At 42.0% G+C, this 72,089-nt stretch overlaps 4 protein-coding genes across 6 annotated transcripts in view; 3 read left to right on the forward strand and 1 right to left on the reverse strand.

Annotated features, from left to right (window-relative positions):
• Positions 1-4,682: 4,682 nt before the first annotated feature.
• tyw3 (tRNA-yW synthesizing protein 3 homolog) lies at positions 4,683-8,825 on the forward strand. Its single transcript, XM_083990792.1, has 6 exons — positions 4,683-4,993; positions 5,114-5,191; positions 5,289-5,387; positions 6,278-6,349; positions 6,499-6,632; positions 8,504-8,825. The coding sequence occupies exons 1-6, from the start codon at positions 4,826-4,828 to the stop codon at positions 8,739-8,741; spliced, it is 789 nt and encodes a 262-aa protein (XP_083846918.1). The 5' UTR covers positions 4,683-4,825; the 3' UTR covers positions 8,742-8,825.
• Positions 8,826-9,891: 1,066 nt separating this feature from the next.
• Positions 9,892-23,921, forward strand: LOC311000604 (phospholipid phosphatase-related protein type 5-like; the record flags this gene model as incomplete). The annotated part of the gene is made up of 9 exons (XM_083991343.1): positions 9,892-10,095; positions 10,793-10,919; positions 12,564-12,814; positions 12,889-13,065; positions 14,970-15,092; positions 21,480-21,484; positions 23,478-23,544; positions 23,740-23,811; positions 23,913-23,921. The coding sequence occupies 9 exons, from the start codon at positions 9,892-9,894 to the stop codon at positions 23,919-23,921; spliced, it is 1,035 nt and encodes a 344-aa protein (XP_083847469.1).
• LOC311001225 (palmdelphin-like) lies at positions 23,357-40,799 on the forward strand. 3 transcript variants are annotated; one of them, XM_083992252.1, is made up of 10 exons: positions 23,357-23,405; positions 27,429-27,485; positions 28,204-28,284; positions 28,441-28,559; positions 29,068-29,182; positions 29,265-29,289; positions 29,368-29,454; positions 29,626-29,786; positions 33,931-34,917; positions 40,674-40,799. In XM_083992252.1, exons 2-10 carry the CDS (start codon positions 27,441-27,443, stop codon positions 40,677-40,679), a joined length of 1,626 nt encoding a protein of 541 aa, XP_083848378.1. In that variant the 5' UTR covers positions 23,357-23,405; positions 27,429-27,440; the 3' UTR covers positions 40,680-40,799. The 3 variants fall into 3 exon arrangements, with proteins under 3 accessions (XP_083848378.1, XP_083848377.1, XP_083848376.1); XM_083992251.1 differs by lacking the exon at positions 40,674-40,799 and adding an exon at positions 27,254-27,287 and having other exon boundaries at positions 33,931-35,197; XM_083992250.1 differs by lacking the exon at positions 40,674-40,799 and having other exon boundaries at positions 33,931-35,197.
• A 26,407-nt stretch (positions 40,800-67,206) lies between these two features.
• frrs1a (ferric-chelate reductase 1a) overlaps positions 67,207-72,089 on the reverse strand; it is a gene marked incomplete at both ends in the record, with an annotated part of 8,013 nt that continues 3,130 nt past the window's right edge. The window contains 9 exons of the mRNA XM_083991344.1: positions 67,207-67,299; positions 68,124-68,182; positions 68,263-68,406; positions 68,487-68,545; positions 69,114-69,211; positions 70,121-70,207; positions 70,309-70,424; positions 70,722-70,835; positions 71,273-71,423. Coding sequence (XP_083847470.1) covers positions 67,207-67,299; positions 68,124-68,182; positions 68,263-68,406; positions 68,487-68,545; positions 69,114-69,211; positions 70,121-70,207; positions 70,309-70,424; positions 70,722-70,835; positions 71,273-71,423 — 921 coding nt within the window. The remainder of the gene's footprint in view (positions 67,300-68,123; positions 68,183-68,262; positions 68,407-68,486; positions 68,546-69,113; positions 69,212-70,120; positions 70,208-70,308; positions 70,425-70,721; positions 70,836-71,272; positions 71,424-72,089) is intronic.

The raw sequence follows: 72,089 nt of genomic DNA on the forward strand, positions 1-72,089 counted from the left end.
CTTCTCATTTATTCACGTTGCAGCACATTGCATGCTGCTGCTCTAAAGGGAGGCGACCCATGACAGGCAATTCAACAAGTGTTCAGACCCCCTCACCCTCCAAACCCTCCCGCTCATCCTGTTTGCTTTAATTATCCTTGAGATGTATCACAACAGTGGAACATCCTAGGACTAGAATTAAGTACTTTTGTGAATAAATAAATAAAATTTGCATACATTTCTCAAAATGTTAACTTTGTCATTGTGGTTAGATTGATGGCCAGTGATCCCAAAATAAAGGGCTCTGAATACTTTCTGGGGTCAGTCTAGTAGGCTACTTAAAAGTAAATGTAGTTAAAAGTGTTAAAATAACTATGATGTGCTATTTAAGTAGTGGTGACTCCTTTATTGAAGTGTACAGTATAGTGGCTAAGTGTTACAAATGTCTGTGTATGTGTAAGGAGGGGGGAGGATACTTCCTTATTATATTCAGTTATTCATAAAATATGAATCAAGCCCCTGTGGCAACAAAGCGACAGACTTTACACCAGCTGGAAAACATGAACCACACTGTCAGAAGACACAGTTAAACAAAATAATGTGAGAAGAGGAAGTGTTTTTAGAGCCCAAATCATTTTTTAAATATTGTTTCACTGTTGAATTTCGTAGATAAAACATCCTCAAACGTTTTAGCTGAGGCAAACAGCAGAGCAGTTAAATGTGCTTAGACTGGGTTTTTTTTCTGCCCTTTTTTTTCCTTCCTCATTTTGAAAAACATTACCTAGTACTCATTGTACTCACAGTCTTCCTTGGTATATAATGAATTTAGTCTCCATATTTCCACATACTGTACTGTTTGTTATGAACCAGAAAGTGTGTCTTTGTGAAATGAGCCCCTGGCCGCGTCTTTCACACTTACACTAAGAACATTATGCAGTTTGGTTTATTTCCTGGTCAGATTCTTTATGAAAGGCCCCTGAAGATAAGTTTATTCTCAACCTTTATCGATCAATTCCATGACATGATCAAAATCGTGTCATGGAATTGATCAACATTGTGAAAAATGTTTCCTCATTTACCCTGAACACACACTGTCCGGACTCTTTCTTACTGAGTCACATTTGCTAGAGTAACTGGCCAGTTATGGAAATTACTGAAAACAATACATTTAAAAATGAAAGTACACTTACTCTATAATTGGTCAGATTTGATCAAAATAACAAAAATGTAGATTAAGTAATATCTGATTCTTTAACTTGATGATAAAAATCTTACAGTAACTAGAATAAAGCAAACCATGAGCACTTTTTCATCAAAATACTCTAATTGAAAACTAACAACAGGTAGGAAATATCCAAGTATTGGCTCCCTCTGTCTACAAATGTCAGCCCTCAGAGGCATGTCTTATTATGTGAGCAATCATCATAACAGGTAAATCAATCTGTACATGAGTTTGAAAATCAGTATGTAGCATAAACCACTAGGCCTGTTTGTAATCTGTTGAGGCTGCAAACAGGGATATTAGTTGTATTAATAGTGCGGGGGGGTTGTGCTGTCGGATGCAGTGTAGGTGGCTGCATTTATAATATTCTTCAACAATCTCCCACGCTAACTGCAAGACCATGAGAAGAAAAGCCCAATCCAGCCTTATTCCATCTGTGGTGCTGTGGTTTTCCCTTTGACTCCTATTTGACCCCCCCACCAAAAAAAAAAAAGCATTATCCTACCAGCAGTTATGTCAGGGATTTATGAAATTCATACTTCTAGGTGGCTACAAACATGTAAAAGCAGCAGACTGACCTGTGGTCTGATCCTCATAGTGTCTTCATGGTAGATCCCGCTCTTTTACTGTGTCACTGGATTCTGATCTGCTTTACTGTTTTCCTGCTCTGGTGTCACTTATAGATTCTGGGCCAGCAAACCATGCCAGTCCAATAGGGGATAATAACCCTTCTCTCTCTCTCTCTCTCTCTCTCTCTCTCTCTCTCTCTCTCTCTCTCTCTCTCTCTCTCTCTGTCTCTCTCTCTCTCTCTCTCTCTCTCTCTCTCTGGTTTACCAAGACTCAGAGGATGCCATCATCACTTGTACTGTACTGAATGACAGGATGATCATATCTCGCCCCTCAGGCCGACAGACAAAGCAGGTATCCCACACAAATGGACCATAGACTTTACTAAAAATAGGTCAGTGAGGAAGTAGACTGAGTGAGAAGATATGCTCAGACTCAGAACAGATAGTTACGCTACTTATCTTACAGTAACTGTACTTAACTTGCCCTTCCTCCTCCCTTTGTCCATGTATGTCATCTTTAGTCAATATATAAGGCCTGACAAAAATATATATATTGTGATTTAGCCGTTCCACAGGGAGTGATGGCTGTATTAATTAACAGTGATAAACTACTACACACTATCCATTCATCCAATATGCTGCTAACAGTGGGCCTCATTCACCAATATCTTCTTAAGAACCTTCTTAGATTCTTTCTTAAGTTGTTCTTAAGAGGTTCCTTAAGAAAACCCTACGTCAGATTCATCAACGCGTTCGTAAGCCTCAGAATTGTTCGCAGCTGTGTTCCTACTTGATGAATGCCATCTCCTCGTAAGTTGAGGGCGTGTGCCAGGTGAGTCTAATTAACATATGATTAGCATAGGTAGCCGCCCCATCAATGCCCGTAAAAGGGCATGAGACTGCAGGGCCGTGTGCACACAGAGACCACAGGCACTGAGCAGAGAAGGTGAAGTGAGAAACAAAGTTGAAATGCTCAAATGAAAATCTGGGAGGGAGCAGCAGACTCCAAACATAAAAAGAACTAAAGTAGTGAAGTGGCGCTACTGTGGCAGGAATGAAACTAAGAAACAAACAAAAGGCTTATATTTAGTTTATATTTTTATATTTATATTTATATTTATATTTAGGCTATATTTAGTAGCCAGCAGTGGATGCAGCTCTTCGGGTTGTTATCAGAGAGACCACACTCTCACGTGTGCCATCATAAATATCATCATATTATCACATATTTAAAAAAAAACAAAAAAACAGTTGTATGTAGTGTGAACACTTAAAAAAAAAAAACTGATATGAATTAAGTGTCTATAATGTTTTTTAAGAGACTGCAATGATTTGTCAATTATTATTATTAATATATGATTATTAAAAACATCATAAAAGATAAGAAAATAATTCTTATTCAAATCATATAATATCATACAACTGCAGAACAAAAGAAAACACTATAATCGGTTATTTTTGCAGAAGTCTCAGCACTTAAAAGTGCGTAAGTATACTCCTGACTGTTCGTAGATTTTGTTCTTAGTTAAGAACAAATTCTGGATAAGAAAACATTCATGAATGCCACAATCTTCGTAAAAACTTCGTAAGTAGGACTTAAGAACAAATTTGTTCTTAAGAACGGTTCGTGAATGATGGAGCAGATCTCCGCTGACATAAGTGAGGGCAGGGAGACCAGGTGGGGCAGTGAATTGATGAGCTGATTGGCTGTAGGTGTATAAATGGCAATGAGGAGAAACTCCGCCCCCCTCAAGACAAACCTCCAACAAAGCACAATGAGACAGGACAGACACACCCGAAGAAGGGAGCAGAAAACACTAGGATGCTGACACAAGTCTCCTCTGTCAGAGGGCTGAAACATGGAGACCTTCTTGACCATCATCCTCCAGTCTTTGACTGTGGGAGAAGCCAGATAATCAGAGAGAACTCACACAGGGAGAACAAACCCCCCAGATAGGCCTCAGGCCTAAACCCAGAGTCTTGGTGCTGTTGGAAACCACCGCGCTGCTCTGACAACAGATTGTGTTTTGTTTATCTGTTTCATCATTTTTATTTGGCTATGCCAGCACAATCATATTACACAGTTAGCTCTGTAAATGGTACACAACTGTTACTAATCATCATGCAGACTTCCCTGTTCAGGACGAACCAGGCTTCTTTATCTTCTTTCATCCTCAGATTCGAAATAACAACTTTTCTACTTTGACTGCACCTAGATAACAAACCCTGAACTAAACAACCAACTAGCCTACATATTGTAGGTATAGTGTAGTCTCCATAGGTGGCAGCCAGTGAGCGCTGTTGGTTCGTTAGTGTTGTAGTCAAGACCACCTAACTGAGACCGAGTCAAGACCAATACCAATGTGAGACCATTTTCAAGACAGTTACTATCAGTAGGCTACCAGTACTCTTAATAATCATGTGGCTTGATATTTACATTATTCCTCTGAAAGAAGCTGAAAAGAAAATATATAAATAAACCATGTTTAGATTAGAAGAATTAGATTAGATTAGAACACAGCACAGAACCTGCTGAAGTCTCCTCCCACTGTTGACACTGTTGACACCAAGTTTTTCAGATGGTTACACAAGCAGATACTTTAGTAGAAGATTTTTAATTATCTTAAAGTTATTGAATTAGCTACATCACATAAACAAGTGAGCGAGTGACAGAGAGACATTTGCGATAAAAAAAAAAGAAAAAGAAAAAGAAAGATGTCACTGCAGCTGTGGTCTTGACTGGCCTTGAGTCTTGACCAAGACAAGACCACAAGACTTTGTAAATGTGGTCGGTCTCCAGTAGGACTGTGGCTCGTATCTTCAGTCCGCCAGGGGGCGGTAACTGCACAGAAAGCTGGTTGCCGGCAGGGTTAAACGAAAAAGAAGAAGACAAGGTAGAGGAAGTCTTAGAAGCAGCAGAGAGCATCAGTAGCATGGATCTATACATCCATGATCAGTAAGTTAGCAGTTAGCAGGTGTAACGTAATGAAAGCAGGCTGTAAATGCTGCCGCTCGTGCCTCAGGTCCTGAGTGTTTGGAGTCGCCGCCGTCGGTCATGGAGAAGAGCTTCCGTCAGTGGAAGCAGCAGTGTCTGAACAAGCTGGACCTGAGCAAGAAGGGCAGCGTGGACCAGGACATCGAACATGTCGTGTCCGTACTGAACGGCTGCGAGCAGTACTTCACCACCAGCTCCTGCTCCGGCAGAGTCATCCTCATTGACAGGGTCAGTGTCCTCCGGCAGCAGGACAGGACAGGCTAACAGCTGGAGGGTCTCCAGTGGCGGAGGATAGGACAGGTGTTGTGGACACATCTGTGTAACATCTGTGTTTCCCTGTCCATATAGGATCCAGAGAGTGGTGTCCATAAACAGAACTGTACCTGGTTGTTCGTCTCACACCAAAAATGCACATGTGATGATCTGGTGAGATATGATGGAGGTGTGCACTGCCACTGCTGACACAACAGGTAATCATAATGATGTGGTATTAACCAGAGCACATGGTGCATGTCTGTCTTAGATGTCTTCTCTGTCCAGGTCCAGCAGAGACGCTGTGCTGAAGTTCGAGCCCTTCGTGCTCCATGTTCAATGTAGGAGGCTGAAGGATGCACAGTTAATGGTGAGAGGAACAGTTACTGTGTGTGTGTAGCCTACACAATATGCAACATTAACCTACTGGTTTGTACCAGCTGCAAGGAGCAGGACTGACACCTCAACATCTTTAATTTAAGAGCTCATACTGTACTTACTCTAATTTCGAACAGTGAATTATTTTTGTAAATGTACTTTATACATGATCTGTGCAGTTTTTAAAGTGATCAGGTCATGAAAGAAGATGAATGAAAAATAGTGGGTTGTTTGGTCTTTCCTCAACTGAATGGTTGAGTTTGTGTTTGTTTTGTAATTTTTTTCTCCACAGAGTAAAATGATATAAAGTGGTTTCTGGACTGGAGACTTCTATGGAGTGAAATTACTGCCAAAACTCCACAAACACACAAAGCATGTTTTACTCACGCCCAACGATTCACAAACAAACCCAGTGTGGTTTGCAATTACAAAACATAATTCACAAACTAATGCATTTTGTTTCACAAATAAGAACTGTACCTATCAAATAAATACACCATGCTTCAGAAACAAAAAACATATTTCTTCAAGTAAAAAAAAAATCCTTCAAGTAGAAAAACACAATTCTACAACTACAGAACTGTCACGTGACTTTTGGCAGTAATATTCCACCGTGTGTTTCCCACATAATTTAGGGTCAAGTCAATATTGACACCCAAAGATTAGTTTTTATACACCATCTCTTGTTCAAGGTTATTAATCCTGATTTTCATCTGTTAATGAAACAGCTATTTGTAGCTAAAGCTTAAATCTGTACAGTTAGTTAACATTGCACTGTCACAATCAACACTATGTGAATGCAAACAACACTACAGACAGTGGTGCTGAACAGGTTACTAAACAAAGAAAGCACTTGGTCCTTACATGTTTCTGTTTGTCCAGCACTCTGTGGCCATCAACTCAGGGTTCAGGAACTCTGGTCTCACTGTGGGCAAGACTGGGAAGATTATCGCGGTATGTGTGAGACACTGGTGACATCATCACAGTTATCTGTTCTAACAGGAAAAATCAAAAACATTGACCAGGAAGTTGCTGCCTGCATACTGTATTACTGCATGTAACAGGTGTAAATACAATACTGTTGCTGTATTTTGTCTCTTCAGGCGGTCCGTAGCACTCACGGCCTGGAGGTTCCTCTGAGCCACAAAGGAACGCCCCTGGTTGGACACGAGTACATCAGCTTCCTAACTCAGACAGCCAATCAGAAGATGGAGGAGAACCTCAGAGGGATCCACAGGTCAGTCTGCTTACTGCCTCTGTCCTGTTCACTGATGGCCAGACACTAAAGGCCAAAACACAGTGTTTTTTATGCACTCGCTGATCAATTATGAAATTTTGGCCCATTTTTCTTCGTATACATGTCTTCTTTCAGAAAAGTCGAAAGAAATGGTAGAAAATCCACATTAAGGTTTTTATTTTACTTCATTTTGTCTCTTTTGTCAGTAGATTTCTCCTAAATTCACCAATAGTTAGCATGCTCAGGTATCATTGTAAAGCTTTCTCTCTCCTGAACAATGATGTAGGCTCCAAAAATTGTAATTTCCTCCATATCCACAACCAATTGTAAAAGTATGATTTACATTAACAATCTATGGAATCTTACAGTACAAGTCTTTAAAGGCTGTTTTCTCAAAATGAGTTTTTCCTCAGACTCTGAGCCTGAAATCTCCACTTCAGCAGGTCCTTCCAGTTTTATTCCTGTCTATATTCTGAAGGTTTTTAGACAGGAATAAAACTGGAAGGTTTGGTGTCTCTAAGTGCTGCTGAAGTGGAGTATTTATTTATTCATGCAAATGTATTTATTATTATTATATTATTATTTATTCCTAAAAACGTGGCCAAATTTGAAATTTTTTTTAGGGCTGGTGATAGTATTTTCTCATTTACAGAGTGATTAAAAAGACATATCCAAAGTCAACTCTGTAAAAACGTCTGACTCTAATATGTCAACAAAATAAAACAAGAGTTTTGAAAGTAGCTTTATCCATTGTTCAGATTTCGATTCTGTTGACAAATTGACAAAACTTGTAATACAAAAAATATTTGTCTTAATGTAAGTGATAAACTTGGGAAGTTTCATGGTGATATCTGTTAGTTAAAATTTGTACCCTATTCACCTGTAGTGTCCCCCCATAAAGCAGAGGCTGCCTCAGCACCAATAAAAACCCTCTCACTACTTGATTGAGGGTTAATTTCAAAGTTCAGAGTGTAACCTCAGCTGCAGGAAGTTAGTTAGTTAGTTAGTTAGTTTTATTTGTCCATGATGTGGAAATTTGTCTTTGGTCTCATAAAAAACAACAGGCAGGACAATAACAGCAACAACAAGCAGGACAACAACAGCAACAACAACAACACTTACACACAGACATCTTCATGGCAAAAAGCAGGACAGCAGTGGCAGTTACATTACAACACATCATCGCATCAACGCATCAACGGGGCATGGTGTTCAGTGCCCCAATTGCATTAGGAATAAAATAATTTTTAAAAATATTACGATTTGCCCTTGGTACTTTATAACGTCTACCAGAGGGAAGAAGTTCAAACTCCCTATTGAGTGGGTGAGAGGGATCATTTGCTATTTTGACAGCTTTTTTCCTAAGCACTTCCTCGTACATACAACTTAATTGTTTCTGTCTTGTCCCTATGATTTTTGAGGCAAGGTTTACTATTCTCTGCAGCTTGCTTCTTCCTTTAATATTTAGATTACCGTACCACATTGCCATGTTGAAAGTTAGAATGCCCTCTATCAGGTTCTTATAAACTGTTTCCATAATGTGCTTACTCACTCTAAAGGAGTTGAGCTTGCGCAGTAGATGGAGACGTTGGTTACAGGTTTTAAAAATATGGTCTGTGTTTTCACTGAAATTTAGGTTACAATCAATATATGTACCTAGATATTTGAACTTGTCTACTACCTCTACAATTTGTCCCCTAATTATAAGGGGCTGCACAGGGTCCTTTTCATGAAAGACAAGTTCCTGTGTTTTTGTTACATTGATCTCTAAGGAACTTTCATCACACCACTTCTGGAGAGATGACACATGTGCTCTATATACTTCCTCTCCGACTAAGCTCAGGGTTTGGCGTTGTTTTTGTCCCGTCTAGGTTCTACCAGAACCTCCAGTCAGCTCTGGCTACAGAGAAACTACAACTCCCAGATCCTCCCAGCCCACAGGAACTACAACACCCCGCTGACAGACCGGAGGCAGAAAAGGAAGAGAGGAGCAAAACAAGTGTGTATAGACGGAGACGGAAAAGAGAACAACAGCAGTGGGACTGTTGCCATGGTGATGAGTCCATCAGTGTGCAAGAGCTGGACGGGTGTCTGGATCTGTTTACATGAAGCGGTGGCTCATGTTCTGACTGGTGGACTGGATGTGTCATTTCTACAAGATGTGACAAACAGTAATAAAGATATTTGTATATACCGGTCTGCTCTTTTTTTTGTGATTAACATTTTTTCATTTTCATTATTTCAACAATAATAACAGTAACCCCCCCTCCAAACCACCACCATCCATGCTGATCCCTTTCTGGTTACCAACATCTACCACTGTGCTCCTTCATGTACAGCTGTTACAGCTACACTAACTGTATCAATGTAGACAAGACATAAAATAACCATAACAAAAATAGACACAGAAAATGGTCAATACAACAAATAAAGTAAGCATCACATTAAGAGAATTGGTTAACAAATAAATATAAAAATAAAAGCAATAATAGGAAAAAAACAAACAATAAGAAGCACTGTGATGTATTTATTTATTCACAATAACTGAAAAGTTCTTAATTAATTGTTTCAGATATGACATTTCCAGTCATTGCATGTCCACTCATCCACAAAACTGTAACTGTCACGAGGACATGACTGCCCAGTGTTATTGAGTGGGTAGGAATAATGATGAAATCTACTGTATATTACGGGAAGCACATTTTAAAGGCAAAAAGAACATTTTAGCGGACCTCTACAAAATAAAAGCACAGCAGCAGCAGCTGGGTCAGACTCTGCTCGGTCCTGTAAAGGTAAAGCGAGTCCAGGAAGCAGACTGGGAGCCTCTACCCTGAGACTGCAGAGTGGCTCTTTAGAGTTTGCTCAGTGAAACAGAAGGAATCCCCTGCTCCAGCGCTGTTAGATGATTCAGGAGAGTCGCAGGAGTGGAAGGAAGGTTTCCCTCTCACACAATCACAACAAAGGCGGAGAGGAAGAGTCGCTCTCTCAGGGGCACGTCACCAGCATGTATCTGTGCTTTTAGATTTACACTGAAGACCTGTGCAGCTGCATCATTTCTCAGGGTTCTTAACTGGATTATTATCAGGCATCACATGACCTTTACTGAACATCAGCAAAACTGGATTATTCATCGTGCTGATGCAAACTGGGAAGTGAAGACTTTTTTGTGATCTGAAGTAGAAATCTTCATCCCGAGTATACAGGACGCGTACGACTCGGTGCCTCATCACCGTGGTAACAGTCTGAAGGATATTCCACCATGCTGTACTTCCAGGTGGTGATCCTGGCAGCGGCAGTGATGCTGGCTTACTACTTTGAGTTCACTGACACTTTCAGTCCGGCACAGCAGGGCTTCATCTGCAGAGACCCGGCTTTGGCCAAACCAGATCCTGGACCTGAACAGGACAGCCTCATCCAGCCTGTCATACTGTACTCTGTGGTGGGAGGACTGCCTGTTGTACTGGTAAGTCTGACTGCATGGTTAACACAGCAGCAGGACAGATTCAACACAACAGGTGAAGTGCTGTGTGAAGGCCAGGGGAGGAGCTATCTGCATTTCAATACATTCAATGCAACTATTACTGACTGAGAAAGCTCATGTGGCTGCAGCATAAACCTGTGTTGTATTCATTAAGATGTGGATACTGGAGTGGTCTGACAAGTTATAAAATGACCACCCCTTTTAACTGACTTTAACTTAATCTTTGAAGTACAAGACTGAATAAGGAGAAGTAATTAAACAAAGTGAATATTTCATAGAACAGGATAGATACAGGACTAAAGTTTCAACATCTTGAGGATGTGTTGTGCTTTAAACCAGCCACCAGGACTACTTTGTGTTGTCACACCTGTGCCCCAAACCCTGCCACCACCCCACCCTGCAGGATTTGTTTTTATGGGTTTTAACTCAATTCAATGCAGTTTAAATAAACAACTTTATTTATCCCCAAGGGGCAATTTAATCTGCTCTATTTATATTGAGACCACTCAGAGAACAGTTAGTACTCACTGACCCATTGTTACTAGAGCTGCAGAGAGAAGCATAGTAAAACTACAATAAGATGTTTACACATAACCTACAGTAGAATCCAAACATTCCTTCACCTTCTTTGTTGTCCTCTTCCTTTCTTTAAATCATCGTCTTTCATGATGTGTTGCAGATTTCGTGTGTAGAGCTGGTTGTCTTCCTGCTTCACTCAAACAGCCTTTACGACCAAGACAAGGTTCTTGTCATGGACGACTGCTGCTATGTGAATCCTATGGTGCGCAGGACCTTCCGCTTCCTTGGTATGATGGCATATGTTTCATGGTGAACTCATCAGTGCTACGTACTGTATTTGTAAATGATCCATCAGTGTCCTGTATGGGTGATCTAGCTTCTGAGCTATGACCAGCTCACTATAAACTTGATTAGACTGCTCAGGTTTTGTTTTATGTGTAAATCCCAGTAAAACCCAAGATCCCAACTGTTGTAGGCCTACAGTCCATTCATCATCATGGCAACATGTTGTCCTGGAAACACAACAATAAAAGGTTAAGTTGTAGGGTTTTTGTTGTTGCTGTGAACGTAACAGGGCAGTGTGCTAGACACAGTAGTTTAGGTGTGTATGTACAAGAGAAGACTAAGTTTGAAGAGTTCTCACTTGTCCACTTATTTGGTTTCAGATGGGAGTTTTCGAGATCAAAGTTTGACAGTATGACATTGAAATAAAATGATGGCCAATAGGCTAAATATTGTAGAGTAAATTATTTTCTGACGTGTCATTATAAAAGTGTGTTCAAACAAGCAGAGTTTTTGTAACCTGTGACTAGACACGCTATGAAAACTCACAACACCTGCAAATACACAAAGGCACTGCCAAACTTGCAACAGAGGACCGGCTACAGACTAATGCTAAGCTAACAGTACATATTTGCATGTGCTATTGACGTTATAACAAACCAAACAAACTCATCATATCTACAAACATCAGTAACAATCACTTCTTTGTGTCCCTGGAAACACTTCTGCACTTGTAAAGCTTGTTTCTGCATTTACAGGCGTGGTGAGTTTTTGCAGTGCATGCGTGATGCGTTGCTCTAAAGTTTGGTTCCCAACCTGGGTTCTGAGCCCCCTTCAGGGGGGCGTCAGAGATTTCAGGGGGTCCACAGAACCTTGTCTGTTCTGAGGTTGTGAAGTTATCAATATTATATTTGTGCATATTTAGATTTTAAAATCCCAATAACACATCCAATTGGATAATCCAAATCGACAATACAGTAGGAACAAAAACTTGCAACCTACCTGCTCATAGGGACAAGATAACAATTATGACACAACAAAGGAAAATGGACAGAAAATAACAAAATAAAAGGAAACAAAATAGATTAATAATTCAGAATGGATTCAAATGTATATGGGGCTCCTGGGTGTAATTACTGTACATAGGCTACCCACGGCAGGGCTTCATCTTTTATCAACAGTATACTTTTGTAAATAAAAGTTCGTATCACATTATTCTTTTGATGCGTCTGTGCAGACAGGGGTTGTGGATGGGCGAGGGGGGGCTTGTCTTTAACAAAAGCATGGGGGGGTTCAAGGAAAAAAGGTTGGGAACCACTGCTCTAAACCACCAGCATCTCAGACCAAAACAAATGCTTTCATCAGCCACTGTGCTCCACCTCATCTCTTTGGTTGTGTTTGACGTCACTCACCTGTGGGCGGAGCCTGTGTGTGAAAACAAATGTGTGGAGGAGGGACAACATGTAGCATGTGTAGCTGTTTACTGTACTGATGTTACTTCTTTACAGAACCGTTCAGTTACACACTGCTAACATTTATCAATGAATCAATCAATTAGCCTAATGTGACTGATTTCTGAATCTTTATGATGTGTCTTTTTACATTAACATGCTACTTTAAAATCGTTTCATTTGTGTGTGTCTCTGCAGGTGTGTATGTCTTTGGTCTGTTTAGTACAGACATCTTCGTCAACGCAGGTCAGCTGGTCACAGGAAGTCTGGCTCCTTACTTCCTGTCTGTTTGCCAGCCCAATTACACCGCCCTCAGCTGCCAGGACACCGTATACTTTGTCAGCCAATCAGACGCTTGCACTGGTGACCCCAATGAGGTCCTGAGAGCCAGAAAGACGTTTCCCTCTAAGGAGGCTGCACTGAGTCTGTACACAGCCGTTTATCTGGCGGTGAGTGTCCTCAGCCTCACCTCACTATGTAACCTGAAGTCTGAGTGCCATAACTGAATGAACTCTCTTTTCAGATGTACATCACATGCTGCGTTGACTGCAGGGGAGGTCAACTGACAGGCCCCCTCCTCAGTCTGTCATTGGTCGGTCTGGCCGTGCTGACAGGGATCAACAGAGTGGCCGAATACCGAAACCACTGGAACGACATGATTGCAGGACAAATCATTGGAGGAGCTATCGCCATTTTTCTTGTTAGTAGTTTTTCATTTAATGCCATTCATTCACATTATTCATTTTAATTTATCCAACTCGGGAGTTTCTTTATTCCAGTTCATTTGTTTGCTGGTTTCTCCCATACTGAGACACCTTTCTGAGATTGAACTTTAGCCCTCTCACCTTGTTGTTGTGCTTTTTAGAATGAAGACCTGCTGCTCTTGCAGTTAACATAACATTGTTCCTTCCACAGAAAGCCAATGGATTCTGGTCTTTAGGATTCTTTTAGAATATAAATCTCCCTATCATACTGGTAGTTTGTTCAGCAGGATCGTTTTCACTGATGAACAAACAAAACATGATGCATCTCCCAAAAACCAGCAACTACACTTTAGACTGGAGCAGTGGATTTCAAAGTGGGGACCGGAGCCCCCCTGGGGGGCCAACAGGGGTTCCTAGAGGGTCCTCAGTAAATTGGAAGGAAGATGAGAACAAATACAAATAACAAAATAAAATCAAATTATTGTATTTTGGCCATTATTATAAAATCTAATTTATAATAACATAACATATCGAAACCTTATTTGCCACGCTCATCTTTCTATGCAGTCCTGCAGACAAATGATCATTTATCACATCATGCCCATTATTAACTGATAACTGTTTCAAAACTTGGTTTGCAAAAGGGGTCCCCGTCCAGAAGTTAATGCTATCCGTGGGGCCTTGCCATGGAAAAGTTTGGGACTAAAGCAACTGCTCAGACAAGCAGAGCATCCAGAAAACCCAAACCAGCAGGCAACTGGAGCAAATCACCAAATCAGCATGTGCAGTACCTGTGCTGCCATAACAAACGAAGGAAGCGGAAAGATCCAACATTTTATGACCTTGGCCCAAATGGCCATAATAAAGGGAGACAGGCCAAGGTTAACAGTGAGAAGAAGGGGGCGCTATTTAGCTCAGTGGGTTGAGCAGGCCCCCCATGGGCAGAGGCCACAGTCTTCACTGCAGCTTTCCTCAGTTCGAATTCTGAATCTGGAGGCCCTTTGCTGCATGTCATTCCCCCTCTCTCTGCCTCCCTATTCCCTGTCTCCCCTAACTTACATATCAATTAAAGGCAAAAATGAATTTAAGCTGTATTACAGAGGCAACCACACATTTCCTGATTTATTGTCATTTTTTAAATGTTACGAACAAAATAAAAGGATGTTTCCCTAAGAGCAAAGGAACCAAATACTCTAAAAGACATGATTATACTGTAACAGCATAGAGTGCAGCAGTGGAGTCTCTAACACTGCAGTACAGGTTAGACTGCCCGGGTGTTACAATCCAGCCAACAGTCTCATGGACTCTTCTCTCTACACTTTGCTATACAAATAGAAAATGATACAAAATGAATATAATTAATTCTGATAAATGTGGATCTACCATCATCATCACAAGCACTGAAATTTCACAAAGCAGGGAGACACAAGGAGAACCTTCTCTGTTCCTCATGTTCACTCGTGTCTTTCTTCTTTAATCACATTATTGCATTAAAATGACTCTAATATTACATTTACATTTTGAGACAGTTTTTGAAAAACCCTCACAACATCCTGTCAGACCCAAACAGGCACCTTGCAGCTGTACATCATCACATCACTGGTCAAACAAATGTAGGTTTGTAGACTGCCAGGCTAATGGACTAAAGAGCTGCAGGACACATATAGCCTACATGTTGTTGTTGCTTCACTGAGTTTGAATTCCATTTTATGTAACAACTCATACACACTGGCGGGGTCACTCTGGATCACAGAGACAATCTAAACACAAATAATAAAAAGTCTCCCTCCAGTGACGATTCAAGCTCCTCGTTTGTATTCATCAGTGTATTTGTGACTGTTTCTGATGGAGTTATTACAGGCAATGTTTAATTTGTCTCCTCCTCTCTCTTTGTGTGCAGGTGGTGTTTGTGGTTCAGTATTTTAAGAAGAGACCAGGATTTCCTCAGAGTCCATCAGATGCGGACACATCAAATACCGATGAGACCCCACCGCTGAATCACACCAAATACGTTTCTACACAGGTAAAGTACTAATACATGCATGTGGTAAAACTCACAGAGTAAACAGGAACAGAGTCAGAACTGTGGTCTTGTCACATCACAATCCAGGACATGAAGCAGGGATCCACCACCATCCACCTCCAGCTCTGTGAGCTTGTTTTTAAGATTATAGTATCCCTCCTTCGCCTCCTTTAATCTCCTCCTCAGCTGATGTTGAACACACCTGAGGCTCTTCCTGTCTCCATCACTGAAGGCCTCCTTGTTCTGGAGGCTACTGATGATCCAGGATTTGTTGTTTGGAAATCAGTGTACAGTCCATTGCTACAGTGTCCATACAGAGCTTAAAGGAATATTTCAACATTTTGGCAAATTGGCCTATTGCCATAAAGTCAATGACTTGGCGGTTCCAGGTAAAATCACTCTTTTTTTCGTTCTCTTTTATACTAGAATCGTGAAAACGCATAAGATGATGTAGAACACACTTTTAGGAAAAGTCATCGACTGGGAGACATAGGGTTTTTACGCAAACAGAGTTTCTAGAAGGTTTGGTTGAAATCGGGCCGGTGGTTTTGGAGAAAATGACCAAAAACCACACAGGCCATTTTTGAAAAAAAAAAAACGACCACCCCGCGGGTTAGATTTTGGCCAAAAATGAAAATTTCTTCAAATTTCTCCAAACTCTGATATATCAGGGGAGGGGAGTCCAGCGCAGAATAGTACAGCGGTTAAGCCCTCAAAAAAAGGGGAATTTTTGAAAGAAACATGCATTTTAGGAAGCGGCGGTTCTAGTGTTAAAGGGATAGTTCACCCAAAATTGAAATTTCACTCATTATCTACTCACCCTCATGTCGACTAAGGGCTGGGAGAAGTTTCCAGAGTTATCAGTGGCTTCTCTGAGTTACAGGGGGTCTCGGCGTAGCAGTGCATGTCAATAAAACGGTTGCAAATGGATACCAACTGTCTTCGTAACAAAAAGACACACCAAAAAACATCCAAATACCTCCATGCTGCTTGTATGTAATGTCCGTCTTGTATTGAAGCCCCTCAATGCCCCGCAATGCGAAAAAAAAAATTAAATAAGTCTATTTTTCAAGATTGTTTTGTAGCGGAAGCTTCTTGAAGCTCCTCTTCCCGGTTCGTCATATTTGGACGAACTGGAAGAGGAGGACAGACCCTGGTTCTGTCCAAATTTGACGAACCGGGAAGAGGAGCTTCTGCTACAAAACAAGCTTGAAAAATAGACTTATTTAATTTTTTTCGGTGAAACTTCAGTGAAATTTCAATTTTGGGTGAACCATCCCTTTAAGGTCTGAGACTGGCTGCTGACCCTTCACTGTGATATGACCAGGGTTGCACCACCTGCTGGTCACAAGGAGAACCGGTGTTCCACCTTTATTCTTTCCAGTTGCAGTTGAGGAGGAAGGAAGAAAATGTTCTTTAAAGGAGCTTGAGGCAGGATCAAGGAATAAAACTCATTAGCGATACAGCGGCCGTAGCGGCCGTCAGGGTTACTGCAGCCATCAGCCAAGCTGGTGCGGGAGCGCGCATCAACTCTCCACAGCAGTGCAGCTGATGCTGTGACAGTGAATGGCTGAATTGGAAACGGCGTAACGTTACTATACCAGTGTTTTCCATTAATCAGCCGCCACAGTTTCGTTTGGGTCCGCCACAGCAGTCTCTCACAGAAAAAAAGAACAGCTTTCACTATCTCTCATCTCTGCCAGTCAGTCCCTCCACCTGCTGTCTCACGACACAGACACAGACACACACACACACACACACGTCGCGCTTGGCTGTTAATAAACAGTAAATGCTCCATGCCGCGCTCTACAGTGCTCAATTTACCGCGACACCCGGAGGTTGACCGCCCAGGCATGAGGTCAGCTCACCGGCCGCCGCCTCTGTGAGCCGCTAGTGCCGCTCGGCTGCTCTAGTGGCTCTGCACTCCTCCGAACACGTCGGAGAATTTCCTTACAGGCGCTGTTTGGATAAACTGACCACGGATGAATCAATCGGCTCATTGTAAAACTATTTATTTATTGAAGTAGCCTAAATATGGTGATTTTTGTACGTACAGAGCTGCGCTGCTCACACACACAAGCTTCACTTTTCATTCAAATGAACTAATGCGACTGCCACAGTGCCACTGTTAGATTTCATCAATGAGACCAGCATTTATCTCCTAAAAACAATTCAACCAGCTGACAGAAAACCTCTAAAAACCTGTGGGGAAGTTACTCGGCTCGTTTTCTTCCCTGGGAGGAGGACAGAGGACAGAGGTTGCCCGGCCGATGAGCTCAGCTCCCCGGCTGCAGCCTCTGTGACGAGCCGCTGCTGCTGCGTGTGTGGCTCTGCACTCCTCCGAAAAATGTCGGAGCAAATCTACTTACAGTCGTTATTTGAAACTGACAACAGATTGGGAATCTAAACTGTCACTTTCTCGCATGAAAAAATATTAAAATTTAAGAAAGTGACGTTATTTCTCTACTCGCTGCTCACATGACTGTTTAGGCTGCAAGACATCCACCGACCGCCGCTGGTCGCAAGCGGTGGAAAGCCAAAGCTGTCGAGGACACGCATGCAGCGTCATTTGACGTCACATCCGCGGACAGCGCGGGAAATTCAGACCCAGAATTGCAGCGCATTATGCAGCACACAGCCTGTTCAAGGCAACGGAGAGATACGCGAGTGGGCTCATTCTTTTTGGTTTTGAACGCTTCATCGCCCATTAGCAGTAAAAAACTTAAAACGCATGTGCATTTCTTCACAAATCTTGCCTCATGAACCTTTAACTGAATGGTGTTTTTCTCTTTTGGTTGTCTAGAACCCGGGCTCTATCACAGAAGTTACATGACTATGAGCGCCCACACCCGCCCCCTCTCCATGACCAAGATGTCCATGACTATCACCTGATGGCAATTTTAGTTTGACCTTCAAACCTGGACCTTTATCTTTACCAGCCATATGTTGAGGTTGTTGCCATTGTTGTTGCTTGTGTTATTTGAATACAATTTTAAAATAAATTTCAAACTTGAATTAAGTTTTTATACATTTTTTTTATACAAAGAACACATATCTGGTCCCTTGTAGGCTTCACTACATACAGGGTTTATTGCAAATTCAGAAAAAAAAAATTGCAGTTGGTTGAATTTGACAATAACACATAGCCTCGTAAACCAGCCTCTCGCGGAAATACATTTCATTTCATTTCTGAGGGTTTCATGCCAAACGCATCAGCGGCAATGAGGCCAGCCTCCACGAGAGGCTGGTTTACGAGGCTAAACAACACAGGCATCAGGTAAAGAATTCCTGTACCAGTCACTTTGATGCACTGGTTTACTCTAAGGTACCACTGTGTGTAGATGCTATGCTGTGGATGATGGTAGATGTAGAACCTGTAGAGTAGAAGCAATAGACAGCGTCCTTCACTGAAACTGTGAACCATGACTTCATATTTTACATTATAGAATCCACAGGTTCCTAAGGGTCTGCAAAGTAATTCTGTGTGAAATCTTGTAAGTGTATTATTGGTTACTGCTGATATCTGTGGTTAATGGTTAATTAATTGTAATGGTTTCCTTTCATGTTTTTGTCTCACAATGCTATACTATTTGGTTATACATTTTTATTCTGTATTTGTTCTCAGTGTCTTTGTTCTTTTTTAATCTCTTGCCAGTCATTCTGCTATTCCTGTTATAATAATAACTGTATTTAATAAATCACATGTCAGACACAAACTTCCTCAGTTGGCCTGGTCTACTGTATATCTTTGTGTTTTGCTGATTGCTGATTTGCTGATGTAAATGTTACTTTCTTCATAATTATGATATGTACGTTTTTTGTGATGCATGATTTGCTTGAGTGAGTGAGTGAGTGAGTGAGTGAGTGAGTGAGTGAGTGAGTGAGTGAGTGAGTGAGTGAGTGAGCAGGGGCGGGTCTTCCATGGTGGCACAGGGGGGCACCTGCCCCCCCTGCAATCTGATTGGCCACCCTGTATGCCCCCCAATGGTCACTGACTTGTAGTCATGTCAATCACTGTGTAAAGCCCTTCACCACTGCTGTTCACTGTACAGAGCGACAAGCACTAACTTCCGACCAAGGCTCTTAATAAACTCTGTAAAGCAAACATCCCAGTGTTCTGTCTAGTAAATAAAGAAAACTGTGTAAGATTGTTACTGTTCTCAATTTCACCATTTGAGTCATGCTTGTTCTGGTTATTCTGCACATTGACTGACTGTTACACAAAACACTGACATGTTTATTGTTCAGAGTTGAGCTCTAACTACTGGCTAAGAATATGGGGGTTAGGGTTAGATATTTCTGTTCACTGTGAAAATGTATTGTGTTGCCTATTCTGCTTAGACTCTTATTTACAAGAGTTGATTATTGATTGACTATAATTTTAAAGTAACATTGCGGAGTTTTTCGGCCTTAAAATAATGTTTCCAGACTCATTGCAATGATAGAAAAATGGTTAATAGGATGAATAGTGCTGCCGCTGCAGCCTGAGCCGGGTCGCGTCGGCTGAAACTGCACTATGTAACTTCCCTGCACGGGTACGAAATAGTAGAAATGATGCAATACTCCCATCTGCTGCAGACCGACTTTATTGCAACTAGTACTACATCAACAGAACAGAGTGTGTGTGTGTGTGTGTGTGTGTGTGTGTGTGTGTGTGTGTGCACGCACGCGCCTGAGTACACAGATAACACATCTCACTCCATTCTCTGCCATGACATTGACTTTTGTTTTTGCAATAAACAATATGATAACAACGCTCAAATACTGGCACACACTGACGCTCACACTCACGCAGACTGTCCTCAGTTAGCCAGAACAGAACATTTCATGTTCAAAAATTCTGTATGTCTTCACATAATCACATAATGGACTTTTTTTCTTTTTAAAAAAGAAATTAAACTGACCTGTCACTGACCTGCCACCAACAGCAGTGAGATGACATTTAGCGGAGCTGTTACACGAGAGGAAAAGATTTTCCCTCCAACTGTTGCACTTTGAAAATCACAAATGTGAATATAGATTATAGGTTTAGCACTGTGTAAACTAAAATGTACAGCAAAATTGGATAAAACAGAACTGCTCATGATAAAATTTGCCCAAGTCTAGAGGTATTTGTATCCCTAACAATAAGAAAAGACAGAAAAGAAAGAAAAGAACAAGAGAAAGGAGAAAGAGAGGAGAAAACAGAACGAGAAGAGGGAGGGGAGAGACAGAGGAGAGCAAGAGAAAGGACAGTGGAGGAATAGAAACCCCTCCCCTCAACTGCCCCCTCCCACTTTCTAACTGCTACCCTCCTCCCTTTACCCTTCATCCCCTGCCACCTGAACAACTCCTCTCGTGCTAGAAATGAATGGATTCAGTGTCAAGATTGGGTTTTCTCCAGGAAGTCTGGTTTTTCCCACCTATTTCGTTAAAAAAAAAAATCTGTTCTGTTCATTTTGTTGTTCTTGATAACATACATACATTAATCAATCTACAGCAACAACTGAATGAATGATGACACAAATCCACAAGCATTTGAAAAAAGCAGAGAAGATATCCCACCGACCATCTCTCTATGAAATCTCCCTTTCTCTTTCTCTCTATCAAAATAATCTCTATCTCTCTATGAAATCTCTCTCCCTCCCCTCAACCCCTCCCTCCCACTTTCTAACCCCTACCATCCTCCCTTTACCCTCCATCCCCTGCCACCTGTACAACTCCTCCTATACAGTAGCATGATGCTCTCGTACTAAATGAATGGATTCAGTGACAAGATTGGGTTTTCTCCAGGAAGTCTGGTTTCTCCCACCTATTTCGTTAAAAAAAAAAAAAAAAAAAAAAAAAAACATCTTGATAACATACATAAAATAATACATTTACGTATGTTAAATTAGCAACAATTGAATGATGGCACAAATCCACAAGTAGGCTACTTGAGAAAAGCAGTGAAGATGCTGCAACAAAAGCAGTGAAGATCAGTACACTAGCTATCTATGATATATCTCTCTCTCTCAAAATGGCTGACTTTCTGTTGGGTTGAGGTCATGATGTCAACATAATATGTGAACCAAGAATTTCCTAGAATTTCAATATGGTCCACCGTCTGACTTCATCGTCATTTGGGTCCTAAATATTTCCCCCCCTCCCCTTTCCCCTTACAATTATTACTATTACTTTATTTCTCTCTTTATCCCTCTCTCTATTTCTTTCTTTCTCTCTCTTATATTAAATATTAAATGACATGATTGTTCAATGCATGTAATTGTATTTTTCTGTATTTCTTTGTTATTTAGTTTAGAGAACAAGTTTATTTGTATCAGAGAAAATGTACAAAATAACGTTAGTCTGAGAGGGGAGAAAAAGCCAGCACACTCTCAATATCCTTTTGATGATTCTTTATTGCAGGACAGGCAAGCACAGACGTTTCGACCAAAGACTTCGGTCGAAACAAGGACACAGAAACTGCCCTCACATCAACAAGAAAACCAGTGAAGTCAACAGTATTATTAACCCACTGTTTCCAGGACATGAACTCAGATGAGTGAAATATCCTACTGCATCTTGAAAGGCACAATGGCACCAAATGCAAGTCAACATAAGTTTGTTTTCATATTTTGACACTGGATGTTGTGTCATTTTCAAGACAAGAGCGCCATTGAGCACTACAGTACTGTGTCTGTGGTTCTGTAGGCTAAATTGTCTTTGGAGCCCTACTCAGATACAGTAGCCACTTCTCTCTGAAGCCACGCAACACTTATTCAGTGAATCATTGTAATCCCAATGTGAGTGACACAGCTTTCTGCGATACTGTCACATGTCACTGTGCAGCTTCACTAACTGTCCCGGATTGTAGCAAGGTGCTAATTTCCATCCGGAGTCCCATAAACATAAAAACAGTTCAATGACAATACGCATGATAATGTAGACAACAAAAAGACAACAAGACGACTATGACAGTGTAAAACATATTGGCAAACACGTTCCATGGGTAGGAGGACCATAAGAGTTTCTGGGAGATAAAGTGCATAAGTGCTGGGTTGTGCTAAAGTGCAGGAGTGCATAGGTACCAGTTGTATTGCACGATGCCCTATAAGAATGTAAGTGCTAGATAGTATTGCACAAGGCCCTAAAGTGCACATCAGTTTAAAGTGCCATGTTGTATTGCACGATGCCCATTACACCCAGATGCACAAGCAGAAGTGTGTAGATATTGCACGAAATTGTAATTATGTAAGTACTACTAAAACCAAAATGACATACACAAAAAACATTATGTACAATTAACTGAAAAATAAAAACTCAGATGGTGCCCCGGCAGTTGTTATATAGCTACAGGTTACAGGTGGTCACATGTCTGGTTTGCTTGGAACAATGCTTTTAGTTTTCCCTTGAACATGGTAAAAGTGCTGCTCTCCCTAATGTGACTGGAGGTTATTCCAGATTTGCCCACCTTTTATAGATAAAACATTTTGGCCAAAAGTTAGATAGATAGATAGATAGATAGATAGATAGATAGATAGATAGATAGATAGATAGATAGATAGATAGATAGATAGATAGATAGATAGATAAGACAATTAAAAACCACACCCATTAAAAAAAATTGTATCACTGTCGTTGTCATTTCCACTGTCGCAACTCTGAAGGGAGGTACAGAGACGGCCGATTGATTGACACACTGTAATGATCCAATTGATTTGAACGTGGTGTTCAAGATGATTAGATGGCATTTACAGGTGACTGACTTTTTTCATTTTTGTGAAAAAGCATTTAATTAATTGGTTTCAATTGGAGTGTGAAGAGGATTTCAGACAATTTAGTAAAAAAAAAAAATGCTCCAGAATAGGATCACCAACCCTACCTTTAAACCAATCGTTTTTTTGTTTTTCATTTCGCATTCATCAAAAGAAAATCCAGTGACCAAAAGATACACTGACCTTTTTGCAGGCTAATTTGCAGGTTTTTTTGTTTGTTTTTCCCAAAAATAGAGAAGGGTTATGGAGCTATAGGATCTGACCTCATGCAGTATGAGTGGTTTCTCAGCAGCAGCTGTTGTACAGCGCCAGTCAGTCAGTTAGGACGTATTTGATGATGTTACTAACATGCAGGCTCATAGGCCTTTTTTTGGGGGGGGGGGGGGGGGGGGGGGCACAGATCTTATTGCCATTGGCTGACAGACGGACATCAAACTGTCAGTCAGCCGTAACGCGACACACGGAGTGGCCACGCCCACTTCCACCTGCCTCCGGGTGGTCTGGAGCTTCCCGCGGGACAGCGCAGCGGCGCAGGGCGGCAGGGCAGCAGGGCAGCAGCAGAGGAGAGAGCAGCCAGGTAGGAGAAGAGAACATGGTCTTATGCATGTGTGTTGTGTGTTTGTGTGGAGTGTTCTCCCATTATCCTCAGCTGTAAGGAGCTGCACTGCAACCTGCAGCCTCATTACAGTACCTCACAGTTAGCAGGTAAAGATCAGGTGAGAGGACAGGAGGGGCTCCCAGCACCTGAACCCCACACTGCCCAGCAAATGTGGCCTATAATATAGAAACAATAGAAAGGTAGAAGCTGACACACTGGGCTTGGTGCACCACAGAAAGACAACCAGAAAGAGGTGGAGATACTGTAGATAAGTCCTTAAATCTGTTTAAGCTTCAGTTTCTCCGGGCTGCAGCCAGAGCCTCCAGCCTCCACTGTAACCTCCTGTAAGGTGACACCGGCTTTCTCCTCAGGACTGCTCGCTCAGGTAAAGACTTTATTTTTAACACATTTACAAACATTAGAGTTGATGCTCAGTCATGAACCTCAGTGACCTTATCACTGTGCATTACTCATATTCTTCCACAGAGGATTTAGGACTGATACTTGTAGGATTAGGGCTCAGAGCAGGAGTGTGACTCGTGAATTCACACACTTTTAGTCCATGAGGTGCAAAACTGACAGATTCTTCTTTCATGGCTGTCTGTAGTCCTTGGTGCAGTGGTGTTGTGCATCAGTAGTGCATGTAAAACCTTTATATGTTTAGGTAAATGATGTCTTTATCGGTTAAGAAACGTTTGGGGCCTCAGTGTTACAGAACCGGATTTTTTAGGTTCAGTGTGCACAAGATAATTATAGGTTTGTTTGCAAAAGATCTATAAGTTGTGCACACAATACTGTATGTCAAATGTCCCTCAGAACTTGTTGCTGCATGTTGAACAAAATGCTGCGGTAACACAGCTCACTGCACCACAGCTAACAGGGCTCCAATGAGCACAGTGATGCCCCAACTTAAAATTTTAGGGGTGCAAGTAGAAGAATTAGGGGCACACACTGTTAATGAACGTAAATCAAAGCAAATATTCACATTTTCTTTTCATTCATGATCCTCACACACATTGGCCTGACACCTGTAACGGCAGATTCCAGATTCTTTGAGTTGCACATGTGCAAGTAGATGAAAAATTGACTTGCACTGCATGTCTCATATTTTATAGCAGCAAAATGTCTCCATTTAGGGACAGACTGGAGCCCTGACTTATATACCAGCATATACGTAAAATAAAATGATCAGGCACTGAGCACATGGGTGTTGCACTGATTGGCCATGTGGTCTGTCATGTAGAGCTGGCAAACAGATGGTTTACACAGATTAGCAAAGTCATGAGCAGATTAGCTCAGTTTACCGGCTACTTTACTGACTGGTTGCCTGCCTGACTGACTGACAGGTTCACTTCACACTTACATGCAAATTGAGAAATGCATTTCACTTGGTAAATAGAGCAGTCTGTGTGAGTGGAGGTGGGTCAGTTCAGCGCCGGCCTCAGGCTGACACGCTCCATGTTTGTTTGAGGGAGTTAGGGCAGAATAACACGCTGTCTCTCTGTGGACATATCAGAGACTCTTTTCTCCTGGCTGACCTCGGGTAGTGAGTGAGAACATGTTTGTTTGTCTCTGAGTCTCATTGTTGGACTGAGGAGTCCAGCAGACAGCAGTAAGTGTCTGTGACCAGTCAGCTGGATTTTAACTTGGCAGAAAGTGACCTGGAAATAGCAGCAGTAACTTTGTGTGTTTCCATCTAAGAATTCACTCCACCCCCTCAAATCCCTTTATACACATCTGAAGACCCACTGTAACCCCCCCTCTGACCCACATCTATATTTACCACACAGCTCCTCTAACCCCCACACACACCCTGACTCTGCAAGGGAATGAACCTAAAGAGTTGCACTGTTATTTTTAAATGTCTTCTGCACACACTTTCTGTTTGAAAGTTGAATAAATAGAGTCATTTATTAAGACTCCACAGACCTGTGGTGCATGCTAAATGGGCTGTATTTATATAGACAGGGCTTTTTTCTACACATTCACACACCAGTGATCCATAGGTGGGAGGCAATTTTGGATTCAGTATCTTGCCCTGGGACACTTTGACATGTGGACTGGAGGAGCTGAGATCAAACTATTGAACTTCTGATTATTGGACAGCACATTAACAGCTGGACAGATCACATGCTGAAGAAGATCTGTTTGTGATGTAATGGTGACACTGTTTCTGTGGAATAGTGGGTTCCCACTCCCTCAGCCCTTCTATATTTAGGGTTGCTTTCCATGGGAAGTTAAGATGGAGAATTTTGGAAATATTCCAAATTGGAAACTTTCCATGGGAATTATGGGAATTTATTGGGAATTATTGGGGATTTATGGGAATTAACTGGAAATTGGGGGTAATTGTATATCCAAACATAAATGTAAATATTTAGTTTTGTCATAAGCAGACATCCATGCAAAATAATAATAAAAAACATGACATTTCAACAGATTTATTTGTGAGTAGAACTTTATCAAGTTTTAATTCTTGTATGAACAATCAATTCTTTCACTGAACAACAAAAACATGAATGTTGAGTAAAATATTACCTTCAATTTTGTAAATTTCAGATTTATTCCTGTTTATTCCCATATATTCCTATTAATTCCCATGGAAAGTTTCCAACTTTGAAAATTCCTGGAATTTTGCAACCCTAGTTATAATGGTATATGAATGTAGTGTATTTGCTGTGATGGTGTCATAGGACTGGCCCTGCTGTTGTGGTCCAGGTAAAGATTGAGATAAGATAAAGATAAAGGTATTTATGATTGAAATTTGCAGACAAGAAAATGTGTCTAAATAAGTTGTAAAGTTAAAGGTGTTCTTCTAGAGGGATGTACTGAAGAAATGTGATATGTAAATAATGTAAATAATCATCGACTTCTCTTCAGTACACCAACCACATTAAACTCTGTGCAGTGGAACAGGGGGTAATTTGACATATTTGAGCATTTTATTAAAAAAAAAAAGTGAAGAAATAGTTTTCCTAGTAATTTGTCACTTTTATAATGTAGTAATTCAGTTACTAACTCAGTTACTTTGGGGGGAAAGTAACTAGTAACTATAACTAATTACTTTTTAAAAGTAACATGCCCAACACTGCTGATCAGGCACTAGTTTAACAACCAGTCAACATGGAAGGAATGATGTGGTCTTCAAAGCTTTTTCACTTCTGCTAAAAGTTAATTAAAGCAGAAGTAAGCGGAATGTTTGTGTTAATATAAGTCTTAAATAGTTATATCTTCCGACAGCAATCACTTATATAGAGTGTTTGGTCTGAAACACGGGTCTGTCAGTCACTCTGCTCTGCTGTAAGCCGAGGAGAAAACTTTCCTTGTATCCTACAACCTTTATCCAATGAGGAGAGAGAACGGCATAAAGGGGCAGTCCTCTCTGTGTGCGCAGCCAAGGGATGCGCGTGAATGTGGTGACGTGGGGACGAGGGCGGAGACTGCTAACTCCATCTGCTGACAGGAAGTTAGCCAAAACCACCGGATCGCTTACTTCTGCTTTAAGTTATCATAAAACCACAGAAATACACTGTGGACAGCTGGACCAGCAGCATGCCCCCCCCCCCCCCCCCCCCCCCCCCCCCCCAAACAGATAGACCCCTGACCCACTAGGTATAAATACAAGACTTGACCCCACAGTGTAGAAGAATGGAATAACTGAGTCTCCTCCATGTGGGCAGGATGTATTTATTGCCTGAATTCTTGAGGATTGATTTGAACAGAGAATCAATTAGTGTTCTTCATGTTCATCTTTTGCCCATGGTTGAGTCTCCTGGAATATTCTTTTGTCGCCTTTCAGTTCTTGTCTCACTTGTGATTCACTGTAGAATGAAGAGGATTCAGTATTATGCAGTGAGATCAGTATGTATGATCATTTCCTGCATTCCATGTAAATTTCATTTGTCTTATGGTTTGTTGAAGAGTGCCTTTTAAAAAAATGTTTTGGTAAAAGCCCCCCCCCTGCCTCTCTCTCTCCCTCTCTCCCTCTCTCCTGTTCCTCAGGCCTGAAGCAGCATGGAGGAGTCTGACCTGCTGAAGGAGCGGCTCCAGGCCATCACTGTAATGTCATACTCTGTTACTCTGTGTCTGTCTTAGAGAGTCTGTTTATTAAACATGTTTCCTATTTGCATTAGCATTTGATTAACCTAAACAGTTAGTGAGAATTGGAGAATATTACATCACAATGAAGAAAAATAATCTGATATTTTAAAATGAAAAGTTGTAATATTACGAGAATAAAGTGGTTTAACTTTGCTTTAACATGAGGAACATGGAGCCTCCTATGAAGTTCTGCTTTAGCATAGTTTCCTCATCAGCATCATTGAAGAGATAGTGAAGAAGCTGAGTCTGTTCTATTGTTCAGTGGTGGATGTAGATACAGATTATTATGGTTTATAGATTCACCATGTGGCTCTTTCCACTTGGTAGAGGTGAAGGTCTCTCACTCTCAGAGGTGGTGGATGAGGCGAGGAACACAATATTTTTCTGGGTTGTGTGAAATTTAGAAGTCTAAACCAACCAGGCGTGTGTCACGTTTACAGTATATACTGTAAGTATCCATGCATAGAGAATGAGACTATTATCATATGATGTTGTGTAGTAGGGCAGCAGCAGAGGAGAGTGTACTGTAGTAGGCAGTGGGAGGAACTTTATTCTTATAATAGTATGACTTTTCCCAATTTCTTTTTTTCTTCAATTTGGCCCTAACACCCAGAGTAGTCCTGAGGAGATTGATGTTATATGAGCTGTAACTGTTCCATTTGCCCTGCTGCATTAGGAGAAGCACCGGATTCAGGAAGACATCAGAGAAAAGAAGCTAGAGCTGGACCAGGAGAAACTCAGACTGCAGCATCTGAAGGTTCGGCACACACAGTAATCTCTTTGAATAAATCTATGAATGTCAGCAGTGACACCAGTGGAGCGGGTGGATGGGTATAATCTCGCTCCCATCTGTCTGTCAGTTGTCATCTGAAGTCAGGACTGAAAGCCTGTGTCCTTATGTCCTGTGAAACAGAAAAAAGCTCTGAGGGAGCAGTGGCTGCTACAGGACTCTAGCTCCCATAACTCCCCACGGCAACAGAGCCTGCGGTCAGACCAGCAGCAGGCCAGAGCACTGCAGCTCACCATCCACAGGTACCAGACACACACACACCCACTAGACTATTTTCATTTTTATTTTATTTTATTGTTTATTTGACGTGGACAAAATGAACAATTTGTGACACGCACATCACATCATGTAAATATGCCAGATTTAGCTCAAGGCTAATTTCCATCCGTAGTCCTCACATTTAAAGACGGACAGACATACCATACAAAAGGATAACAATAGGAGGCTACCTGCGTAAGTGTATGAAAAAACATAGTATTAGCAGCAGTTACAACAGTAAGAAAACAGATAGCAACCTGCATAAAAATAAGAGGGGACAGAGTACTTGCAGCAGTTATAAAAGAGATAACAATGCCATGCGGCGCTGCATGGCATTGTTATCTGCATAAATATAAGAGAAAACAGAATATTAGCAGCAGATTCATAATAGAATTACAATACAGAACAAGATACAATCGGAAATAAGAGCTCCAGTAGCACTGTAATACAGTCTGACATATTGGACTCTCCTGGTCTCCTTGGGCCAATCAGGATCGAGATGGAGGTGGTGCGTCTGGAGCAAGAAGAGTCTATGATTTCCACCCATGAGAGCTTCATCCTCAACAGATTGAAGTCAGTGGAGAAAAGTCCACAGGAAATCATTAAGGTACACACACACACACACTCACACACACACTTTACTGTTGTTATGTTACTTTGCTCTCACACCCATGTGCATTTGTTTCCAGGAGGCCCAGGAAAACTTTGTTCCTGGTGAGTTATGACATGATTGTCTGGATGTGACCGAGCGCAGAGATGAATCCATGTTAACAGGATTCTCTTGTCCCACAGAACCAGTCCAGGTTGCCAGAGAGGTTGCCACAGAATCCCCTTCTCCACCTGCCAACAATCACACTGAGCCCAACACATCAAGGAAGAGTGGGTTCATTTTCACTCATTTTTGTAAATTCACTTCACAATATATATATGTGCAAATACACAGGTCCTTGTGAAGGTGTTAGTGTGTGTTTCTGTGTGTATGAGCGGGGGAGAGAGTTGTGATATTTGACCAACATGAACTAACATGAACTTTCCTCCCTGTCTTCCCAGCTGTGTTTGCCATGGAGATCAGTGTGAGTAAAAACCTGCTGACCGGGGAGAGCACCGTCCTGTCCACTGCACCCGTTTCCCCCGAGGACGCTCTCCCACAGGACAGGGTCAAGGTCTATGAGGACAGCAGGAAGTGTGTCTATGCTCTGAACTCACAACAGGTACTGTCATCCATAATAATAATAATAATAATAATAAATCAGCCACATTAAAGGAAATGGTCAAAGTCTCTCCTCCTGAGTTAATGAATGATGACCAGAAATGTTTTTGTTGAACATTATGATGTCACAGTGAACCTTTAAAGGTCCAGTGTGTAATATTTGTCAAGGTTTATTCGCAAAATCTGAATATACTACCCGTGAATATATTAGTATAAGCGTATAATAATCGCTATAAAATAAAATTTGTATGGTTTTTGTAGCCTTATAATTATTCTTTTATACATATAGCAAGGGTCTTGCTTAGAGAGTGTCGCCATCTTGTGCCGCCATGTTTTTATGGCAGCCTGAACGGAAAAGAGTTTCACGTTCATAAATAAACCAATGAAGAAGAAGGAGGAGGAAACAGTAGACATATGGTAAAATGGTTTAGATCTTCACCTCATTGCTCCATGCTCCTGAAATACTCCCAGTCGTCCCAGTCTTGGTAAACAAGTTTTTGTCCTCGGAGGCCACCGTCACTTTGCCGACGGGAGGGGTGGGCTCAAGTGAGAAAGTGAGCGCTGCGATCTAGAATATGAACACTAGATATCAAGGTTTAATCCCCATTTTACACACTGGACCTTTAAAGACATTAGAGTTAAATTGTATCATTAATGTCAGCGAAGAGTGTGTGAGGTAAGGCCAGAAGCTTGTTTTGTGAGGTCACAGTGTGACAGATGTAATTGTCCCTCCAGACAACTCTGTGCCAAAATATAGAAAACAGCGCTCACAAGCCCAGAGCCATGTTTTGTAACATCACAACCACCTTGAACTTTGACCTTAAAATCTAATGAACTCATCCTGGAGTCCAAGTGAATGTTTAGAATTTGAACAGAGGCTACCAAGGCCTTAGTGTGAGATTGTGTCCATGAGAATGAGACGGCCCATTATTAAAGGGGCCAGATCAAGGGGATGAATGTTCCAGGGTTATGGGACAGTGGCAGCAAATGTTCTTCAGTTTTATGTTTTCACTGGTGAGCAGCAAGCTGACAAATATGTGCTGAAGCCAGACTATGGAGGGCTTTAACTTAGATCCACCAAATCCTGTCTAAAAAATAAATAAAGTGGAAGCTAAAGCAAAGAGACATTTCTGTTGAAGTTCAGCTGCAGCGTGTTGTACAACATCTGTGAGTTGCTGTGAATAAAGAGAGAGGGTGATAATAAGGAAAGGAAATGAAAATGGAAATAAATGGAAATGAAATGAAAACAGAGCGTTGACAAAACCAGACTGAATAGAATTTGGATTAGAATCAAAGAGAAGTTGTGAGCATTTGGAATAGTTACTTAGAATAATTAGCATTTTGAAATGATGTTTGGAGCAGACAGTGTTTGTGTTAGGTCCGGGTATACAAGTATAATCCGTTTTTTCGTTTCGACGGGAAAACGGAAAAACGAAAACAGCGCCCCTTTTTCCTTTTTTCGTTTTAAAACAAAAACGGAAAAAGGGTTTTTGCTGGGTTTTTGCTGTCAGCATAAAAAACGAGAAAACCAAAAAACCAAAACCAAATAACGGTCGAAATTTGTTTTTTGCAAATTCATTTTGTCGTTTTTCGTTTCTTTTTTTTTATGAATATGATATGACGGTGGACAGACCGGAAGCGGAAGTGAAGTGTAAAACCGTCAAAATAATAGTTTAGCGTGCTGGCGCTAACTTCTTAGCGTAGCCCAGAGCGATAGCCTACCTATTACCCTCCTCTTTCTACACCATATATGGTTCACTTTTTTTTTTTTACTTCCGTGAAACTATAACAGCTGGTTGTTTGGAAGAACGTGTTAGGTCTATAATTATAATTTTAGCCGAGTGTGTGAATGCACTTACTGTGGAAAAACTTTACTATTAGCTAGGCTTTACGTCCCCTGCCTAAATTAAGAACATCTATCAAGTCAGCAGAGGTCCCCATCACCCACAGTCAATACTAGGTGTCCTGACACTGCAGGTCGACAGCAGACTGTCTTGAATGATTTTGAAAATGAGAACTTATGACTTAAGTGCAGTTGTTTAGCCACAGGGTGGCGCAGTTTTTACATGAATAGTAGACCTCAGTGCTACCCATAGACTGTAAAAAAAAAACCGGCGGATGATGGCCAACACAGCCAGGCTCTGTGTGTCGGCTCAACAAAAACTAAATCCCCGGACAGACCCAACTGGTGTCACGGCGGTGATGAGCTGCGCCTGTGATCACTTCATTTCAGTCGGGAGGAGCAGGTTTTGATTTACAGTGGAAACCGCTTATAGTGATCACGGATACAGTAGCCTAATCAACCGCTTATAGATCAAAAGGCTTGGGACGGAATCATTTCTACAGGCTACAAATGCTATTTTAGGCTAATTTGTTATAGTAATCAAGAAATCTAGTCAAGTAGTCTATAATATAAGTTAGCGCCAGCACGCTAAACTATTATTTTGACGGTTTTACACTTCACTTCCGCTTCCGGTCTGTCCGCCGTCATATCATATTCATAAAAAAAAGAAACGAAAAACGACAAAATGAATTTGCAAAAACCAAATTTCGGCCGTTATTTGGTTTTAGTTTTTTAGTTTTCTCGTTTTTTAAGCTGACAACAAAAACCCAGCAAAAAACGTTTTTCTGTTTTTGTTTTGAAACGAAAAAACGGATTATACTTTTATACCCAGACCGTGTTAACACTGTGAAAGGCCCTTCACACCGAGCGCGGCAGGCGGCAGCAAACCCATTCATTGTGTACGTGCTACCGCGGCGCACGGGCGAACGGCTCTGCGCCGAACTGAGCGGCACGCGAGGTGGGCGCGTGCCGCCGCGGCGCCCTGCGCTGCGCCCGAATTAAAAAATGTTTAACACGGGACACACACACACATGTTTAAAATGACGTGTGTGTGGAAAACCGAGTGAATACGAGTATGAACGACTGCAGTCGATGTCTGACGGGCGCGGAGAGAGGAGAAGAAGTACGCTGCCAGTGCGACCACCCAAGCGCCCGAGAAGCCGCGCGCAGTGCGTGCGCTCAACTTCCGCGTGCAGTGCGACCAAGGGGTGAGGCTCACACCAACTCTCTCTAACAGGCTGTTAAACTGCTCCCTGCTCAGCCTGACGCTAAAGTACACCTGGAAGCGGTCGTTTTGTAGCTCCTGGCGAACATATCTTTGCATATACCCCCCCAAATCCTGTCTTGTTTGTTCGGTCGCTGAGCAACCTGCGCCATATGTGTGAGCGCATACCGCATACCGCGCTCAGTGTGAAAGGCCCTTAAGGTTTCAGGTTGATTTAGTGAAGAAGAAAATAAGGATTACTGTCAGTGTCAGTAAAGGCCATGCACTTGCACAAATGCAACTTGGTTAAAGGGATAGTTCAACATTTTGGCAAATTTGCCCATTGCCATAATTGCTATAGTCATAGCAGTAGGTTTGTTACCTTTATTTGTCGGTGTAACCTATTTTTAGAACAGTGGAGCGGAGCAGCAGGCTGCTAAGAGCTACGCTATGGAGGCTAAAGGAATTTCTTGGTTTCCCTCATCAAACTCATCAAATACAAAATCCCAAAACTCCAAAACGCTTTTGTGGACAAGTTGTGACCTGCACAATCACCACGCTATGAGATAATAATGGAACGTTACGAAACGGAGCCGTTTTCGAGGTAAATACAGAGTCTGTTTGCTGAAAAACTGTCCCTGAATGCAACGCGCATCAGCGGTTTTGCATGAATTTACCTCTATTTTTGAGTTGTTGGGTTGTGTATTTGATGAGTTTGATGAGGGAAACCAAGAAATTCCCTTGGACTCCATAGCATATCCCTGAGCATCCTGCCGCTCCACCGTTCTAAAAATAGCTTACACCGACAATTAAAGGTAACAAACCTACTGCTATGACTATAATGATTATGGCAATGGGTCAATTTGCCAAAATGTTGAACTATCCCTTTAAAATCTAAGCCCTGACACAGACAGCCATTAATGTCGCTGTAAAAGGCAGTCGACCATGTAAAACAAGTAGGTGCCGACTGGTGGATTCTATGTTCTGCTCCCATGATATGCAAATTTTCTTTGTTTTACTCTGCACTTTGTCTGTTTTGGCCAACGTCCTCCCATTGCCCTCTCCTCATAATGACTCATGCACCCTCTCTCTTTTCAGGAGTCACATGACCAGACGTGTTTTCCTGAGCTGTCACCAAATGAAGTGGAAGACTTGTTGCGAGGCGCCACAGTGCATCGCCAAGTCACCTACCAGCCCTACCACCCCAACCCCGGCAGAAGGGAGGCGCACTGTTTCTACAGCTACCCTGACGACAGGGACGGAGTGGACGGGTGTGAGCTCAGAGACCAGGGAGGGCGTCACGGTAACTACATCCACAGCAACAGCACAGACTTCATCTGGCAGAGGGAACCACAGGAAGAGCATCACTACGACCATCAAGGAGCCCATTACAGCTGGCAGGAAGAGAGGCACAACCACAGTAACATGAGGGGAGGGGACCACTTTGGAAACAACAGGGGGGTGGGGTTTCACCACGGCAACCGTCCCCTTAGCGCTTACCAGGTGAGAGACTGTTACAGTGTTGAGGAGCATCGGCCTGTCGTGCACCACAGCAACAGCTTCATGAGGAGCGACAGCAGGCTGAACGGAGCCAGAGCCAATGGCTGCGTCCCTCCCAGAGCACATGACCAGGAAGCAGTGTCAGCCTACCAACCGCAGCTCTGCTACACTCCAGCCAATTATATTCCTCTAAGCGATTACATCACAGTTGGCGATGAAGAACTCTATTGTTACAGCCCGACGTCCTACCCGCCCACAGCGCTGTACAGTGGCCCCGCCCCCCCTGACAGAGTGCCCTCCCCCCTCTACGGCGATGACACCCCTTACACCGTCCTCCACCCCGTGGAAGCCACCGAGCCAATCACAGCCATCTTCATGGGCTTCCAGACGGCACAGGACGACAGGAGTCAGGAGTTTGAGGGCTCTCTGAAGGCCGAGCTGGTCGTCCTCGACGACTGTGAAGACACCGACGAGGAGAGGAGGGGCCACGCCCACCCGGGGGCCAATCACCTCTCGAAGGGAAGTGCAGCCAACGGAGGCCTGGACTGTGCAGAGGGACGTGGAGACAGACGGACGGACAAACAGGTGAGACCAGGTCTCAAGAAGATCCAGAAAAAACACAAACCCTGCTGCACCGTCTGCTAACAGGACTAACTCCTGCATGTGGCTAGAACTTGATCGGTGCTCACCGAACCATTAACTGCACGCACTAACCAGTGTCTCACAGTGATCGACTGGCAGCTCAACTTGAACTGAAGCGTTCAGGTGGTTGGATGCTGGAACTCACTGACTGGCTCCTGTGTTGCTCTCACAAAACTGACAACATCATGGCTACCACATAGGAGACGAGACAGGTTTTACACTGGGCTCAGGTTGTTGACAAGATACTTGTCTTATTCTAAAAGTTCCAATAAGTAGGCTACTTCCTGCAGGTAATGAAGGCAGGACTGTTTATCAGTGTAGTCTCTAGTAACATCTTTAAACAGACTGATATGATTTCATGTAACAGTTTCAGTTTAGTAAAATCACCATGGTAGCAGACAAAGCCCAATAAGCAGAAGAACACACAAAAAGACAAAGGAAACACAGACAATGATATAACAATTAGGAAACTCAAATTTCTCCAAAACATTGGGTTAAAAGGTGTGTTTTAAGAAGTGTTTTAAAAATGGCAGCGGAGGCGGATTCTTTAATATGTAGCGCCGTGGGAGGCTATTCCATATACCGTATAAGGTGCATAAGCTGCAACCAACTGATTTTTTTTATTGACTGAGGGAATGGGCAGAAGGTTAGAGTTCTACCAGCACCGTAGTAATTAACAATAAGAAGCAATAACAGGTTATTTGTTTGTTCATTTTGAATGCATTTGGCTAAAAACACTCTGTGAACGTGACGCTGACTCAATAGTTAACAGAACTCCTGTAAAGCAGAGTGGTAAATAAACCCAGTGCTCTACTTGGTGAGAGCTACTGTCCCTTCCTGCCAACGCACACACCAGACACACACCTACTGTACAGTAGCTGGTTAGGATTACCTGTAGCTTAGTGAGGTGTCTGGACTGGAATGGAGATTAAAGGTACATTGTGTAGGAATTACTCCCATCTAGCGTTGCGGTTGTATATCGCAAGCAACACAATCGTATTTTTCATGCTGCATTCACGTGAAATTGGGCAGACGGACGACAGGCGCTGCACATAATGGCATAAACAAGCCTCTATAAACAAGTGGTCCGTCAGCACGAGGCAAAACAATACACGTGACAATATGTTGTCATGGTGATGTGGTATTGTTTACCTGACCCACGTTTTACCGGCTTTCTCTCGACTTCTGTGACTAAAATGACATCTGGTTTGTTACCGACGGCCATCTGCCCGACTGCACATGAATGCAGCACGCTCCATTCCTCTGCACAGCAGAGGTCGATGCAGTAGAGTTTTATTCACTTAAAGGGACAACAAGGAGTTTCTATTTGGTTATAAAAAAAGTCTCACGTTAATGTGGATGAATCTACGTTACCCACACTTGTTAATGGGCCCATTTTCGATAAATATATCGTTTTGTCTCTGTCGTTATTTTGTTATTATTAGTGGTGGTGGAAATACTGGTTGAGCCGACCAGCGTTTTTTACTTTTGGTTTCGCGGCGAGTCATGAGAATAACGCCGCCGAATCACCGTTTATGGTCGGAACTACGACGGTATGTGATCGTCTTCAAACCTCTGACTTTAATTCTTGATGAAAGAAAACATGAGTCTGTCTTGCGCCGGTCAAAGAATTTCACGGTGCGCGGAGGCTCATAAATGTAGTGTGAAAACGCTTCGCTTTTCCAAAACTCCTCGTTGTACCTTTAACGGTCAACGAAACCCGAGCTGCGTCCCAAGAAAAGTAAAGGAAAAGACACAGACATGACCCAAGCACGCTACAGGACGCGACTGACTTCTTCCTCCTTCACAGTCATCAGTTTTTAGACTATGACATTCGTTTGCCTACATCTCTCTTCTTCATGCTCCTGCTGCTCTCATTTCTGCCCTCCACCATCACACTGGATTCTGACTTTGCGGGTACCCCCACTCTCTTGCTCAAGCCACCTTATCACCGCATAATTATAACTCAGATCCTCAGCACAACCCAAGCCATCACGCACAATATTTTACACTAGAGCAGCTAACGAGTCAAATGGTCATCACTGTGGGAAAGGAATATTATTACAGGTGGACACAAAGACACTGTTAAACAAACACGTGTGTCACTGTATACTCAATCTCTCTGTGATTTAATTCACTCCTCTGCTGTTTTAAATAAAGTATGTTTCACTGTTGATAACAAATTAAATGCATACACAGTAGTTCAGGGTTTGACTCAGGTGAAGTGCTCTCCTCTGGCGCCCTCTGCTAGTGATCACAACAGTGAGCAGCAGCCTGAGTTTCACCTACAGTAAATTAGACATTTTTTAAAATCCTATTTAAAGTGCTTTAAAATATACAGTATATAGCAAAGTACTGTTGCCATACCCAGAGAAATACAGTGGAGCATTATGAATACACCGAGGAGGAAAACTACTAATCTGAAATTTTAATTGTTTGTTGTTTTAGAGGGACAATATGATATAATATAAACTTTAAAACGAGGGAGGTAGAGCCACCTGTGAAGTTCTACTTTAGCACAGGTTTCACAAATAAGGTGATTCTTCATCTTATCATCTTCCTCAATCATTTAGTTTTCCTTTTTTTCTCAGTGCAGCCATAATACTCCATCATGAAGTAACAGTAAATTCAGTTGTTCTCACTTGACTGACCCAGTCAGAGAACATGCAGGTGCATTCTGATTGGTTTACACAACTTTACATTGATAATAAAATAAAAAAACTTCAGTAAATGGAATGAGCTGTGGTCCAGTACTGTAATTATGTCAGAGGCACAAATAGTTATTCACCATTTAAACACACTATTGTATTATAGTATATTATTATGTATCTAATCCATTTGAATCAGTTTTTGTAAATATCTTAATAATAAGGTGCTTTGGTAACCCTTTATTTTACAGGCCGTTAATTACATGATAATGTAAAGAAATAGCCCAGAATTACAGTAACTGTCAGTTTCATAGTAATGTTGAGAAATAACAGTTAATTGTAAATAATTCTGGCCTTTCCCAAAAAATTCAAAGCATGCATAAACCTTTGCCTTTATGAAAAACATGACATTGCTATGAAACCATTATTTCTTGGCTATTTCTTGACATTATCATGTAATTAATGGCCTGTAAATTAAAGAGTTTTTTGTTTTTTCCAACCTTAGCTTTTATCCAACTGCTGATGCTTTTCACACTTTTATATTAAGTTCAGATGTTTGTATTGTACATACTGTATGTTTGACCACTGTGTCATGTGAAAAGTCAAGAGAGAGGCTCCAATAAAACACTCATTGAATTGTTACAGCTGTCATATTGATATGTCAGGTGTGTTGACTTCCCATGACCACCTGAATCATATGAAAACCACTGGAGCAGTCTTCAGAGCAGGACGTCCTTCTGCATGTCCCTCTTCAGAAACCAGGTGATGTCACGGAGCGTCATCCATCTTCATTTACCACAGTTAGTGGTAGAGAACATTCCACCTTAAAAGTTCCCTGTAGCCTGAGAGTGTACTGAGTAAAAACTGTGTTGTCAAGTTGCTTGAAGTGTTCAGTCTTTTAGAGTGGACTAACTTACAGCAAAAATAAATAGATAATGTACAGTGGGTTAGGATACAGGGTAACACTTTTCATAACGTGTTCGTAATGCATTCATGATGGCTTCATAAGGGATGCCTCAGCATTCACATATTGGGTTATATTGCTATGGAATAATGAACTGGGATGTTTTTCCAAAATAAAAGCCCCATAATTGCACCTGGAAATCTTAGAACAAAATACCCCTATTCAGCATTCTATTGCAATGGTTCATGAAGGCCTCATAAAACACTCACTAATGCGTAGTGTGTTGCCCAGATGTTTCATCAACGTACCTCAATCGCACCTGGAAGTAGGCCTGCTGGGATAAAATACCAACTCATACAAAGGCTTTATTAAAGTCATGTATGCAGATGCATTGTTTGCTATGTTCCTGTCACCCAAAGTTGTCCAGACACTGAACCATTCCAGTGGGAGCATCATTTGTAATTCAGTTATGAATCCTTCACCACCTGTTTAGTAAAGTGACATGGAAAGTAACATTTATAAACCATACATGAAAAATGTACAAATAACTCCTGGCCCTTACGAAGCCTTTGCTGATTGTATTGTACATGTTCTTGTATTTTCAGGTGCAATTAGGGGACTTTTATTTTGAAAAACAAAATCCCAGTTTGTATTATACTGTACAGTTATGTCACTCACCTCCTTCACAGACTTGTCTACATACAAACATAAGTAAATTTCTTCAGAGTTCACCAGGTCATAATCACTTTATGAAGTGCATCACTGATTCAATTCCCTGTCACCTCATGGAGGAACTTAGAGTGTGGAACTAAGAGAACATGTTTTAAAACCACTTAAAAAGGTGATTGAAGTTTTGCATTGATGCCAAAAGAATTAGTGTCCACCTCAGCTTTAATGAGATGGTGCTAGATCTCCGACCCAGATCACTCCCACCAACTTTAAGTCCTGCTTGTAAACCTTTGTTACTGATGGATATCAACAGCTCATCCTTTCTGTGTTGATCCAACCGTCTCCACAACATAACACTTCCTGACTGTGTGTGTCTGTGTGTGTGTCGCATTGATCCTGCATGATGGGAATCAGTTCAGATGTGCCCTCATGCTGCATATCAGCTTCTGTTAGTTTACATTGGCACTGATGTTGAGGTGTGTGTGTGTGTGTGTGTGTGTGTGTGTGTGTGTGTGTGTGTGTGTGTGTGTGTGTGTGTGTGTGTGTGTGTGTGTGTGTGTGTGTGTGTGTGTGTGTGTGTGTGTGTGTGTGTGTGTGTGTGTGTGTGTGTGTCTAACATGCTGCATATGCATGAGATTTAATGACATGGCAGATGACATACAGTCAACATAGATCTGTCATTGCTGCTCTGATTGTTCTCAGTCCACTGGTCACACTCACTCTTCACACCGAAGACTCATGAACATCAGTTACTGTTAGTTACTGATGTTCCTGAAACTGGAAAAGATACATTTTGCTTTCATACCGTATATCAAATTTCACATGTGCAAAAAATCACATGTAAACTGTTCATATGTGATCACATGTTTTTCTTTTGGATGTGACAGCCAGGAGTGAGGAGGCAGGGAACATGAGCTATAACCATTTGGCCACTAGAGAGCGCTCCAACAACCACTGTCTCTGAGCCAAGAGCTAACTGTTACTGTAAGTGTGTCTGAACATCTACAGTCACACAGCAAATATAAGTGGCCTTTGAGTTGAGATTGTTTGGACAACCATTAGTCTCAATCCTTTTTCTTTGATCTTTTACATTGACTATAATATTACATGATATAATAATTTCAGTAAGGGTTAGGGTTAGGTAAGATGTATTTTCATTCTGATTTGTCCCATTCCATTCTAATAAAATGTTTATTTGGAAGAATAACTTAGAAACTTTACATTGAAAAATACTTATATATACACTTTATATATTATAATAATAATACATTTTATTTATAACACACTTTTATACGTAAGTGCTCAAAGATGCTTTACAAAGGACACAATTAAAATATAGAACAATGTGGAGTAACACACCAATAGAAGGTTAAAAAAAAGACATAAAATGAAAAGAGGATAAATATTCCATATTCAACATTTAAATTACTTTTTCTTGTTTACTACTTTTACTCAGTATGTGTGTGTGTGTTGTATAGGTGTGAAGAGGCAGGGCAGCCAAGCTGATATGAAGTAGCTGCTGTGTTGCTGATCGGGCCTCTACATTCACCATGCACGTCTCAGTTTGGGATACATACTGTGGAGCAACTGATTATCTCTTTGTGGTAGAACAGAGTGTAAATGCATTAGTGTCACAATAAATACTTTGTGTCACAGTCTCTTGTTTTTTTCCGCCGTCAAACATTAAAAACCACCCATTGTGTAATGTTAAACCTGAGGGCATCATTTCCACACATACCCCACACTTTTACAGTTTTAGTTTGCTTTTCTAAAATCTCTCTAAAATGCCAGTGTCCTAATTCTGTCCAGCTGTCACAGCTGAGTGCAGAGTGGAGGACACACAGGCAGCAGGTAACAGACTGGTTATTTCAGACTGTGAGTTCTGATTGTCAGGCTAGAGAGCAGAGCTGGGGTCAGTCACAGCCTCAGAGGCAGATCTGTTCAGGACTGATCGTTATATATTGACATTAATTACACAGCAATACTGACCCAAATTTTTGCTAAAATTAGCCACTGTTAAGTCCTGGTCATATCAGACTGAGAGAGGCTGCATGAGCAGAACCCCGAGGGCCCGGGACTGTTTCCTGTACTCTATCACTCTGACTTTTCAACTGGAAAAGAAAGATTGATCCGATTAAGCCGGTGCATATTCTCATTTGCCCAGGTCATAGTATTTCAAAGGAAGTTAAATTGAAAGCAACTGGACAAATAACTAAGTCCAGTTGCTTTCGATTTAACTTCCTTTGAAAAAATTGATCTGATTATCTCAAGGTTATTGTCAAAAAGACATGAGGAACATCAGTCAAAAATGTTGTGTCCTTAAAGGACACACCATTATCAATTGCATGGGATTTTCAGTGAGTTTAATTATTTGTTTTCAGCTTTTCTAATTCCTTAAAATGATACATTATTAATGATGTTGATGATTCTGTTCTTAATCACAAGGTCCCAAATCCGTTCCCCAATTTGATTAACTTCAGTTCGATTCAATTTGATCTGATATTGTTTTCCATATTTCTGTTGCAATATCCATTGTGTTTGGATCTGAATGAGTTTCTCAGACAACTAAAGCTGTGAATTGGTCCATTATAAAATCATCAGTGTTTACATTATGAATGGACCTAAAACAGTTACATCACTACACCTTGTATTCAACATGGCTCACAGTTCAGACTTTCTCCTCCACAGCAGATGTCATGTGTGTTGTGAAGTGGCTACACTGTGTATGAACAGGTTCACAGCGTCTCCTCCACATCTGACCCTGAGCTTCTGTCCAGATCTTCACTGTCTACACTTTTTCGATGTTGCAGCCACACGTCGGCTTTCAGAATTACCACTAACATCACTGAAGACATGTCTGCTCTGTTTCAGTCTCTTACAGCTGTTTGTGTATATGCAGGAGTGCATCTACTTAGGGAACTGATTTCTTCAACCCAACCCTTGTCACAACCCGACTTCATACTAAACCAGAGGCTCTGTAGACAGAGTAGCCATATTTGTTGTTGGATGTCCTCTTTGTTCTTTTGATGCTGCTCTCCATGCCTTTTAAATCGCCCCTTGGGGACAAATAACGTGTTTTGAATTGAATTGAATATTTAGACACATTAAAATCTGATCAGTTACTGGTGGAAAACCTCTTTAATACAGGTTATTATCACCATATTTATTTTAAATCTTTAATCATCTTTAAGCATGTTTACATCTGACCACCAAGGTCATTATTCTTAACTGTCAATGGCAAAAACTAGATGTGAAGCTGATGTGATATGAAGTGTGGCAGAGTGTATCAGAACCTTCCTGCTGGCAAATAAAGAGGCATTAATCACACACACACACACACACACACACAGTGGGTTGTAGGAATCACACGCTTTATTGAAGATGTCACCACCAGATCTTTAATTTGGCAAAAATCAATAAATAATCAACTCAAAGGCTCAAAAGTCAGAAATGAACAGAACATGATGCTAGTAAGGAAATGCTTTAATAGTCAGGACAGCTGTTTACATGAGTCCATACAGAGATTCAGCTAAAGTGCAGTGTCACCCAGTTCTGCCTGTGTGATCACTGAGGGACATGACAGGAGAGAATCAGAACATGTTCGAGAATATTATGATGAGATACACTTTCTCCTCAAAACTAAAACTAATGCTCCATAATAGTAAAATATCTTAAATAGTTGATGGCATAAACAGCACTGAAGCTAAAACTTAAGTCAAACAAGGTATAGGTGTAAATACAGGACCCCGACTGCAATGAGACCACAGGGCAAAACACTGAGCGTACTGTACAGTGGTGTAGCATGTGCTATCACACAGTAAGTCTACCACAGCAAGATCATGGCATGCTGAGCTGTAACCTCATCATTCAACACATCGCCCATACATCACAACTTTTCAGTTGGAAAGGTGCAAAGTGTTTCAGATCTACATAAAAGATGTGTAGAACCCTGGCCCTGATCTGATCCTTTCTTCACATGAGACAGCAGACATGACGGACAGAAACCATTCACTATAAAAAAACGCATTCCAAAAATGTAGCTCAAGCTGAAGGTTAAGAGAATTTGTCAAAACAAACTACACATTCTGCAGAGAAACAATAGACATATGAGATAACAAGCTTCTTAATATTTCATATATTTATTTTTGTTTATTCTTTTATGCATCTGGGCATCGGTGGTTCAAACTGTGGAGGAGGGCTGAGGGCTGTGGGCTGTGGCCACTAGATCGAAATCTACTAAGGAACTGCTCCTGTCATTCTCTCCTACAGCTTTTTCTATAATGTCTGACCTCAGACTGTGGAGAAAACTGATTTTATAAAACAGCCACTATAACAGCCAATATGTGGAGGTTTGTCCATCTCCTTAAATCAAGTTTTTGTCAGGATAAAGACAACCCCTGATCTGGCTAATTCAGTTTGACCCTCTGTAGTGAAGTTTAAACTGAAACTGCTGCAATTGTTATGATTGTATTTCACCAAGACAGTTAAGATCATCCTCTTTCTCAGTTGACTTGAATGCACCTTTACTCCACAGCTGAGCCAAGTGTAGTTTAGAGGGGAAGCCGGTGAGTGGGCTCGTGCTGGAGCTAGAGGCCAAACTAAAGTAAGCCCTGACAAACTGAGGTATGAAGGATGGGTTAGCATACACGCATACACACATGCACACACCGCGCACAAAAGCCGTCTCCAAAAAAAACACGGCAGACTTCCATTTCAGATGGACATTATGACACGATTATATATATATATATTAGAAACCTTTTACAAATAAAAACATTAAGGATTTATAAGCACTTCTCAAGTCATAAATATATGCAGCAAAAATACAATACAATAAATCTCTTTCTATGAATCAAGACAGGACATAAAAATATGTAAAAATATTCACTTGACATTATAGGGTTAGAATATCTGATTCATTCAGAAGTGCTTTAGTTTTTTTGCTATAACATCAGAGCCACAGCTGGAGTTTAAAGAGATTAAAAAAGTGTCTGGACTGGACTGCACCATGCCAGCACTCCTCGTGGTGTCGCACTCTTAAAGTGTTCAGACTGAATGTGGATTCTAGTGTCAAGTTTATTCACTTGACAGTTTCAACTGTGTTTATGCCATAGATACAGACATTAACATCGACACTGGCTGGAAGGTAACTAGCAATGGAGGCATTAGCATGAAGCTAGTTTTGCAAAGGCAGACCATCTTTCTTCATGGTGTCAGTGCAGGAAAAAGCTCTGTCCATGTAGGCTATATTGCAACCAATGAATTTTTGTCTCGAAATGGGAAAACCAAAGTCTGGAAATGGAAGAAAAAGACTGATTCCTGTAAGAGTCTGGAAATGAGCTGTTAAGCACTTTTGTTTTTTCAATTTAAATATTCATTGGCCACAAAGTACAGTATGGACCATCACCTAATATTATTCTGCTATAGGCTGTGGGGGAATACACTTTGGCTTGTTTGTGTGTCTTTAAAGCAATCACAATAGTCTAGGGGACAGAGCCCAGGCAGCAACAGCAACAGTACTCTTATGCGATGGAACGTCACTAAAATGGCGAATTCCCTGCAGAGAAAATGCTACAAAAACAGCACAGACATACTGTATGTCAACTGTGTGATTTCATTGCACAGTGCAAATCTAAATCAGAACTGCTAGCCTGGAGATTGTTGTTGTTCCATGTAGCGCAGGTTTTAGAACAGGAAGTAGAAGGGAAGCTGACGGTCAGCTTTAACACTTACATCCCATGAATCAGTGCAGTTGGAAGCTGGTTGGCTGGGTTAGGGTTAGCGGAGGCAAGCTAGCAATATGTGTTAGCTGAAGGCTAGATAGCACCGACCACCGACCATGACCCCATTCACCTTCCATTCAGTCTGAACACACAGGCTCAATGTTCTCCACCCACAGTGGATGTTTTTTCATCATTTCTAAATTCGTTCCATTAGTTGTGGTGACATGTTCTCTGATTGCTCTTACAATAGTATGAAGGGGCGCAGCAAACACAGGTAACCAAAACTAAGTAGCTGATCCAAATACATACAAGGACATCCACTCTATGGCTCATTATTACATTTTAAAGGCGGTGATTTTCAAAGTCTGGGTTAGCCCCTTTGAAATGCACTAATTGTCTTTTGAACAAAAATATGAGATGATTTTTGCATGAACCTTCTGATGCATAGCTCTTATTTTAAAACACCCAGATGCTTTTAAAGTAGGCCTAGTCACAAAATTTGAAATTAAAATGTGACCGTCTAGAAAAAGTTTGAAAATCACTGCATTATAGAGAAACAAACATCAATTGTGCCTTAAGATGTTGCCATCTAGCTATCAAAGTGCTATAAATACTAAATATTAAAGCATACAGCAGTTTTTGTTACATGCTAAAATATTGGCTGACATGTCAAAAACTGGTATTACTGTGATTGTAGTTTTATTCCCAATCATTATAGTGCACCTCTGATGAGTATGCCTCAGAAGTCCACAGATAAGAAAAGTGTTTATCCTACACAGTTTAATTGCAAGCCCGTTGTACTCTTTCAGACAGCATGTATAAAACAGTTTCAGGACAAGGTAAATGATCTTCATTGTTGAAACCTCTTACTGAAGGAAGCAGCTCTCTTCTCTTCTCATGTGGCTTCCTACAGAAAACAGACTCATACACCCACTGCTTCTAACCACAGTTTCGACACACTGTAGGAAACATCTGTGGCTGACGGACAGGAATGTGTGACTTTTTAAGGTCAAAGTAAGGAACATACAAAGGTGGAGGACTCCATGTTGGCTTTTAATGGCTATCGTTGCTTAATCCTTCTTCTGATTGGCTAACAGGGAGGCCTCCCATCGCTGCGCCATGGCGTTCTGTCGTTGAGGCACTGAAGAGAGGGAAAGGGGGAACTGGGGGAGGGGGAGATTCAGCTAAACCACTGGAGCCAAGAGGCATGGATGGATGGATGGATGGATGGATGGATGGATGGATGGATGGATGGATGGATGGATGGACATAGGGTGGGACAGTTAATGGAATTATTGGATGGTTGGATGTAGAAGTGATGGTAGATGAAAAAGTCACTGATAATGAATATTTGCTAAATTGTGAACTATCTCATTAAACGATTAATCAGTCCAACTGATTAACAAATCAGAAAGTTCACAATTAATAAAGGTAACAAATGAGTGAATGAGTAAAGGAAGAAATTTATTACACAACATGAAAATCTCAAAAGAAAAATGTGTCAGTGTTGATATATGAAGCAGTTTTACAAAATAATATTTCATTTATCCTTCATCAATATTTGTTATAAAGAGTTACATCTGCCTGCCACACACAGCTAATGAAGTCAGTCCTCTGGGAGCAGATCTAGCAGGCCACCTGCTGGATGGCTGTGGTTGAAATGAATGTCATCAGGATTTGGCTCGGCAGCAATGGGAAGACAAACCCTGATGCTAAAACCCGAACTCTACATCCACACTACCAGGTTTTCATTTGAGGAGATTTCAAACAGAAACTTCTGCCCATACAAATACATGAATGAGTAATAACAGGTCCAATAACACCTACATATTTTTATTCTGCTCTGGTATTTGAGGCTAAGACCCAATCAGGGTGCAACAGTGTCAGTGTCATGATCATAGTCTCAGTTTTCACCACTATAACACAACCTCAGAGTTGTGAAACAGGATTAAGAGAGAACCAGTAGTGTGGACGTCAGAACACAGTGGTACTGGTAGTATCGGTGCCTGATCACCTGATGAAGAAGCATCTAAAGGAGCTGCTGGTGATGAGTGTGTTTACATACTTTGAAGTAACCAGGTAACAGGTGGATTTTGTACCAGCAAGATAATCTCTTAAACGTTACACACAGGTGAAACCTGGTGTGACCTCAGTTTAATTTTATTTGTATAGTACCAAATGATAAAAGACATTACCATCAGGATACTTTAGAAATTCAAGACCTTCCAGTATTCTGGAGAGACAACCCAGCAGGTTCCACAAAGAGCAGAACATGGTCATGTCAGTGAAATCAGGTGGATTTAAAATAAGAACAGTGCAGAGCGTCCACAGTGTCCTACAGAAACAGCTGTTTTCAACAGTGACCAGGTTACTACCCTGCAGGTAAACACATTGTATGGCTAAATGAATGAATAACAGAATGTGAGTGAGAGAGAGAATCTCTAAAGAGGGAGAAGCCTGGAGATAAGTCAATGCTACAGTTTACTTTGTAACACTGTGCTATTGATGTCGTACTTTTTTGGTTGTTTTAGCCAAATTGATTTGTTAACTATTGTTTGGAATCCAATAGTGAATTTTGATTCATCTTTCAAATATCATATAAACATAAACTATATTAGTGCTTGGGCTACAATGAGGAAGAACGATATCTAAAATGTATAATATTATGACAAAAAAAGTTGTTGTAATTGTACATTGTGACGACTGACTAGAGTCAGTTTCTTCTCAATCTTTGATACTAATACTGATGATGATGATGGTGATGATGGTGATGAGCCAAAAGATGTAGAATCTCCTTATTTGTAAAATCTATACTAAAGCAGAACTTCACAGGAGGCTCCATTTCCTTGTGTAAAGGCTTCTGATATTTTTCTCCTTAAAGGGATAGTTCATCTTTTTTGTGGGGTTGTATGAGCTACAAATGCCCATTAATGGTCCCTCATTGACAACAGTGTACTGCCTGTGTCTCAGTGCAGTGCGACGCGCCGGTGTTTCTCAGTGTGTGTGTGTGTGTGTGTGTGTGTGTGTGGGGGGGGGGGGGGGGGGGGGGGGGGGGGCAGAGACCTTTCTACTGCATCTATTGTACTTAATGGACATTTGTAGCTCATACGACCCCACTTCAAAAAAGCTGAACTATCCCTTTAAACAACATACAACCTAAATCAACCACTCCACTCTCCTTATATCATAACTTTATTCTCATAGTATTTTGATTTCATTTTCATAATATAATCTTTCTGTTGAAATACTTTAATTTCATCTTCAGAATGATGATGTAATATTATGACTTTTCTCTCAAAATGTCTGATTTGTTTCCCTTTGTGTTGCCATAGCACTCCACCAGTACTGTGACTTTATTCCTTCTTTTTCATTACCAATTTATTGGAATCTATTTTTAAGACGAAGAAGAAAAACATGCTTCATGGTCCGAATTTTAGATTTATTTTTGTTTTTAATGTTGATCTCTTCACACTGAAGTGTGTTGGTATTTATAATAAACAGCCAATCATCAGCTTTATAAGTTGTTGGTGCAAGCTGCGTGCTGATTGGCTCTCTAATGTTGATTAGATTTACTCCTTTACTCCTTAGGTCTAGAATATAAAAAAAATATAGTTGTCCATGTGTGTGTGTGTGTGTGTGTGTATGTCAGCCAACCTTGTGGTCACAAGACAAACTGGATCGTTCCATTTTGCGGGCTCTGGATGGGGATGACGGGGAGGAGACACATCTGTCTGAAACCTCTGGCACTGGAATGAAGAAGATCATTTCATTACGCTTAACCAAAATAATATGTATATAGTAGAAACCAAAAGAAAAACATTATTCTGCACAGGATCAACCACACATCTGAGTTATCTGAGCACATTCATGTGAACACGTACCGCTGTAACTGATGTTATCATTCAGGCCTGGAGACACCAGCACAGTGTCGTACCTCTCTCTTCCTCTCCTCCACTCCTCCTCTCGTCTCCTCCTCCACATCTCCTCTCTCTGCCTCCTCCACTCCTCCTCCCTCTGCCTCACCATCCTGATCTCCTGCTCCACCAGCGACTGGCTGCTGAGGGAGCGCAGCTTAAAAAACGGATTAGACGAGAAAGTGCTCTCCTGCGTTTCCATGGACACGGGGGCGGAGCTCAGGCAGAACTCGGAAGCGCTGCGAATGATCAGGTTGGAGGTTTCCACTACAATGACGTTGGCGGAGGGCACCACATCCAGGCTTGTCGGCCAATCGGAGAGACCGCCGATTGCGGAGGAGAGTAGGCGGTTCCTGGAGCCCGACCCAGAGGAATCAGGCTCTAGTATGATGACGTTGTTGGCGGTCATTTCATGATAGACAGATCTAGGAAGGGAGGAGGAGCAGGAAGGGGAAGGGGAGATGGACAGAGTAGGGGTGCGGCAGGCCGGAGGGCGGGGTGGAGAACGTCCCGTCTGGAGGGTGGATGGTCTGAAATGAGGTTGAGGTTCAGATTTGGATCAATTCAACTTTTTCCCCTGTCAACAGAAGCAATGTCACAACGTAGCCTGGAGATTTCTGATATTCCATGACTTTAAAGGGATAGTTCACTCAAAATTGAATAGTAGTTCACTCAAAATTGAAATTTTATCATTATCTACTCACCCTCATGTCGACTAAGGGCTGGGAGAAGTTTCAGAGTCCTCCGTGCCTTCTCTGAGTTACAGGGGGTCTTCGTGCAGCACTGCATGTCCATATGATGGCAGCAAATGGGGCTCACTTTTCTTCGTCCAAAAAGACACACCAAAAAACATCCAAATACCTCCATAGTGCTCGTCTGTAATGTCTACAAACAAGCTTAAAATATAGACTTATTTAATTTTTTTCGGGTCATATGGCAGTGCAGTGCTGCGCCGAGCCCCCCTGTAACTCAGAGAAGGCACGGAGGACTCTGAAACTTCTCCCAGCCTTTAGTCGACATGAGGGTGAGTAGATAATGATAAAATTTCAATTTTGAGTGAACTATCCCTTTAAAGGTCCAGTGTGTAAAATGGGGGGAAAACCGTGACATCTAGCGTTCAGGTTCTAGATTGGTGCGCACACTCGCTCGCTCACGCTCACCCCTCCCGTCGGCAAAGTGACAGTGGCCTCCGAGGACAAACACATTCACAAACTAACCCTTAACTGATGACAAGAACTTTGAACGATTAATACTATCGGTTCATTTTTTTATTAGCTCTTTACGTCGTCAACTCACAGGGGCGTGTGGAAACGTTCAGTCATATATCGCAGCAAAAAGTTACACAGTGTGCCAGTTATGCAGTGTTGGGCATGTTACTATTAAAAAGTAATTTGTTATAATTACTAGTTACTTTCCCCAAAAAGTAAGTGAGTTTGTAACTGAATTACATTATAAAAGTAACTAATTACCAGGAAAAGCAAATATTGCATTACTTTTTTTTAAATAAAATGCTCAAATATGTCAAATTACTCTAACCATAACCATAACCTCCTGTTTATCTGGAACTAATCAACTCACTCAGTATTCCTCCACATAGCCAGGCTCCTCGACGTGAGCTGGTCAGCTTTTTTCTGACTAGCTGATGGACTGAAATAAATGTGTATAACGTACACTTTAAAGTGTGTATTATTTTGTGACGGGACTTCTTGAGTCAAGGAACGGCGAGTAACGGTGTATTTTATTGTCAGTAATGGTAAAGGCTAACGGGGGAAACAGTAACTTTACTTTACTCGTTACTGAAAAAAGTAGCGGCGTTCCATCGCTGGTAATGAATATGTAAAGTCCCACTGAGCCCATGTGATAGGATGGTGGTTCATTTTACCTGGGTATAGTCAGGCCCTGTGCAAGCAGCCCCCTCTCCCTCCGGTGCTTCTCCTCTCTCTCCAGAGTCAGTCGGATCTCTCTCTCCACGGCGCTCTCTGGCTCCTCCAGGGGGCTGCGGTAAGAGGAGTCATCCAGACCTGAGTCCTCTGAACTGGGGGACACAGTGGAGGACAGGGGGGGCTCCCTAGGCACTGGTGGATGAATCTCCCTTTGAAATTGAGGAATTCCAACTTCAGTTACGATAAGATACACTAGCTAAAGAGCAACAAGGGTGTGTTTCCTTAACGTGTTGTGTGGCCACCAGCTGACTAGTAGCAATCATAGTAGTAAGCAGCTTTGGTGTGCTAGAAGAAGGATGAACAGATGTGGTCTTTACATAGCCTATATCTCTGCCCATTCCATTAGAATCTTTAATGTCTATGTAGGATGGGAATGTGCCACATGTCTGACAGGCAGTGCTTGCTTTGTTAATATGAGGAAAATTGTTTACTATAATTAACTATTAAAAAGTTATTAAAATAATAATTGACCAACTAATTCCTTTAAGGGGCTATTTGTTTTCTGCTGGAAGCAGGTTAGCATACGGTATGTTAAGAAGATTGAAATAAGAGTTAACTTTGGTGTTTGTGGAGACAGACAGCTGCTGGCAAATGATGGAATGAAGTTTAATGCTGAACTCCTGTCTCTTCTACACTGATAAGTAAACGCTAACATTAGCTATGGAGAAATAGCAATAATTTCATTTACGCAGCTAGCTGTTTCAGCTCTACAGCACCTAATGATGTAAAAGACAATCAAGACTAATATTAATTTTCATTAATTCATACACAGAAAAAAGCATGTCGGCCTACTGGACTACAGATAGAAAATTACATCTGATACAATACATTGCTTGTCTTTGTCTGGGCAAATGCAATAAACTAAACCACCTTCACAAACCACACTTTTACATAAGCCTGTCAAATCTTAGAGGTTTTCTACCTGTGTTTGAGTCGGGGGCTGCGGGTAGGGGGGTACAGTGAGGTGTGGGTGCCTTGGAAGCTCCCCTGAGCTTTGAGCCCTGGTTTGGGGATGGGGCGACCTTTGACCTCCTCCTCCATCTTCTTCCATTGCTTGCGGGCCAACAGGAAGTCGACGTGCTCAGTGGAGACATTCTCACTGTGTGTCTCCTGGTGCACGCAGAAGTCTACAGGGAGCTGATGGGAAACCAGGAGTAGGTTGGTTGTGATGATTACACAAAACAAAACACATATTTCAGAGTTCACTGTGTATGTATGTATCTTAATGGCTGATAATCAAAGTGACAGTAGTAAAGTCACAGAGGTAAGACAGACTCACCCTGCGGTCAGGGTCTGAGCTGGCTGTGGAGCTGGCAGAAGGAGAGCGCATGAGATCCGCCCTTGACCTCATCTGTTCTTCATCGTCATCCCCAACTCCCCTCCTCTCCTCTTGCTCCTCCTCTGTTTCCTCCTCCCTCTGCTCTTCCATTGCACTTTCCACCTCTGCCTTATCTTCTTCATCTAGGTCCACCTCTTCCTTGCGCTCACATATTTCACCTACTTCCTCCTGGTTCAGGACATCGGAGGGTGCAAAAGCTGCCCACTGGTCTTCCCCAGCATCACTGTCAGAGTACACGATAGCCAGCTCGGCCTGGAGGCAGTCGCTAAGGTGACCGTCGCTGAGGTCATCCCTGTTGCCAAGGTTGTGACCCCACATGTCCTGCATCGTAGCTGCTGCTGGCTGCTCTGAAGTGTCTGAGGTAATGATCACAGGCTCTGATGATGGACACAGTGAACTGCCAGAGATGAGAAGGAGCTCTGACAGAGCGTCTTCTTTCATCTCGTCCTCTGCTTCTCCACTCTCTCCATCTACTCCCTCTATCCTCTCCTTCCCTTCATCTTCTCCCTCTGTCTTTTTCCTCCCTTCATCTTCTACCTCCATCTCTTCTCTTGCTTCATCTTTAGCCTCTATTTCTCTCCACCCCCAGTCTTCACTCTCTGTTTCTCCTTTACTTCCATCTTCTCCCCCTACTTTTGCTCCTTTCGTCATTTCTCTTCCTTCAATTTCTCCTTCAGTTTCTCCGTTCTCTTCCTCTTCTCTCTCCTTGTCTCTCTTCCATTCATCCTCCCCTTGTGTTCCTCCTCTTCCTCCCTCCTCGTTTCCTCTCTCTGAATCTTCACTTTTACCTTCTCTGTCTTTTCCTATCTCAAAAACAAGATAGTCACACTCATCCCCATCTCCTTTTCCATTTTCCGCCTCTGCAGCTTCTTCCTCCAGCCCATGGACTTCTGGGTAGTGTAGTGCCTCTATTTCCTGGTTGTTGTAGCTAACTAAGTTGTCTCTTTCCAGGTCTGTTAAAGGTGGTGATGAGCTGATCTCCATGGTAACCGGATCTGCTGGTTGTGTGGGAGTGGAAGACTCGTCCACAGGAGTGCTGTTGCTAGAGCTACTGTTGTCAGGGTTACCGTCAGTTAGTTCTGGTGTTGTCCTCCTTAAACCAGCTGTGGCTCTCTATGGAAAGAAGCACTTCACATTAAACACACTATATAGTGCAGCCTGGTGATGAATACGTCATTCTGTATGCAATACATGCTTTTCATCATCTTTGTTTTACTTCTAGCCACAACTCAAACAACAAACATAGTAAACGAGCTGCAATTTCACAGAGCTCTTCTAGTCTCACTGACCACTCACACTGCTACACTACGAGCAACATTCATCAAGTTGTGCTCACATTCACATACACTGATGATGATGAAGTCATTACATATTTAACTATTGTAGATCCCAGAGGCAAAGACGGTCTGTCTTGGGCTGTGATGGAGGCTGGATGGACGGTTTGGGTTTAATCCTGTCTGCGAAATCATCTCACAGTAAATACAGCTGAAATAAGGACTAGACTTTTATGTGTTGATTTTGGTTTTGGTGATTTTATCAGATGATGTCACAGTTACAAAATCATGATTTGACCATAGGCAGTCCAGACATGGGTTAAGACCTTGCCACTCTGTCTTTAGCCAACCTGCCTGCCTGATACTTCAGTCTTGATTGACAACAGCTTCCATTGCTAAATTACCAGAAATGATCACACATTTCTGTGGATCAGATCAAAATGCGACAAAACTGTCTTCTGACTAAGTTATAAATAACCAACAGAAAGATTGACACATCCGCCTTTCTCTCTCTCTCTGTCTCTCTCCCTTACAGCACTCTGTCCAACACACACACATCTAATGTGCTAGCTGTCAATAATCTGCATTACTGAGCTATTTCTACTACACATCTCGTTCCCTCAGATTATATTTTGATGCTTTAGGCTGAGCAAGAAACACAATATATCCCCACATGCAGATGTGAAGGATGAAGATGAAGCCAATGAATCTTTTTAACCAATAGAATGAGGCAGGACAAGAGGTTAAGAGGAGGAGCTATGGTAGGTGAACATTGGGAATACTATTGAGAGTGAGTGTGAGAGATATATAAATAAAGAGCAAGCTACAAACAGTGTTGAACTGGGTCAGTCATGCATTTAACAGTTACATCCATCCATCACTAAGACACAGTGAGGTATGTGCACTTTCTGTACACGCACAACCATGACAGCGCAGCACGTACGATGCAGAGCAGATCAAATCAGTGTACTCGACCTATAAATGTTCTCAAACCTTCACATCGTTACCACGGTAGCATTGCGTTGGCTGTGAGTGGGCTGGCAGATTATTATGGTCTGTTGTTGCAGGCATGTGCTGGTGACAGATGAGAGCTGTTGCTATGGTAACAGTAAGTATAGACGCAGAGGCGGGCAAGATGCTAAAGTCAGTTTTCTTTCAGTTGGGTCACAATGTTTGGAGAAAGATGAAGTTAATCACTCGTTATACAGCAGCAGCTCTCAGCTGTCTGTGGAGTGTGTGATATGTTTAAACATGATCTGACACAAGAACTAAAATGGCTGCTCAACACACTCCTGCCTCTGAAAACCATGAAAGCATGACCCCAACTGCAGTAGCCCAGGGTTCAGTCTAGCTCCTGGCCCTTGGCTCCACATCCTCCCCTCTCACTAACTACCCAGTCTCACTTTTTCACTCTCTCTATCAAAATAAAGTTAAGTTAAGTTAAGTTAAGTTAAGTTAAGTTAAGTTAAGTTAAAGCAGAAGTAAGTGGAATTTTTGTGTTAATATAAGTCTTAAATAGTTATATCTTCCGACAGAAATCACTTACATAGAGTGTTTGGTCTGAAAACGCAGCATTAGCCAAAACGACCGGATCACTTACTTCTGCTTTAAGTTAAGTTAAGTTAAGTTAAGTTAAAGGGATAGTTCACCCAAAATTCAAATTCCACTCATTATCTACTCACCCTCATGTCGACTAAGGGCTGGGAGAAGTTTCAGAGTTATCCGTGCCTTCTCTGAGTTACAGCGGGGCTCCGTGCAGCACTGCATGTCCATATGACGGTTGCGATGGACACCACTTTTCTTCGTCCAAAAAGACACACCAAAAACCATCCAAATACTTCCACACAGCTCGTCTGTAATGTAGATAATGAGTGAAATTTGAATTTTGGGTGAACTATCCCTTTAAGTTGAGTTGAGTTGAGTTGAGTTATTGTAAAAGTGTGTTGCATGACATGCTCCACAATCATCATATTCGTTCTTCTATGAGTTTAAACTCCTTAACGCTGAAACTCAAACCGTGATAATGAAGCTCTGATGTGCTGCCAGTACACTGCACATGTTAAACATTGTAACCATGACAACAGAGAATCTGTGCACTTGCCTTGCAGCAGTATTTCATTTCACAACCTACAGTATGTGCTCATTGATGTTGGAAGAAGTTTGTCTGTTATGTTGTCCACCTAGACAGCCTCCCTGAGAATGTAAATTAATACACCGCACTACTTCCACCTTTGTGTCCATCAACATATTATATAGGCTACTGTCATGATTCATACAACCAGTAAGAGTCACTAGTCAGGAATAGAGTTAGACCATTACTTGAAAACTGTAATCAATTAGCCTATTCATTACAGCCATCACTTGGTATTTGAATTTCAAATGTACAGTCTATCAGAACATTAAACTGGAGCATCCATTCAAAGAGGCTGCAGAGGCAGGCAAAGGTCAACATACTGTAAGCTAACAGGCTAGGCTATAGACCATAGCTTAGCTAGATTTCATTTCCAGTAGCATGACCTGTCCAAGTGAAATAGACTGACTGAGCATTAGGCTACACTGCAGATGTCAAACGAAGACCTGAGGAAAAAAAGCTGGTTCCGTTGCCTCTGAGACCAGTCCACTTTACGGTCCAGGTTCATACAGTACCTACTAGGTTTTTGTGCACCACCTCATTGTCCTCGGCGATGGCTAGAGAGTGGGCCTTGACCTTTCAAAGATCGATGACCATCTCCTTGGTGTTGGAGGTGTTAGTGAGTTATAAGTGGCTGCTCCAGACTCTTTCTGATGAATCATTTTTGTCAGCTGGTGGCCCCTGTATAGCTATAACATCTATTGCACGTCTGCCCGTCCTGGGTGAGAGGCCTCCTCTGTCTCTCCCTATTTTTCTTGGGAGTTTTATCCTCAGTCGATGTGAGGGTCTGTTTGTAAAAAAATAAATAAAAAAAGGCTATACAAATAAACTTGCCTTGACTTCTTAGATTCCTGATCAAGACATTGTGTTTTGCATTAGACCAGGACCCTCCCTGCTTGTAGACTTAGTTGAAGATCCTCTGGAGAGACTCAGCCAGACACAGTCCTCTGACAGTCTCAGACACACACCATGTGGGACAGATGCTTTTCCAGGACATTGCCTCTTGAGCTCTGCCATCAGGAGAAGCTGCACCTGAAGCAGTGGCAGAGAGAAGAGGCGAGGCCGAGTCACACCTGTTGTAGACCAGGATGAACTCTTTGGCCTCGTCCACATCACCTGATGTTTCCTGGCTGTTCTTCTCTTTACAGCCAGTGATGCTCCTCCTCCACTTCCAGCTGCAGCATCAGGCTGTGAAGGAGTACCATATGTGAAGCTTCATCTGAAGGAGCAGGATGATCCAGCCCTTGTTGTTTGGAAAGCAGCATGCAGTCCCTGCAGGCAATACAGTGTCCATACAGAGGTTAATGTAGACTGTGGTGCATTCAACCTTCTGTTAAGGTCAGTGGTGGTGCTGCTATTATTTTCCTGTCACTCTAACAGCACAGGATCAATGATAAAAGAAATGCATGGACATATAAAAGAATAAACAGGGTCAAATCAGGATTAGCAAGGCAATATGTTCTTCCACACTGTGGTACCTTGTCGGTGGGACACAGATAATGTGGACAGGAAGTAGCATGACCAGCCTCACTTTATTCCACAAGATGAGAGTTATTCAACTTCCTACCGACCACTCTGTTGTACTCTTGCAGCTCTGGTGCTTATGTCATCATGCGGTTATGTAAATATGGACATGAAGAGTCAATTGCAGCCTCCCTCTCTCACTGAGGATGAGTCTGAGGATTTCATACGTTATTGTTCAGTCAAACTGACCTCTGTTTAAGGTGAACAAACCAGGATCGATTTCTTGACAGAAATCAAATGTGTCTCGCCTGCATCCCCTCTGAAATGAATGGGAAATTAATTCTGGCGTGGCCCCGCCCTTACTCGCTCACTATTACAACACGTACTGTATCTGCCAGGCTGAATCAATTCTAATGGGTGTTTTCCACATTTTAAAGCTGCAGCAACTGCACTCCAAAGATGAAGTGCAGCTCTACAAGAACAAAATGCAACAGCATCGTGTAATGAACCTGTCTCATAATAACACATCGTGTGAATTCGTCAGAGCAGGAAAAGCAAACTATTAACATCATTAACAATGGGTTTGGGAAACATCAACCTGAGAATGTTACTGGTTAGATATTGGATAAAAATACAAATCACAGAGAAGAGCTACAGCACAGTTTTGCTACCGTAACCTCATATTGCCTGAAAATCTCCACCCTGTCATCCTGCCAGGTTGGAAGCACATGGCAAAACAAATCTGATGAGTTTATAATAACCATTATGCCACAGTACAGAAAAGCGAGGATCTAGTCCACTATAGGATTAGCTCAGGTTTCATGTAGTTATGCTAGACAGTGTAAGAACTGGTCCCTAGATGCCAACATCTGTCTGCCTGTCATGTGACCTTGCATTGCAGGGTCAATTGGCAGTCTCAGGTATCTTTGTGCTGGACAGCACCACCAAACTAAAGCTAAGACAGCTTTGTGGAGCTGCTGTGGTCCATCTATTTTCAATATAACTGACCTTCTTCAGAAAGGTCAAACATGTGGGGAGGGATTGGAGAGTTATTAGTTGCTGCACAGCAGCTCTCAGTTCTAATCCAGGCGTCCGATCAGTGCCTCTTTTGGATTATTGGTGGACCTCTGTAACCTCTGTCAACTTGTTCAATCCCCTTTGAATAAAACATAGGAAAGACAGTTTCTACCACAGAATATAACTGCCTTTAAAGTGAACTCACTGCTAGCCTCAAACTCTCTGCCCCCTGTCAACAGCTGGAGACAGCATAATCAGTCCACTAATCAGCTCTGCATATATGTGTGTTTGTGTGTGGGTGTGTACCCATGGTGAGAGGATTACAGAGCAACTTCAGGCATCATGTGTTTTATGGTAGATGAGTGAAGATGTATAAATAGAATTGATCATTGTGTTGTATTCAGCGCTGGAGTCCTACTCCACCACATGAATCACATTCCCTCCTCTGGACTCACTTCTAGTCTTCATCATTTATTGTGGCTACAGTCTGATGATGATATTCCACACAGTATTCCATCTACTCCATTATGTCCTGTCACACTGAGCCCACTGTGTTATGTAACACTGCATCTTCAAATCGGGCAAAGGACCAGAATCGTGATAAGCAGCACACGGAGAAGCCAAGCAAACCGGGGCTTTGACGGTAGCTCGAGCTAAGCCTACACGGTGTTCGCCAAAAAACGCGCCCCTCCAAATCTCCACCGCACGAGGAGGAGGAGGCCTTAAACCCCCCGGGGGGACAAAAAAAAGAGTCCTGTTTATCACGAAGACGTGTGTCGCTGGTTTGTTCAGTTACCTACCAACAGCTTCCAGCACAGCAGCCAAAACGAGATCATCTCCAAGCGGCCGCGGCGCGCGCACTCCTCTCCTCCTTTCAGCGCGAGCAGCCAGGCAGCCACCCGCTGGCGCGAGGAGGGACGCATGCGAGTTGACAGCTGCTGTGCGCGTGTGTGTGCGTGGCTGAGTGAGGTAGAGAGTGAAAGGACCGGAGAGAGAGAGAGAGAGAGAGAGAGGGATGGAGAGGGGGGGACGGATATATTGAGCTGCGCTCTTTTATCCTGTCGGTGAATTAGAGCAGAAGAGATAAATCCATATTGGCAGACTATTGCACACCTCTCTCTCTCTTTCTCTTCCTCTATCTCTCACTGTCATCCCTCTGCACGCGCATGCTGCGTCGGATCGTTCCGTCCTCCAGACTCTACTACACTAAGATACACATCATCCTAAGTGGGCTGCTCCTGTAAGGATGTAGCACTCAACAATGCATGCCATGATTGGATGAGTTCTGGTGACGTCACGATTTGATACACCTTTAATTCAGCAAAAATTGTAAAAAAAAAAAAAAAAAAAAGATATCCAATATATTGTATTATAAACCACATGTTCTAATATTCAAGACCTGGAACCTGAAAGCACTACAATGTTTTTTACAGGCCAGTAACTATCCCACTATAATAATATATCCCATAATATACTTTATTTTACAGGATAGCCCCTTGAGATGTGCCATCTCATTTTAATCATCCCTATGACCATCTATGGATCCTTTTACCTTCTAGATAGACCAAACCAGACAATCATTATTCACTATTCAATCATCTGCTAGAAAAGCCATCCATCCATGCATTTGTCCATCTACTGTCTACCCAGCTGACATAGGGGGAGGGAGGGATACACCCTGGACAGGCTGCCAGTCTAGCACAGGGCTGTCATATACTGTAGAGACTACCGGGACTTTACCGGGACTTTATCCACTGGTTTGTTAACTGAAAAGAAATGTTCACATTGTGTATTTTGGCCAACCAAGCGCCATCCAGTCATGTTGCACCTGCATGTTGCACCTGCAGCCAGCAAACCCGAGATCTGACCTTCAAATACCGATACATTACTTAAAGCAGAAGTAAGTGGTCCGGTCGTTTTCGCTAATGCCGCGTTCCAGGCAGGCTTTTGAAATCGTAAATTACAGCTTCAAGTCACAACTTACGACTTTGTAGCGTTCCAGGCAACCCACTTGTGTTTTTCCGACCTGTTTTACCGGTGAAAGTCACTATAACGGCCACTCGTAACTTCCGACCGGTGAACTCGTACCAGATCGAACTGGTACGACTTCACGGTCGGAAAAATACGAGTTTCCTTGAACGCACCATAACAGTCCTCGTCCCTACGTCGCCACATTCACGGTGTCCCTTGGCTGCACACACAGCCCTGCATGCCGTTCTCTCTCCTCATTGGATAAAAACTGTAGGATACGATAAATGTTTTCTCCTCGACTCAGAGCAGAGCAGAGTGACTGACAGACCCGTGTTTCAGACCAAACACTCTATGTAAGTGATTGCTGTCGGAAGATATAACTATTTAAGACTTATATTAACACAAATATATCACTTACTTCTGCTTTAACTGCCACCAAACTGGACTGTTGATGTAATGACTCAGGCTTTAATCTGGTCACAATCTGCTTTTAAACCTTTGTAGAACAATAAAATATATATTTTATCTATTTGAGCTGTTTTAAATGCAGTTTATGGCCCTGAGAGCGCAATCAATCAAGAAAACAGACAACACCAAACCAAATTGGCAACCAAATACAGTGATTTGTAGTACTGTTTACATGGTGTCACCTTGTGGGCAAATTATTACTGAGGTGATATAAGCATGAGCTAAATACCGACAGAAAAGACCTGATTACTGTAAATAGGCAGAAAAATAGAATAATATAGTTTGAATGATGTGAATCATCTGTTTTGACAGACACACTCATCCACGTCATATCCGAGGTCACAGACTGGACCCGATTCCATTTTTAATCAAGTGCTCCCAAATATGGCTGTAATCCTGCCTTTATGTAATGTATCAGACTCTCTTGTGTTGTGTTTTGACTGGCTGGTGTCTGTGCTGTGGTTGTGTTGTGAATGTTGCTGTGACTGTGTCATTGCTGTGCCCATGGAGAGTTGTGTTGTTGTGACAGTAGTGACAGTGCAGTTGTGCTATCATGTGCTGGCAACACGTGTCAGCAAGTCCTCGTACCTCATAGTTTTTTTGTTATATCTAAGTTAGTTTTTTAACTGATGCCTTTGTCTGACAAGAGAGATTTGAATATACACCAGGAAAGAACACCTTGTTTGACCTGATATGGTGTTTAACATCCCATTCTGGCTGAGCTGAAGAAGCCATATGGATGCAGAGCTGGAGCTAAGCTAAAGGCTAGGAGATGGAGTTTTGAGTCTTACTAATGATCTGTGGAGGCACTTCTGAAGAACCAGAAAGCATATCAGGAGTGGGGTTAGTCTCATGTTGTACAGAGACCTAGTTAAACAACAGATACACTGATCTTCACAAAATAGTTGGATGCAACAGAGACAACATTAGGCTCTGTTTGAACAGTAGCATCAAGATCTTCCTCAACCAGAAAAAGGAGGCCTGACCCACGAGCTGAAGAGAAGATTAAAGCAGGTGGAGGTTGAATACAAAAGTAGAGAGGGAGCTGCAGCACAACAACAGCAGAGAGGTGTGGAGGAGGAGGAGCATCACTGGCTGTAAAGAGAAGAACAGCCAGGAAACATCAGGTGATGTGGACAAGGCCAAAGAGTTCATCCTGGTCTACAACAGGTGTGACTCAGCCTCACCTCTTCTCTCTGCCACTGCTTCAGATGCAGCTTCTCCTGATGGCAGAGCTCAAGAGGCAATGTCCTGGAAAAGCATCTGTCCCACATGATGTGTGTCTGAGACTGTCAGAGGACTGTGTCTGGCTGAGTCTCTCCAGAGGATCTTCAACTAAGTCTACAAGCAGGGAGGGTCCTGGTCTAATGGAAAACACAATGTCCTGATCAGGAATCTAAGAAGAGCCACCAGCTGACATGAATGGCACATCAGGAAAGCACCTGGAGCAGCCATGTATCACCTCCAATACCAAGGAGATGGTCATTTACTTTCTGAGGTCTATAGGTCCACCATCCATCCAGTCAATATATGACATGGCATGCATCTGTTATGGATATTTGTTCTTAGAGATTTCGGTTGCTAAAATGCATGGTGCCAAACAGGTGAATGAAACATCATTACAACGAGCAAGAGCGCAGATCAAAGCGTTATTGATCTCGTAATTAAGATAATATAAATACATGCTGTTTTTTTGATGGATCGCTTTCCTTACGTATGTACTATATACTATATATGCTTCACTATATATAAGCTTCTTCCCTTTTTTTCTCTTTCATTTTCTTTTTTGTGTCTTATTTGTTTTTGTTTTGTATGTCTATTACTTTGTTTAGGGGTTTTGTTGTTTGTGCATCGTCTATGTAATATTTTGATAATGATTTGTATGGTCTGTTCTGTTATTTCTAAATCAAATCAAATTAAATAATAAAAAAGTAGACCACAATATATATATATATATACAGACCACTTATGCCAACATATTATTTTAACATTATTATCCTTTTTAACGTTAACTTTGACAGCACTGTGCACACTTGTGGCAAGGTGAAGAGGGCCCGGGCGGGCATCAAAGGGACATCCCCTTGGCCAAGTAGCCAGGGCGCATGATCAATTGGAGGCATAGTGACAGGAACCTCAACTGTCAGATCTCTCCCCCTCTTTTCACAAGCACGTCCTCGTGCTCCGCGCATGCTGCCACACACACCCCTAGTGCTACATGGATCCTGCCAACACACTCATAAATACCCATTGGAGGACAGAGCTGGATCTTGGAGGTGGATGTAGATGGAGGGTCAGTGAACTGTTTTATGCTGCAGTCTGCTGGAGCAACAGCACGTTGGACCTGAACACAAGCAGACTGGACAGCTCTACAACACTGTGGCAGGGCAGAGAAGCAGCTAGAACAGCAGCCAGGAGGCCCTTAGATCCCCTGTCCCCACTGGCAGCCCCCTGGTGGCCCACGGCTAGGAGCCACTGTTCTACTGCCTCTATAGTCAGTCAGAGGGTTGTTTCAGAGTCTTTAACACAAAAATGTCAGCTAATTTGTTTAAATCAAGAAGTCCACTACTTGAACTGCATGCAACTGTGACGGAACAATGAAACTATTGACAATGCTGTTGATTGCCCTTCTGCATCACTTCCTGTCAATTATATGCAATGTGAGTGTCATGGTTAGAGGTAGAGTGAGCTGAATAAAAGCTACCTCTCTGAGGCAGATGGCAGCAGAGCAGAAGTACAGAATGAGAGATCATTATCATCACCATCAAGGCCTGAGAACTGACTGTGTACATGCAGTTATGACACAGCTGTTGTTCTCTCCATAGAAACTTACATCAACAACTTAACACAACATTAGGTGTAGGGTGGGTTAGGTTCTGCCCCCCCCCCCCCCCCCCCCCCCCCCCTCTCTCTCTGACTGCACTATTACATGTGTATATATCATGACAGTCTCGTGGCTGTGTGACGTGACGTGGACATGGTTTTTCCAACAGCAAAAATCATTACAGCTTTTCTCCTTTGACTTTCTGACTCTCTCTGACATGAAAGACAAGGTCAAAGTGTGCTGTCAGTGATGTACATAGAGAGAGAGGGAGAGAGAGAGAGATCAATTAAACCATGGGACAGATAATACACCAACTCACCCATTGAATTGAGAGGTAAAAGTCAGTCAGTCACCAACACCTCCACCCTCAGCCCACATGTTATAGCATCTATACTGTACAGAGACAGGTGTAACACAGACACTAGAACTGCTCCTGAGTCTCCATCAAAGACCAGCGTTACCGAGGCTCAGCATGTCATACGTATATGAGTGTAGCCAGGTACAATTCATCATGATTGATGAATCATCTGGAGGAATATTACAAACAGTCTCTCATCTCTGAATGCTTGTTTGACCCATCCTTGGACGGCTGTTCTTCTCTCCTCAGACCTTCCTACACTGACCGTTTTACTGTTTGGTTTTTAATGAACAATGTGTTAGATGCAAAAGTCTAAAGAATAAAAATAAAGAATGAAAAATAAATACAACAGAATGCAGCTCAGAGTAGACTGACAACACTACCACTTAAAAAAAACAAAAACAAAACATGCACAGATAGGCTACAAACATCCTACAACACAACAAGTGTTTGCAGGGAAGAAAAAGTGATGGACCTGCTGGGGCCGGAGCTGCTGCCCAGTTGTGACTTTTGACGTTAAAATCGTTACATCCCAGCAGGTTCATCACTTTTTTCTGAACTTAGATGGTGAGTGGGAGACAAAGTCAGAGAGAGAGAGAGAGAGAGAGAGAAAAGGGAGGGAGAGAAAGAGGATATGCCACACAGGGCCATAGGTTAGACTTAAACTAAGCCGCTGCAATTAGGATTTGGTACCCATGGATAAAACACACTGACAACCTCCATAGAATAATCACAGCCACTGTGCCACAATCAGCGTGTTTCAGGGCCCCATGCGAGGAAAGAGGAGACGTGAGGAGCGGAGTAGAGGTATAGAGGTGTAGAGGAGTAGAGGTGGGTCTTACCTGCTGATGAGGTGGCTGTAGCTGTGCCAGTTGATCACTGTGAAACTGATCAGCTGCTCTGTTTTTACATCACTGTGTCTCTGTTCTCCCTTATATTATCCCCCTCTTCCCCCTTTATATCCTCCCTCTCTCTCCCTCTCTCTCTCTCTCTCTCTCTGTCTTTCACACACACATACATACAGTGTGTGGGCAGAGCCAATCAGAAAACAGCAGCTTTAGCGACATTTGCGGCACACACATGTTCAGCCTCACACCCCAACACTGACACACATATAACATGGATACAGGCATGCTCAGTGCTCTCTCTCTTCCTCTCTCTCTCTCTCTCTCTCTCTCTCTCTCTCTCTCTCTCTCTCTCTCTCTCTCTCTTTCTTTCTCTCTCTCACACACACATAGGCTACACACACACTCACTGTGAACGCAGTGAAGCACATCTGTCATCTGTGCCCGTATTATCCAACCTTTCAGAGGATTAGTCTGGTTTTTAATTTTTTTTTTTTTTTTTTTTTTAATTTTGACGTCAAAACTTGACCAGATAATCTCCCACATACACACGTTGTCTGATAGCAAGTGTGTGTGCAGAGTGGTAATTGCATCATTGATGAAGTGATCCATATATGATGCAGTGTAACCTGTGGAGACAAGGGGAAGCTGCTATTTGTGACGTCACACTGGTTTACATGCAGTGATGCTATATGGAGGTTAGTTTCTTATGTAATGAACTGACCGCAGCGATATGATGTCAGCACAGTTGAGTGTTTTTCAAGAGCAGTTATGTGTGTGAGGACATCACATTAACAACCTTGGACCATGGACTTGATCCATTCCACTGGGGCTGTGTCTGCCACCTGTCAGTCAAGGGGGAAACGTCCCACCCGGTCCATGTTACCTGCTGCAGCATCCCTGCCATCCCACAGCTGCACCCCTCTGTCTCCTCCTGGGCTTTCATTCTTTATACTGGTGAGTTAGGCAGCGCAATCTGATTGGCCACCCTGTGTGCCCCCCAATTGTCATTGACTTGTGGCAATGTCAATCTGGCTAAGAGAATAAGATATTTCAGTTCACTATGAGAATTTGTTGTGTTCTGCTAAGACTTACCTATTTGCAAGATAGAGTTGATTATTGATTGACCAAAATTTTAATAACTGACAAGTGGAAAATGAAAATGTCATAGGCATCTTCCTTACAATGTGAAAGATTTAATGTGGCCAATAAAGGCAAAATGAAGACATAGACAAGACCAGACTGTAAACAGTGTGTAACTGTACAATATAAATATTGTAGACAGCGATCAGATCAGTGGCAGCCTTCATTTTTGTTACTTTAGGGTGGCCCCCCAAATTCACTCTTGTTACCCCCTGTGCCCCCCACCAGAAAATACTCTGGACCCGCCCCTGGAGTTAGTCTGCTCTGGTCTTATACTGCTGGGATGTAATATAAAGACATTCCCTATAGTGGCCTCCTGTAAAAGAACAGCTCCATGATAGGTCCGCTGTGCAGCAGGCAGCAGGTTCTGTTGTGACATCTAGTGGTCACATCACCAAAGCTGAGTGTTTATTACTGTAACCATGCCACCACAGGGCCACTGTGTGAAGAGACTGTCCTGTCCTATGGGCCAAGAGTGTTGCATATAGATAATAATAATTAACAAAAAACTGTTGTAAAGGTTGGAGGACTGGTTGATTTATTGCCAATGAAAACTTCAGGGAATTCACAGTCATGGATTTTACACATTTTTTATGTTTATTACAGTTACTGAAGCCGTGGTAAATCATTACTCTTGTTTTTTGTTCTTGTTCTTGTTGTTTTCAAAAATTCAACTTATCCGTGGTGCTTGGTGTTCAAGTGGTGGTTAGAACACAACCTATGTGAGTGTAGCCTTAATCACAGATCGCTGGTTTAACTCCTGACCCAGAAGATCTTTACTGCATGCCCCATCTCTCTCCAGTCAAAAAAGGCTTAAAATGCCCCAAAATAAAAAAAAATAAAAATTCAACTTATTGAAAAGGCTCTTTGGAAAAATAAAAATAAAAATAGTGTGGTTTATACTGAGATCTTATGCAATACATCCAAGCGTCTAATTTTGGAGACACTGCAGGGACATATAGAGAATTACAATACATGGTAAATGGACTGCATTTACATAGCTCTTTTCTAATCTTAGCAAGCACAGACACATTCATACAGATCATTTCTCTGTGCACTGGGATCAGTTTGTTACGCAAAGAATCTTCAACATGTGGATTTTAAAACTCTGTCACCTTTTTGTTTCAGTCCAGAATGATGTGTGTCAGATCAGAGCTGAGAGCAGTGTCTGTGGTAAGAGATGGAGCAGTAACAACATGTTAAAGCTTTTCATTTGATGTTATAATGATTTTCAAAAAATGAATAGGATGATAACCAACATGGTATGAATGAATTCATACCACTCTCGGCTGAGTGTATAGTTCAGGTGAAAGGAAATTATTTAAAGACAATAATAGTGTTTCTTTTCATAAGTTATTGAATGATCTCCTGTGGTGCTGCTATCATTGATAAAAGCAACAGGAAAGAAATAGTCATTGTAAACTAACTAAATACACAAATAGAACTAAACTGAATAAGAACAGAACAACAGCAAACATACAGTTCAAAGATTTGATTTCAAAATATAAAAAATCTCCTCATTCTCAGGTTTCCCTTCCCTTTGAATTATAGCCTACACTGTAATTGTAGTGGTCCAAGTCCTGGAAGGTTTAAGCAGTTGTCAGATTTCAGCAATAGAAGACAACAAGGTCACAAGGAGACCAGAGTTTCCCAAAGCCAGGACAGCCAAGATGACAGACTTCATGAAGGAGCCCTGAAACAGAGAGCACACTTCCTTTGTCAGTCTAGGCTCTTGCATGGCTAATGCCCCAGTGTCAACATCCACATTTAAGATACTTTTGGTGGTGACTTGACAGATATCTGCCTCATCTGTTGTGTCTATTAAACTACAAAATGTAACTTTGAAACGTTGTTTAAATGAACAAATAGAGTTGAGAGTGTTTGCAGTTCTGTTGAGCAGCCGATGACATTAAGAGCATTCTCTACAAACTCAGTTGTTGATACTGTCATAGGAGAGACACATATGAAACTAACATTCATCATGGTTCAGTAAGTAAAACAGATGAAACACATTAGCCACTCAGTAATTCAAGATAGACATTTTCAAGACAGCATAAATTCACATGAATGAGCAAGGTGTCAAATCATTTAGGCATAATTCAATTGTGAAATTTGTACACAGTTCAGTAACATTTTTACAAATTAGAGGTCATGATGAATAGGAACAATCAGACCAAAAACACTGTCAGCATAAAAGTAATTCTAAATGAATGATATTAATTGGCATTAAGAATAATGAATGTAAAAATGTGTCCAGAATAAACATACCAATTTTGATCTTTATCCATTTGAAATATAATTTCAGTTTTCTGTTGCACTGTGAGCCATACATAAAGCAGCATGCACAATAGCAGGCAGGTAAATGTCTGTTTAACTGTTTTAGTTGAAAATGTGTTAGATGTGTTGCTTTGTGAACAGTTGTCACTCAGTTTAAAACACAAAAACTGAAACTGAATTTATTTCATGGACACAAAATGAAACACAAATCTGTTGAGGAGGCATGAAGTGGGTACCCACCCAGTAACTGAGCTCCGATTGGTCAGGAAGAATGGCCTGTTGCTCATCTGACCCCAGAGCTGTAGGTCAAACAACAACAACATTAAAATCACCCTAACGAGTTCCGAGTTCACTTTTAGTTTCATGAAAGTTTCCTTACATTTCCTCTTGTGGTAGTGTTTGTGGATCAGTAGGAGGAGCCTGAACGAGGCCAGCCATGCCACATAGCCAATCAAAACATGTGTTGCCCACGCCTGGGGGAGGAGCAGTGATGACTGTTGCGTACCCAGGAACATGGCCGCCACTGTGGCCACACAGAGAATGCAGTGTAACTTTAAACAGCCAGGCAGGATAAACAGAAGATGAAAGGTTCTGTGGACTCACCTGCTATGATCTCAGTCACAGAACCCAGTCCCCAGTGGGCCCAGTTAAAGATAAACCTCCTACGTAGAGACAAATAACACCAAGGTACTAATACTATACATGTATGTATACATTTAAAGACTGGCATTAGCACAACCGACCATTCCGACAAGGCTTTCAATAAGGAAATGTGCGTTACTCAACAGGTGACTCCCTTCTACTTATCTGGACTCTCTCTATCTATGTATCTGGCCTGTCTAGCCTCAGTCTTTTTACTAAACTTAACCAACTCCTTTCTTCATTGCCTAAGCCCAACCAGTGCAAAACCTTTTGGGGGAAAAAAACGCTATTAAAGGAATTGTCAGAAAGGCAGGCTGTTTAAAAAAAGAAAAAATACCGTCATTCCGACCATAGGAGGCAAGAATTGTCGGAATGATGGGACGTTTGATAGAATATTAAGTGTTGCCAATTAGACAATTAAGACCTATGTCGGACTGGTGGGATGTCGGAATGGCGGTTGCCCCCCCACTTGCAAAGTAGCTTCCCAAACAGACTTATCTGAGTCTGGTTCGGACTCAGTGGGCAGGGCATAAGGCCTGATCCAGGTTTCTCAGTCAGGAAGATAAATAACATGTAAACAGTGATTACCTGTGAGAGTCTGGAGATGGTCTGAACACAGCCAGTACTGGCTGAAGCAGAGACAATGCCACAACACAACAGCCAAGGTAGGGATGGACACCTGCATGCTGTATATTTATAGCAGACCATGTTAAAAATGTAAATGGTGAGAAAGAAAAGCCTGTGATAAATAACATTCGCTAATTGTAATTTCATGCACAGATCCCCACAGATTTCTCACACATTATTCAACCAGGCTGTGATAAAAGTAGCTATCTGGAACAGGAGAATAACACTGGCCCTGTATCTAACCCAGCAAACTTGACTCATTTGTTCAATAACCTGAGCTGCACAGAGTCATGGTCACTTTTCTGCTGCTCTGTGTGAAAGTGGCTTTATAAACACACTGCACTGCACCACTGCAGAATGTGGAATACATGACCCCAGATGGTATAATCACACGAACCAGTTTCACCCATTACATAATGATGATGTCTGAGCACATGTATAGTATCTGTCCCTTTTTAAACCCATAGTGTGTGTGTGTGTGTGTGTGTGTGTGTGTGTGTGTGTGTGTGTGTGTGTGTGTGTGTGTGTGTGTGTGTGTGTGTGTGCACAGGTGTGTGTAGACTGACTGTACTTACATTAATTCATGTTTTTTTTTAAACCTTTTTAAAAACACTTTTCAGTCATTCTGTCTGGAACATCATACTTTGAGGGTTTCCTGCTCGAGGCAAGAGATGCAACCAATCAGGGCTCAGCATCTACCACTGGCACCTTCACCCTTACCAATCCCAACAGGACACAGCTACATGCGATAAGCAATAGGTGTACATGCACACAGGATGATACATATTTTTGATCTCTTATTGATCAGAATCCAAGAATATTTCACAAAGCATATTAACGTGTGTGTGTGTGTGTGTGTGTGTGTGTGTGTGTGTGTGTGTGTGTGTGTGTGTGTGTGTGTGTGTGTGTGTGTGTGTGTGTGTGTGTGTGTGTGTGTGTGTGTGTGTGTGTGTGTGTCTGTCCCGTACCTTGCTCCAGCCTTTCCTGTAGAAGAATGGCAGGCAAAAGGCCACAACAGTGAGAGTCACAGTCAGCATCAGTAAGCCTCTATGAACCTACATACAATAGTACGTATTAGCATCATCAAACCTCAATGTGTGTGTGTGTGTGTGTGTGTGTGTGTGTGTGTGCATGGTCACAAATGCACAACGTCTACCTGGAACCAGAGTTTCTGACCGAGCAGAGTGTGATTTGGCCAGTCACATTTATAGAAGCTGGCCACGAAGGTCCCAACACTCCCAGTCAGCATCCAGGCTACAAGCATAAGCGCACCTGGAGAGGTAAAGCAGAAATGTTACAGAAGTGACAGTGAATGCATCAGCTCCTCATTCTGCAGATATTCAGTGAGATTGAAAACCTTTTTAACAGGGAAACAATAGGAGAAAGCTCAGGGTGAGCAACAGAGGAGGGATCCCTCACCCAACATCATGTGACATAGATGTTGTATACAGACAAGAAAACAGTTTATTACACAGAATATGGAAAACATAGAAATGTTAACAAGAACTGGTGAAGGCAGCAATGCAGGCGGTGGTTGGTGCACATGTAGACTTTAAGAAGTGAGCCTACCATGCATTTTCATTATCATGGGTCCTCGGGAGCCTTTAAGAACCTCAGCATGGCCAGTGATGCGTATTTTGTGGGTAGAAACTAATGGTTGCCGACTATGTTTCCTTACTTTACCTGGAGGACACAAAAAAGGGAGTTTGTTAAATTACTACATTACCCAGGACATTCAGCACAGGGTTAGTGTCAGCCTGCTTTTTTCAGCTTTATCTGACTGTCTGAGATTCTTACAACACCAGTCAAACAGTATTTTTGTTTGACAGGTGTTAGATAAAGCTGACAACAGCAGGCTAACACACACCCTCTGAACCAGTGACCTCTGTTAAATCTAACTGCAGCCATAATACCCATAATTACCATTAATGGCATCCTGTTGTTTAAATAACACTGACACCCATTCCAAGAGTTTCTGCTGATCAAACTGTCCTGTGACACAATAAAGCTATAACAGACTGATAAGAACTCAAGACTCACACAAAGACACAGAATGACTGCCAGAACATCCAGGGTCAGGTCAGTGAGTTCAGAGTCAAGGTCATCTGTATATCTCTTACCATACTGAGCATGTCCACTGGTTAGAAACAGGAAGTACTCTTGGTCCAGATCATACCGGTCTGGTTCCTGACTGTTCATTCTGACTGGTCGGCTGAACCTGCATTGGATCAATCCATCTGCTAGCCGCCATGACACTGAGGATATTCCAGACTAAACACACATTCACACAGAGGAGGACAAAAACATCACGTTGGTGGGTTGGGGCATAAAATCAAATGTCTAGTTGGACTCATGACGTGGTTAGCTGAGCTAGAGACAGGAAGCAGCTATGGCAGGGGAATAGTGTCCCTTCTTACATCTCCTGAACCACAGCCTCAGGTTCCTACATCTCCATTTGTGTACAGATTGAACAAACATGATATTGAGTTATTACTGGTCAGAAATTATACTTAAACACAAATGATCTACTGTATTGATACTGTTTGTGTACCAAAATATTTTATAGCACCATAATCACAGATTAAAGATGTCAGTATTTTTATATGGCATGTTTAGATTCTCAGCACCTGGTTAAAGGTCCATATTTTACACTTTTCCAGGATGTGCTGATCCAAAGGATGATAGGCCTATTGCCTGCTTGCGGATTTACAAACCAAAATCCATCTCATTGTGGTTTTACATTTCCTCTTTCAGTCTTCTCTCTGGAGTTCAGTTATCCAAGTACCAGAGAAACATTCAGAGAAACCAGTGAGTGGACTTTGAACATATGACTGAGAGTGACTGTGTTGTTGTGACACAAAGTTACAGTCCTGACAACCTTTTGAAACTTTCTTAATTCAAGTTGTGTGTATTTTTCTGCATTTGCTTTGCTTTATA

This window comes from Trachurus trachurus (genome assembly GCF_905171665.1).
Source record: "Trachurus trachurus genome assembly, chromosome: 17".
Lineage (NCBI taxonomy): Eukaryota > Metazoa > Chordata > Actinopteri > Carangiformes > Carangidae > Trachurus > Trachurus trachurus.

What these genes read in the sequence shown, in the direction of transcription:
- tyw3 (XM_083990792.1), top strand. Translation starts at nt 4,826, where the DNA reads ATGGAGAAGAGCTTCCGTCAGTGGAAGCAGCAGTGTCTGAACAAGCTG. An exon ending in AATGCACATGTGATGATCTG is followed by an intron (nt 5,192 to 5,288) that starts GTGAGATATGAT and finishes TGTCTGTCTTAG; the next exon opens with ATGTCTTCTCTGTCCAGGTC. An exon ending in AACCTCAGAGGGATCCACAG is followed by an intron (nt 6,633 to 8,503) that starts GTCAGTCTGCTT and finishes TGTCCCGTCTAG; the next exon opens with GTTCTACCAGAACCTCCAGT.
- LOC311001225 (XM_083992251.1), top strand. Translation starts at nt 27,441, where the DNA reads ATGGAGGAGTCTGACCTGCTGAAGGAGCGGCTCCAGGCCATCACT. An exon ending in AGCGGCTCCAGGCCATCACT is followed by an intron (nt 27,486 to 28,203) that starts GTAATGTCATAC and finishes CTGCTGCATTAG; the next exon opens with GAGAAGCACCGGATTCAGGA. An exon ending in CTGCAGCTCACCATCCACAG is followed by an intron (nt 28,560 to 29,067) that starts GTACCAGACACA and finishes TGGGCCAATCAG; the next exon opens with GATCGAGATGGAGGTGGTGC.